This window comes from Microtus pennsylvanicus, chromosome 21, assembly GCF_037038515.1.
Source record: "Microtus pennsylvanicus isolate mMicPen1 chromosome 21, mMicPen1.hap1, whole genome shotgun sequence".
Classification (NCBI taxonomy): Eukaryota; Metazoa; Chordata; class Mammalia; order Rodentia; family Cricetidae; genus Microtus; species Microtus pennsylvanicus.
The window spans coordinates 1,016,330-1,086,981 of NC_134599.1; the positions used below are offsets into that span (position 1 = coordinate 1,016,330).

The window sequence follows — 70,652 nt, forward strand, 5'->3', positions numbered from 1 at the left end:
TTCTTTCAATATGTCTACTGTTTGAATCAGATATACAGAGACCATCTCAGTTGGTCTAGATTTTCACTTGTTTGTTTTGGTAATTATTATCATATTATTTGTTTTGTTTTTTTGACATAGGGGGTCACCACATGGCAGTGGCTGATCTGTCTGGCCCTGCCGTCTCCCTAGTGCTGGGACTAAAGGTGTGTTATTGCTGAAGCTTCCCTGTCTCTCAGCATTCTGAGACCTTTAACATTTTTCTTCCCAAATTTACTTGAAGACGTATCATAAACTTGGTTGAATAAGGCAATGGTTAATTCAAGTTAAGCAACCACGGGATTAAAAACAAAAATGAGTAATCGTCTTAGTTTTACATTAGTTAGCATTAAATTATTGGGAGGTAAAATTGTGAGAACCAATGTACTTCTGCTTTTGGACAAAATTAATGCAATTTTCATTGTTAACTATGCTCAAGTAGGTAAATATACAAACTAATTTTTTATTTATGTGTATGGGCATTCTGCTGGCATGTATGTCTGTGCGCCATGTATTCCTGGTGTCCTGAGAGGCCAGAAGGCAGCAGATCCCCCTGGGACTGGAGTTACTAACAGTTGTGAGCTGCCACGTGGGCACTGGGAATTAAACCCTGGTCCTCTGGAAGACCAGCTAGTGATCTTGTTGAGCCATCTCTCTAGCCCCCACACAGAATTTTTATCTTAGATGATGGTAGAATGATAAGAGCACTTGCTTAAGCCTGCAGTGCACATCCCAGCACTAGGGAGGCAGACACAGATGGATCGCTGAGTTTGAGGCCAGTCTAGTCTATAGAGTGAGTTCCAGGACCACCAGGGCTACACAGAGAAACTCTATCTTGGAAAACAAAACACAAACAAACAAAAAGATTCTGAGCCAGGCCTGGTGGCATCTGTAATCCCAGCTACACTGGCGGTCGAGTCAGGAACATCACACGTCCCAAGTCGGCTTGGGTTAGTTTAGCATTTGTTCTCATTCATGTCGAGAGAGATGGTAGCTCTGATCCTGCCGCATAGAGGCAGGGTGTGTTACTTTAAAAGTGCCTTTTTCTTCTAAAAATTCCTTTTCCTGCCACGCAGTGCTGGCACAGACCTTTAATCCAGCGCTCAGGAGGCAGGCAAGTTTTCATGTTGGACTATCTTTGGATCACCAGCCTTCAAATAATGACCTGGAGACGTCTTATGAGAGCTTTGCCGTAATTTAGGCTTTTCTTTCCCCCTAACTAGTCTTTATAACTTAATTAAACTCATATTTTTTTCTTTTTTTTTTTATGTATACAATATTCTGTGTGTATGACTGCAGGCCAGAAGAGGGCACCAGATCCCATTACAGATGGTTGTGAGCCACCATGTGGTTGCTGGGAATTGAACTCAGGACCTTTGGAAAAGCAGGCAATGCTCTTAACCTCTGAGCCATCTCTCCAGCCCCCTTAAACTCATATTTTTTTTTTTTTTTTTTTGGTTTTTCGAGACAGGGTTTCTCTGTGGCTTTGGAGCCTGTCCTGGAACTAGCTCTGTAGACCAGGCTGGTCTCGAACTCACAGAGATCCACCTGCCTCTGCCTCCCGAGTGCTGGGATTACAGGCGTGCGCCACCACCGCCCGGCTTTAAACTCATATTTTTAAATCTACATTTTGTCATGTGGTTTGGTTACCTCTTCTTAGTAAGGCACATCAGACTTGTTGGAGTCTGTTGGCAAAATCACACCTAGATCCCTCTCAGTTTTTCCTCTATCTGGAAGTTCCGCCTATTTTTTTCTGTCTAGCTATTGGCCATGTAATTCTTTATTAAACCAATCAGAAGGCACCTTAGGCAGAGACATCTTTACAGTGTAAACAAATGTTCTACAACAGATCTCTGTGAGTTCGAGGCCAGCTTGGTCTACAGAGGAGTTCCAGGACAGTAAGAGTTACACAGAGAAACCCTGTCTCTAAAAACCAAAGCCAAACAACAGAGGAATCTCTTTCCCCAACTGCTGCTCTGATCATTGCACAACGGATTTCTTGGGTCCCAGCCTCAGACAGAACCTCAGGAGGTGGTAGCCTCTTGCTAACCTCAGGACACAAAGTAGCTCGTGTCACGACAGCCATCATTTTGACAGACAGGCAAACTGACAGCCTTCTCTGAGTCCCAGTCCACTAAGTGGGCAACATATACTAGATCTTGGTTAAGGAATGGCAGGGTTGGAAGATGTCTGCCTTCAGCCAGGTCCAGGCTTAAAGGAGGTGTCCATGAGTCAGAGCTGCAGGCTTTGCCTCCTCTTCTGAAGGATCATCTGGATAGAAACTGGGAGGCATGATAGCAAATACTTTGGGGCCGAGCTTGGGTTAAATTCTGGCCAAGCAAGTTTGGGCTGATGTCTGACAATCACCTGTTAGAAGGGACGGGGACAGCAATTTCATAGCTTGTCACGGGATGAGACAGAAACATTTGTCTTGTACAATGCCTAGAATATGGTAAGAGTAAATTAAACATAGGTTATCGCCATTATTCTTAATAAACTGAGATGATTTCAGATTTTACGTAAGGCCACTATCAGTAGTATTAGGCTGAATTCCTTTTCTTCTTTCCTTTTACTTCTTTAATTCTTTGAGTCTGTGGCTATCCTTTGTCAGAAATAGAAAAAAACTTAAATGGTGCATTTACTTCAAAAACACATTTCAAGGAACCCAACTAGAAGTGATCAATTCAAAATCAACTCTGAAGAAACTTTAATTTAAAGGTTCCCACTACCAGAAGCAAGACGATGATGCAGCCAAATCACTTCCCAGAAGGCTGATGCAGAGGCCTGGGCCTGACTCAGCATTGCCCTGGCAACAGAAGGGCCTACAGGGCCTCAGTCCCTGATCCCTTAATCTGAAGACCTGACACACATGCCCCGGGAAAGGTCTCCCGGGCACCTGGCTGTTAGAACTGCTCTGGGGAAGGATAGAGGTGGAAAATCAAAGATGTGGCCTTTTGTTTGTTTTTGTTTGTTTGTTGTTTTGCCAGTGATAAGTGAGAAAAAGTTCTCCCTGAAGCCCAGGCTTCTCCAGACCCCAAAGGTGCAGCTCAGAGAATGAAGCCCAAAGCCACCCAGCCCAGCACCGCAAGGCAGCAGTGGTTTGTTTTGTTTCCTCACAGAGCCCCGTAGGTAATTCTGGAGGCCACACAACCAAGTACCTTAATAGTCCCAGGCCCATACCTTACTTCATCTGCTTCCTCCTGCCCTGACAAGAATCTCTTAGATGGCCGAGAAAACTCATCAGTCGCCCACTTAATGGCTCCTTCTAGGAAATGCTCTCTTGCTCTAGAGTTTTCTCTCCCACTAAAATTCATTTCCATCCTTAGGACACTCATCATTTTGAGAAACACACAGTCTATTCCCTTAATAGATTTCCTTTCCCTCAATCTTAATTTCAATGAAAAAAATCTGGTATAAATAGAATAGATAACAAACTGGCTTTTCTCTTTCCAACAACCTCCAGATCCTAGGGAAAGAACTTTAGGATCAAACATGGCTTTTTGGGTTGAAGACTCGAGTTCAAATATGAGCTGTAACCAGACATGGGTGGTTCGGGTCTTTAATCCCAGCACTTTGGAGATAGAGGCAGGGAGATCTCTATCAGTTTCAGGACACTCTGGTCTACATAGTAAGTTCCAGACAGCCAGAGGTATATAGTGACACCCTGTCTTAAAAAAAAATGCCATGAGTTTGAGACCAGCCTGGGCTACCCAGCGAGTCCAGACCAGCCTGGGTAGGTGCAAGAGCCTGCTTCAGAACACTAAAACCCAAAAAGCAAACATACAAAAATCCTGTTATTTTCTTTCGTGTGACTTTGGACTACATAAGCTGTTACCCCTGATACCTCTGTGCACTCATGCATGTGCACACACAAGTCCCACCCCCACATAATTAAAAACAACGCCCCGAATGGTTGTTGTGACTGCTCACCTTCCCCAGTCTTCGGGCCTTCAAGTTGGTCAGCATTGTCCCTCCTCTTGACTTTATATTCAGTCAGTGGCACCTGCTTCTCCTTACCCACCCCCATGGACAATGAGACAACCACTGTTAGGTGATACTAGGTACATGGCCCTCGGGCCACTCCAGCCCCTCCCCTTACAAACCAAACAAGAACAGCAAACAGGAAACGCTCATCTTTTAAAAATTACTCTATTATTATCAAATAGAACCACAGTATCCAAAAGGTAATTAGAAAGTTCTATCCCAGACTAAATGGCCCTGCATCGCCGCCTGTGAGTGGCTGGCAGCCAAATCACTGCCCCCGTGCAGATTGTTTTCATCCATTTTATTGTCAAGGAAATTAACAGCCTGAAGGGGTTCCCCAGGCCCAAGAGCTCCCCCCCTGGGACCCTGGGGGAAGCAGGCAACAAGCGACCTGGTTTCACTACCCGTCCTGGGAAGAAGGGACAGGAGGGGAAGAGGGTTCACAGCAGAAGGGCTTGGGGCGCCCCGCTCCCGCCCACTGGGCTCAGCCTGGGGGCAACTGAGGCACCGGTCCCAGGGGCCGTAGACCCTTGCACCTAGCTGCTCATCTGGCCGGGGCAGGGGCGGGGCGCATGCTCACTCGCCCGTGTGGGTCCGCAGGTGGTACTTGAGGGACTGTTTGTAGCGGAAGCACTTGGCGCAGTGCGTGCAGGGGTAGGGCCGCTCGCCAGTGTGTGCTCGCTGGTGCTCCAGCAGGTGGTGTTTCTGCGTGAAGCGCTTGCCACACTCGGCGCAGTGGTAGGGCCGCTCACCCGTGTGGATGCGCCGGTGTTCCAGCAGGTGGTGCTTGCGGATGAAGCTCTTGCCGCATTCGGGGCATGCATGCGGCCGTTCGCGTGAGTGCACGCGGCAGTGGTTGGTGAGCTTAGATTTTTCGCTGAAGCTCTTCTCGCACTCCGGGCACTTGAAGGGCCTTTCGCCGGTGTGAGTCCGCTGGTGGCGCAGCAGGTGCGATGGGCGGCTGAAGCTCTTGCCGCACAGGCTGCAAATGAAGGAGACCTCGTGCTTGCCAGCATGCACACGCTGGTGGATCACCAGGCTGATGTGCAAGCGGAAGCTCTTCTTGCATTCCGGGCACGTGTAGGGCCTCTCTCCCGTATGTGTGATCTGGTGCTTGGTCAGACTTGACTTGTGGCTGAAGCTGCTGTCACACTCGGGACACTTGTAGGGCTTGGGGCCACCACCACTGCCTGAGCTGGGCGACTTGGGGCGCGGTTTGAGCGAGTGCTTGGGATTGAAGGCTGACCCGCGCTCCGGGGAGACGTAGCCGCTGCGCACCCTGTGGATGCGCTGGTGAAGTGTGAGTTGCTGCTTGTGGCGGAAGCTGATCTCACACTCGGCACACTCATAGGGCCCCTCCTTGATGTGGTTGCGCTGGTGGATGATAAGGTTAATCTTCAGCCGAAAGCTCTTGCCGCACTCCATGCAAGTGAAGGGCCGCTCGCCTCGTCGATTCCGCTGCTGCTGGCTGGAGGACCCACGGTTCTCCCCCAGGTGCCGCTCACCATGCCCATGTGAATGCCCATGAAGGCTGGGCGCCAGCCTCTTCACTGCTGGGTTGCCCAGCTGCAGGGGTGGGGGGCTCTCCTCGCCCTCGGGGGACATCTCCCCAGGAAGGGGGGTCTGGTACATACTGGCCTCGTACCTCCCGGATAGCTGCCCAAGGGATTGCAAGTGCTGCGGCAGCTCATCCTCCTCTTCTTCTTCCTCATCCTCCTCCTGCTCCTCAGTCTTTATCACGATCCCCTCTGCTCCAAGGTTAGAAAAAAAGAATTTAGCCATTATCTAGAACCCCGATCCTGGATAAGCACAAGGCTTAATCCTCATCCATACCAACAAACATTGTGCTACACACACACACACACCTTGATACATAAATATATTTATCCAAATTCCTCCTTTTGGGAAAATCTAGTCCCATGATTCCTACCTTCGGATGACCAGTTGTAAAACCCATAATTAAACAGGGCTCTTGGGGAGGAAGTAGGGGAGCTGGCTACTTGGTGCCCTGGTACTCCTAATACGAAGTAGCTGGAGGATCATGCCCCAGTGGGAAAGAAACCAGCCCTGAGAACCATCACACCGTGCCTGAGCTTGTGCACATGGACTCCAGTCTGTGGGACAGCAGTTCCACTTCTCCTTTCGGTGCACCTGGGGCCTAGCGTGGCAATGGTCTCAAAGGGCACTGCAGAATCAACATCCTTCTCCTTCAGACAGTTCTTCCTCCCCGAGCCCACCTGTTTTTCTCCTCGTCATGCCTTCATTGACCCACCTCCATTAATTCCTCCCTCCTTCTCAGTCTCTCTGCTTTGCTGTGTGATCCTGACCTGTGAGTGACATTCGACACAACTGAGCTCTTCTCTACTGGGACTCGGGCTCTGGTTTTCTGGCAACCCAAGAACTACAGATGCAGGTCTCAGAGACCCGCGTTGAGGCCTCCTTCAGGATCCAGAGTGCAGTGCCCTGCAGTGCGCCCGGTGGATTCCCTGGACCTCCAAGTCTGGCTTGTTCCCATAGGACCTGAATAAAGCCAAGTTCTACAGGGGTCCCTGAGAATCTACGCGACATCTGACTCATTCAAATTTCTCCAGGTGTTTTATAGTCAGGTATTTGGCATTTCCTAACCAGTGTTAATTGTTTCGCTTTTGAGACAGGGTCTCTCTAGGTAGCCCTGGCTGATCTTGAACTCAAGAGTTCACCCATCTCTGCCTCTTAAGGATTAAAGGTGCCTGCTACCTTGCTCAGATATCTTTTGTGAAAATAACATTTCTTCCCTTCCTTTCCTCCCTCCAAACCCTCCCATTTACTCCTCCTTGCTCTTTTCAAATTCATGGCTTCCTTTCTAGCTGTTATTACACACCACCACACCATAATACACACACACAAACAATTTCCCAATATAACCCACTCAGTCTGTATAATATTACTCAGCTGTTTTATTGTCTTTTAATTGTGTATCTGTGTATGGGTAAGGGATCCCACTGGAGCTGGAGTTGCAGGCAATTTTGAGCTGCCAACATGAGTGCTGGGAACTGTCTGTCCTCTTAACCACTGACCTATGTCTCCAGTACAGTTTTTATTTATTTATTTTTTAATATTTATTGTGTATACAATATTCTGTTGTGTATATCTGCAGGCCAGAAGAGGGCACCAGACTTCATTACAGATGGTTGTGAGCCACCATGTGGTTGCCGGGAATTGAACTCAGGACCTTTGTAAGAGCAGGCAATGCTCTTAACCACTGAGCCATCTCTCCAGCCCTCCAGTACAGTTTTTAAATTCTAACAAAATCTTTCTAGAGAATTTTACACCTGTCTTTTGTACCTGAGCACTGCATGACCCTTTGGGGGGTCAAAAGACCCTTTTACAGAGATCGTCTAAGATCACTGGAAGACATAGATATAGATTATTCATAACAGTAGCAAAATTACAGTTATGAAGTAGGGCCGAAAATAATTTTATGGTTGGGGCCACCACAACGTGAGGGACTGTGTTAAGGGTCACAGCGTTAGGAAGAGCGAGAACTACTGCCCTAAAGCTTGTCAACTGCAGTGCTGGACAGGCAGCACAGATGTGCTGAGAGGGCCTCCAGACCTGGCCTCGGGCGCTTATTTAAATCTAATAAATTAGATGCTAATCACTTGACCAAGCTTACAGTGAGATTTTTATTAATTGAAAAGATGTAGATTATAGCCAGGTGAGGTGGTACATGTTTGCACTCTCAGCATTGGGAAGGCTGAGGCAGGACGGATCAAGAATAAGGCCAATCTAAGCTACAACTGAAAGCCCCCAGTCTCAAAACAAACAAATAAACGAAACACAAAGAGCCAACCAGTGAAAACTGGAGCACCAAAAAAAAAACTGTCATGAAGGATATTCCAGGATCAGCACTGAATGCCCACTGGTACAATACTATACTCCCGGGGAGCAGAATGAAGACACTGGGATTATGTAGTTACAAGCACTGTGGCCAGAGCCAAGCAGAGAAGGACAGGAATCTCTCTCTTTTTAAGAGTTTAAAAGGAAAACCCCAGGGCAGGCAAGCTATAAATCTCAGCAGCTGCTCAGAGGAGGAGGATGGAGAAATGAAGGAAAAGCTGTTTGAGTTAGGCTGGCATGCAGGTCAGAGAGGCACTCCAGAGAAAGACTAAAGAGAAAGCACACTCAGTCTCCAGCCAGCATTGGGGAGCTGGGGTGGGGGAGGATGGGTGGGGAAAGAAAAGAGGAGAGTTAACCCTTTCTAGGTTAGGACTCAGAATGGTAGGCAGAGTCAGCAGACCCTTGTATAGGCTCACAAGGACTGCCCATGTTGTTTTTAAAACATGCTTTTCTTGCAGGGTGCGTTGGCACAAACTTTCATTCCCAGCACTAGAAGGCTAGCCTAGGCTCCTTAGTGAGACCTTGTCTCAAAAACAGACAACACTATGCAAATAAAACAAAGCAAAACAAAACTACCAAACTCCAAAGTCACAACAGCATGAGATAAATATAAATGAGAAGGAAGTTCGAGCTCTGCCACTGCCTGTGTGACCTTGGACATGCTCTGACCTCATCTGTCTCTGAGTTCTTGTTTGTGCCAATCTTGGGCAGACCAACTTCTTTCCTAGGCTGGGAGATTCTAACAAATCCTGAATTTATTAGGACCCTTTCACAGGGGACAGGCCCTCTGCAGCCCCACAACGCAGAACTCACCCGTGCAGTTTCTCTGCTGCACCAGCATCTGTTTGAGCTCGCTGAACTCGCTGGAGCCCTCGGTGGACTCCTCCAGCGTGTTCTCTTGTTCCTGCAAGTCCAGGTCTGGCTGCTCTCCACAGGGGTCACCCAGCTCTGAGTCCTGAAAGCCGTGTTCCTCCACTTGTCCCATCAGCGGCTCTGGTGTCTCCAGTTCTTCTGAGCCCTCATCGTTGGTCTGCACCTCGATCTTAATCACGATGCCATCATGTGCTGAGGGAAGGTGAGGACACACAGAGCAGTCATGCCACCTCCCCAGGTTTCTATAGTCCTAGCATTACATTCCAACAGGTCTTTTTAATAGAGACCCTAAAAAATACAATAGAGTTCATGGTGAGCAGAAAGAATTTTCTGGACACTTTGTAGTCTAGAATACTATTACAAATTGGAGTCGAGTTATAATAATAAAAACTTTATTCCCTATAAATTCTAAGTTGTTTAAAAAATTGTTTCACTTTTCACGTCAGGCAACCAAAACCCAGTTTCTCTCTTGCTATGCACCAAAGACCATAAAAGGGTGGGCTGTTTCCTCACTTCTCAATCTGACCGGGTTCTGGCAGACAGACTCCCAGGTCCTCCTCTTGGCCCACATCATTTACCAGCACAGGTATGACTGGGGGGGGCGGGGTGTCCTGGGTTCCGTCTGTTTTTAACCAGACAGAATACCACTAGATACATGGCTGTAATATTTGCGCTTTCTTGCACAGATCTATATTAATTTCAGATGGGCTTTATACATACAGCATCACTCTACACAAATGGGAACACAATACACATTTTTGCTTTTCAGTGCAGATTTTTTTTCTCCTATTAATTTGCTTTCTCCTCTCAATGCACCATTAGGACCATGTAGATGATGCCTGTTATTAGCTACAATTGACTCGATGCTTACATAGTTACATTCATATCAGCATATATACCTTAATTTTATTCTTGGGTCACTGTTAAGAGTTCAAATAAAACAGTCTCTTTCTCTCCTCTGTGATCAACTATCTTGTAGACATCCCTTCAAGCCAATTTTCCACAGTGCTAACCAGTCTTTTAAATGATCCATATATCCCATCCTGTGGCTCATATGTAATTTAGCAAGTTATTCTCTAATGGAAAAATATTTTTCTGTCCTCGTCTTTTGCTACAGTAAACAATACTACAACAAACTGGGAAACAAATTGGGAAAATTTATATTCCCAATTACAAAACAGTGGTTTCATTTCTATGATACCGAAGACTGCAATGGCAGCTCACCTTTCCACTACATCCCTGACAGCAACATTTGCATATGATCCTTTTCTTCAACAAATGCAAAAAGTGGCAACTTTGATTCTATTTCTTTTTTGTTGTTGTTTTTGGTTTTTGAAACAAGGTCTCACCATGTAGCCCTGGCTGGCCTGGAAATCACTGCGTAGACCAGGCCAGCCTGGAACTCAAAGACCTGCCTGCCTCGGCCTCCGAAACGCTATGGTTACAGGCACTAACACTGGAGTGCACCAACATGCTGGCTGATTACATTTCTTGGCTAGGGAGGTTTATATATGATTTCCTTTACCTACTGGTCCTTCAGAATGATTGTGTAGTAAGTACTACCTATTTTTAATTTTTTAAAGAGATAAGTTTATCTCCACCTCTTAAAGATGGAGGCAGGAGGATCAAGAATTTGGGTCATCCTTGGCCGCATGTACTCTCAAGTGCTGAGCTGTCTCTATAGCTCCTCTTTTTCACTTTTTAGAGAGGCTCATGCTAAATTCTCCACACAGTCTTTGAACTTACTCCAGTCCTTTCAGGTCTTAAATTTGTGGTTTTCCTGCCCCAGCCTCCCAAACTTCCAGTGCTGGTGGTCTGGGTATCTTAGGTATCTTCTAAAGGAGCGGGTCCCACCTTCCCAATGCTGCGACTTTCTAACAGTTCCTCATGTTGTGATGACCCCAACCATAAAATTATTTGTTGCTGCTTCATAACTAATTTTCTGCTGTTTGTAAAGGTTTGCCCTTGAGAACCACTGTTCCGTGGGCTCACATGCAATCCTATGTACTAGTATTGGAGGTGGTGAAAAGATGGGCAGATTGGGGGCATACTGCGGTGAGAGTCACGGTTCCTCTCCTCTCACCTACAGGATGCCATCTGCCATGCTAGGGTGGAGCCAGGACTTCTGAGAGTAACGAGGTGCTGGCGACAAGCGCTCGGCAGTCAAAACTGTAAGCTAAATACACGGGCTTTCTCTTCCAGCGTCAGGGTCTCACTTTTCAACTCAGGCTGGTCTGGAGCCCAGGAGGACCTGGAATTAGCTTGCAGCCAAGGATGACCTGAGCTCTTTTCCCAACCTCTACCTCTGGGGAACTGACCATATAGCGACACAATGTCTATAACAGAACTGTTTTCTGTATAAATGAGCACATTTAAGAACAGTTAACTCTGTCCCCACGTATGCCCGCTCTCTCCTCACTGTTTGTCTTCATTCTGGAGGCCCTCGAGTTGTGCCTTTCCCGGGCCTTCAGCCCGTCCCAAATCACTGTGCGCCCCCCAGACACACAACTTCCCTAACCCGCATAAACTCCTGAAAGTAGTTTACTTACTACTCCCTAAAACAACATTTCAAAACAGTCTCTTTGCACATCTTTGAATAAATATATATGTAAACTGGGTCATCACTATAATCCTGGCACCCGGGCGCTGAGGCAGGATTGTCACAAGCTTGAGGCCAATCTGGGATGCACTGAGATTGTCTTAAAAAAAAAAACAAAACTTAACAACAAAAATATAATTTCTAGAGTGAACAATGAGACAGAAATGAGTTTTTCCCCCATTCCTTAAGGTCATCAATGGAATCTAAAAACTCCAGCAGTTTTAAATTCATTATTTGTTTAAAAATACACACAGACAAGCTGGGATCTTTTTTTTTATAATTATACATATAATTTATTACACACACACACACACACACACACACACACACACACACACTGTTGTGTGCATGTTTGCATGCAGGCCAGAAGAGGGCACCAGATGTCATGATAGATGGCTGTGAGCCACTATGTGGTTGCTGGGAATTGAACTCATGACCTCTGGAAGAAGAGTCAACGATCTTAACTTCTGAGCAATCTCTCCAGCCCGACAGCTGGGATCTTAACTCCACTCTTCTCTACCTTGAGCCTGTTTCCAATCCCACTTGGCCCCATGAATGCTATCCTAATCAAATGCTCTTCCATGCTCAGGAGCCTTTTGCTGATCACCTCATAGGCCACAAGAATGTTTCTGAAAATTGAAATATAATCTTGTTTTCACTGTTAATAGTCACAAGGCTGTACATGTTCATTTCTTCCTGGTTGAAGTTATCCTTAGCGTCAATTATGCAGAATGATAAACAGTTATCTAATATGGAAAATAAAAAAGTTTGGAAACAAATCTAAAGATAAGGAGAATTTTTTCTCAATTAGTTCAATTACAAGAGAATAAACATATATTCTTACTGTATAATTAGACAGATTAGAATCAGGTCTACTCTGTTTTCCATGTTTTTACAGACACAGGTACCATGGAAGGTGCTCAGTTGGGAAATGTCATTTGATTCTTTGAACTTACTACAAAAACCATGGGGTTGAGGCATCATTAAAAATTGTTCTTTATGGCCAATGGCCGACAATTATGTTCTTTTGTTTTTTTGGTAAAGCAAAATATTGCAAAAAACCCAACTTGCAAAAGGCCTGCCACAGGTTCAAGAGCCCCTCTGCACATGTCTTCCGCCAGCTTGGATCATGTGGGTGGTGACGCAGAGGGCTCACCTCAGAGAAGCCCCATGTAAGATTAGTAAGACAGGCAGGGGTGCCCTCGTATTTCTTGTGGTCCACGGGTTTGGAACCTGGGATCTAATGCAAGCCAGACATGTCTACCACTGAGCTGTGCTCCCAGCCCCCATTTTACTTTTTGTTGTTGTTTTTTGGGGGGTACAGGGTTTCTCTGTGAAGCCCTGGATGTCCTGGAACTCACTGTGTAGACCAGGCTGGTCTCAAACTCACAGGGATCTGCCTCCCGAGAGCTAGGATTAAAGAAAGGTATGCACCACCACCGCCTGGCATTTTACTTTTTAAATTTGAGACACACACCTTAAATGTGAATAATGAAATCATATTAGTTCTGTATTAGAAAAAAGTCTGGGTGTATACACTTGCTGTCTGGTTGTTCACACAAACATGAAATGCTCCACATCCACATCAACTATAAGCTTCTGCTGTTAAATCTTTTGCTATGTAGCCCAGGCTGGCCAAGTAGAACTTGCAGTTCTTTTGCCACTGTATCATGATGCTGGGATTACAGGTCTGTGCTGCCATGACAAGTTACTTTGTGACAGTTATGTGTCTATGCTGTTGAGTTGGCACATGTACCACACTTGCACAGGAGGTCAGAGGACAGCTTTTAGGTCTGGGTTCTTGCTGTGGAATAATCCTTTTATACACTGTGAACATGTATTGCTATTATTAGTAGTAAAGAGCTGACAAGCCAACAGCTAGGCAAGAAGAGGCCAAGAAATTTATCTAATCTGTGATGCTATGTCCGGGCTAGCCTCACTACTGTGGGGACCCTCCTGCCTCTGTAGCCCAACTGTTGGGAGGACAAACATGTATTACTGTACCTGGCTGGACTGATTTATTTTTTTAATATTTATTTATTTATTATGTATACAATATTCTGTCTGTGTGTATGTATACCTGCAGGCCAGAAGAGAGCACCAGACTCCATTACAGATGGTTGTGAGCCACCATGTGGTCGCTGGGAATTGAACTCAGGACCTTTGGAAGAACAGGCAATGCTCTTAACCTCTGAGCCATCTCTCCAGCCCGGCTGGACTGATTTTTAATCTCTATAATTGCTTTTCATAAAGACTGTTAAGAAACAGAAAAACTACAAACTGATTTTGAATATATAAGGGTTACCTGTTAATGGAAATTATGCAGTGTTATATTTGGAGAAACTTAAACAATTGGTTATGTTTCACATTTCCTTTGTTTTGTTTTGTTCTCTAGTTTTCAAAGTTGTTCAAATACCTTCAGGGTTAGCCCAGCCCTCTCCTGCCTCCTCTGCCTCCCAGGTGCTGGGATTCCAGACATGCACTACCACACCCTGCTTCTCTTCTTACTTCTGACCGCCACTCACTAAGCTGCCCAGCCGGGCCATGAACTATGGATCCAACTCTCTCATCTTCCTCATAGGCTGGCATTATCGGTTTTTACCAGTTTTTATGAAGCCCACAGGCCTAAGTCTAGTGTTCATAATATTTACTGAATAAAATGTCCCAATATTTCTGTAGTTGATGATGTGAAACTCAGACATCATAAAGAAAATGACCGATTAATCTCAATAAAGAAAAACTTAAAATGGTTATACCAACACAAATATAAATACTATATACAAAAGTACTTCCCACCTTAGGGAAATATTTTCATACATATGATAGATAGGAGCTAATATCTTTGATTTTATTTATTTATTTATTTTTTTTTTTTTGAGAGACCTGAAACTCACAGAGATCTGCCTACCTCAGCTTCCCACTGCTGGGAGAGGTGTTTGTCTAGCTTCCACCTGCCAAAGCTTAGTTCATAAAGAGTCACCACCAAGCATTCCTTTGATGTTTAAAATATCTTTAGAATGGCACTTGGGAGGTGGTAGGATCAGGAGTTCAAGGCCAGCCTGGGGCTATGAGACCCTGATACCACTAACAGAAAGCTTTTAGAAATCAATGAAAAGAAATAATCTCATTGAATGGGAGGTGGTGGCAGGGAGGAGGCAGAAATCTTTAATAAATAAATAAATTAAAAAAAAAAGAAATAATCTCAAAGAAGAAAAGGAGGAGTAAAAGAGTTAACAGAGTCAGACACAAAGGAAAGGCTGTATGCACGTCAGTCTTCTGAGAGCTGAAGAGTCATCAGAATATGGTTTATACCAGGTTCTCAACCTGTGGGTTTTGCTGAACTATCCTTCCACAGGGGTTACTGGTGTAGGAGGTCCTTTCATTGGTAAATAAAGAAACTGCCTTGGCCTTTTGATAGGGCAGAGCTTAGGTAGGCATGGAGAAGACAGAACTGAATGCTGAGAAGAAGGACAGACAGACAGAAGCCTAAGACGGACACTGGTTAGAATCTCTGGTGAGCCACAGTCACGTCCTGATACACACTAATGGAGATGGGTTAAACTCATATGTAAGAGTTAGCCAATAAGAAGTTAGAGCTAATGGCCAGGCAGTGTTTAAATGAATATAGTTTCTGTGTGATTATTTCGGGCATAAGCTAGTTGGGCAGCCAGGACAAACAAAGGGACCCCCCCTCTCGTGCAACAGGCCACATATCACATATCCTGTGTATCAGATATTTACACTGTGATTCATAACAGTAATAAAATTACAGCTATGAAATATTTTATTTCATTGGGGTTCACCACATGAGGAACTGTATTAAAGAGTCACAGCATTAGGAAGGTTGAAAACCACTGGTTTATACCCATAACTCCTGCAAGTCATACAAAGCTAAATTCTGATTACTGACCAGAGTGTATGGCATTACTTTCATATTTAGATGAAAGCAGAGAGACTGGGGTAGTAGTTGAAGGGTATCTGCCAATATCTGTTAAATGTTTAAATGGGCACAGCCTTTGACCTAGAAAACCCATTTTTAAAAGTTTCAGGACACTGCAGAGAGATACTAATAAGGAAGGGTCTTTACTGGGTCTACTAAATGCCTATCAACAGCAAAGTCTACAAATTAAATAAACTACTTTGCCTGGCTCAGATGCTTAGCAAAAACAGCTGGCAAGTGATGTGCTTCTCTAATATCTGTTTTACTCTACTTGTTTTATAGTAGAGTACATTTATAATATAAAACATATGTATACGCATGTATTAGAACACTAGAAAGAATAAAAAGGTGACTTAGGATTTTACTCTTGTCATCCCACCCCACCCCGACTTTTCTCTGAGAAGCGCTGGTATAAACAGTATTCTGATGCCCTTCGTCAGCTCTCAGAAGACTGACATGCTACAGTACCGTCGCACGCTGCCAGCTGTTCTACAGACAGGGTCTCAGGTAGCTCAGGCTGGCCTCACACGCACTAGGTAGCCAGGGATTCCAAGGATCCATGCTTTTTACCTCCTGGCTCCTAAAAACACACCTGAATGAACACTTCTTGAGCCTGTTGGACAGGACTGTCCCCTCCAACCCTCTCACTAGCTACCAGATTTCTCATGGTTTCAGTAAGCCTGATGTGGAGTCACAGCCAGCGTTGCTTGTGTCTGCAGCTGGCTTTCTCCCTAGAGGTAATCATCTTTTCTTTTGCTTTGCTCACTCAGCTCCAAATTCTCCTCAATCCCCTCAGCTATGTAACTCCACACTCAAAGCATTCACACATATGTAGTATTTATTTAGTTTCCTCTACTTGTAAAAATTCTAGAACCTTCTGGTGTGGCCAGGATCTTTCACAGAGTCCCACTTTGTCTTAATTTTCTTTCCCATTTCTTCCTTCCTTTTCTCCCCCCTTTTATTTGTTGGAGGTTGAGGGAGTGGCAGTGAGTTTGATAGCCTGGTATACACAGAGAGCACCAGAACAGCAAAGACTGCACAGAGAGACCTTGTTTCAAATAAAACAAACAACAACAACTTGGGTTCAATTCCAAGTCATGGTGGTTCAAACTGTCAATAACTCCAGTTTCAGAGGACCCAATGCCCTTTTCTATCCTCCATGGACACCAGGCATGCATGTGGTATACACATATATACATTCGAGTAAAATACTCATACACATAAAATAAATAGAAAACACCCTAGAGAGATGGCTCAGTGGTTAAAGTGTTTGTTACATAAGTAACCACTTTGGATCAGCAGAAACTATGCAAATGCTGGCTGGGCATAGTGGTCCTGTAATCCCAGCATAAGGAAGGCAGAGACAAGGATACCGGAACTAGCCATATCAGTGAGCTCTGGGTTCAATATGAGACTCTACTTCAATACATAAGGTGAAGAGCAATTGAAGAAGACTCTTGACATCATACACAGACACAGGAACCTACATACATATATGTATGCACACTGCACATACATACATAGAAAAATTAAGATAAGACAAGACCTGGGGACTGGGCAGTGGTGGTGCACGCCTTTAATCCCAGCATCCAGGAGGCAGAGGCAGGTGGAACTCTGAGTTAAAGGCCAGCCTGGTCTACAGAGTGAGTTCCAGGACAGCCAAAAGCTACACAGAGAAACCCTGTCATGAAAACTTAACTGTCGCCGGGCAGTGGTGGCACACGCCTTTAATCCCAGCTCTCGGGAGACAGAGGCAGGCTGATCTCTGTGAGTTCGAGGCCAACCTGGCTTACAAGAGCTAGTTCCAGGACAGGCTCCAAACCAAAAAAAAAGAAAAAAAAAAAAAAAAAGAAGAAGAAGAAAAAAAAAAGAAAATTTAAGTGTCTCTAATTCAGACCCCTGCTTCTGAACTCCACTCTGTTCAGCAGCTTTCTCCCTGGGGTTTCCACCCACATGTTCAAAAGTGAATTTTTGTTGTTTCTCTTCTTCACGTCTCTCATCTTCCCCGTGAGCTGGGTCAGGGCTAGAAACCATCCTCTGCATCCTCCACTCCCCTACTCACATCCACCAGTCACTAAGCTTCTCGTGGCCAACAGTCAAGACAAATCTTACAATAGCCACTGCTCCCCGGGCTGTGCCAAGGGCTCTACGCACTGCCATCTCCCAGCTTCCATATCTTCCCTTCAGTCAGTTCTCCTAGAGCAAGGAACCTAGCTGTTATTAGGTCTCTACTAAAATTTCCTTGTTCCAAGATTTGTTTTCTTAACTGAATGTTTTCACTGTATTTGTGTGCTACGTGCGCATTGATGAGTACAAGCGCACCAAGGCATGCGTGTGAAGGCCAGAGGACTTGTTGGTTCTCTCCTTTATCATGGGCATCCTGGGGTTTGAACTCAGATGCGCAGGCTTGGCAGCAAACACTTTTACCCACTGAGTCATCTTGCCAGTCCGTATGATGCCTTTCTGACCCCCCAAGCTCCGCAAAACCTTCTGTATTTTGTCTTTGCAATCTGGCTGCTTCTTGTGACAGCTGCATTACAGGAGGTGATTGTGGTTTTTCTGTTTTATTTTAAAGACTTACTCTACTTATGTGTACATCTGTGTGCACCGAGGTCATGTGCACACACCATGTTCATAAGCATGCTTGAGGACGGCAGTGAATCCCCTAGAGCTGGAATGGTAGGCAGCTGTGCACCATCTGATGTGGGTGCAGGGAACTGAACGTGGGTTCTCTCCAAGAGCTGTCCGTGCTAATGGTTGAGCCATCTTTCCAGTGCGGTGACTATTTACATATAGTGTAGAAGTGGTTGCTAGAACTGGTCCTCCCTACTGGGGTGTATAAGCCTTAGTGAGAGCAAGGACCTCTTGGGTACCCAGCTATGGACAAAGTACCTGATATAAAAACAAATCTGATGAACTAAATAATAAACAAACAAGTGAATCTTATGGTATAAAAATTCTTCATGTGATGTCAGAGGTGACAGAAAGCATATGATACACATAGTATTTTTTTTAAAGATCAAATCTAGGGACTTGTACATACTAAACAGGCATTCTTTTTTTTAATTATTTATTTTATGTGCACTGCATGTATGTCTGTGTGAGGATATCAAATTTTGGAGTTATAGACAGTTGTGAGCTTCCACGTGGGTGCTGGGAATTGAACTCAGGTCCTCTGCAAGAGCAGTCAGTGCTCTTAACCACTGAGCCATCCCTCCAGCCCTATACATAGTATTTTTAAACTGTATTTTAGATTCTGTTCAATGTTACAGACTCTCTCAAAGGACATTATTAAGTCAAATGTATTAATGTTTTAAAAATGTTTAAAACGGCCGGGCGGAGGTGGCGCACGCCTTTAATCCCAGCACTCGGGAGGCAGAGGCAGGCGGATCTCTGTGAGTTCGAGACCAGCCTGGTCTACAAGAGCTAGTTCGAAAAAAAAAACCAACAACAACAAAAATGTTTAAAATGTATGAGAATACTTATTTCTGCCATGCCTTCTGACTTGTTTTGCTCTTGCAGGGCTGTGAGATATTTGTAAATGCAAATATCTGAATTTTCTTTGGACTTCTTAGGGGTCAAAAGCACTGAATGAATATACTGAAGCGGCTCATAAAACTGTCTGTCTTGACATGTGGAACTAAGAAAATTCTGTTTCTAGATGCCCGTTTGGTAGCATAGGAACCAGAACCTTTGGACCTGGTTCAGGGTTGCCTCTGCCGCCTCTTGCTAGTGAGGAGACACTGGACAGATGATCCCAGATATGTGTAAAGCACCTACAGTTTCTCAGGCTGCAACTGTCTGTAGCTAAGTATGTGGCGCAATGATCCTGTGTCACCTGCTCCTACTGATGTCAGCTCCAAGGGCTGGGAAGGAGAAGAGCAACAAGTAACACGGTACAGCTGTCTCCATGAGGCCACTGCCTCTGCGGAAGTTCAGGCCTGGACAAGTGTGCCAGACTGAACCCAGCTCAGGCAAGTTGGCCTGGTCATCTGCTGTTCACGTCGGACCCTACTCAATGGGAGGCCACCTGTGATACAGATGACAAAAGTAGACGAAGAGCTGGATGCTACCAGTGCAGCCCTGGACCTCAAACCAGGGAGCAACAGTCCTATTTTCAGGGTTTTGACCACAGTAAGCCTCCCTGCCTCTGAGTTCTTCCACACAGAATCTCTCTATTCCACCCAATTCTTATTTTCAGATGTGGTCACTCAAACCTTTAAAGTACAGATTTTCCTCCAACCAACATGTAGCCCTAGACGAACCCCTGACTTCATCTACTTTCAAATTCATCTATTTTTATCTGTGATATTGAGTTGGGGTAAGCCTCACCCCTTCATCTGATGTTTAGCATCGAGTGCATGGGCCAGGCATCCATGGCCTGACCCCTCTGAGGCTGGGAGCCCAAACAAACCTATTTTGCCTTGGGTTGTTTCTTGTAGTCTTCAAATCAATGACATTCACTCATAAAAAAGTCCGTCTGCTGGTCACTGAGTTCCCCAGCAGGATAATCTCCTGATTTCCTTTCTGAAAGCAATAGAATCCCCAATGCTGTTCTAGTCTTCTTTTTCTTTTAGCTCTGGCTGTATTGTAACTCACTCTGTAGACCAGGCTGGTCTCGAACTCATAGATCCACCTGCCTCTGCCTTCTTAGTGGAGGAATTAGAGGTGTGGCTGATGTTCTATTATTCTTGATGGTTACATTCCCCCCTGAAGGAAAATGGGATGCTTCTACTCAAAATCTCTGGGGCAAGTGATACAAGCCCAAAGGAAAGTCCCCAGGCAGAGCCTACAAAACTGATGCACCAACATATCGCTCACAGTGAGTGTGTGCAGGCTACTACCTAGTAAAGTCCATTCCTGCCCTCTACTCTGAAGGCATAGCCTTCTATGGGAAATCTAGGAGGAACAAGCCTAATACAAGAATGTCTTCTCTGTGATTCTTCCCGCAAAAAGGAATGGGTCATGTCAAAAAGAAACCCAACCAAACAAACAACAACAAAAAACTCCAAGACAACGAACTCTATGCACTCCTACTTATCAGCTACCTGGGCTCCTGGTGGTCATGGGAGATCCAGGAAGACCATCTATCTGCAGGCCTCCTTCCTGAACAGCTTGCTATCATATCATGCTTTTCAGATCCTCTCTTACTGTGGCACCCCAAACTGTAGCCACCTGACTACTGGAAGGCCCAGGATGTAGGGCCCTGGGACATCCATTCATTTGTCACTCACCAGCACTGGGGTCTGTGGGTGTCTCACCCTCCTCAGAGTCCTCTTGCTCCTGCATGGCTGGCCTTTCTCCACGCTCCATCTGTGACATGAGGTCTGGTTTGGATATTGCATAGTCTGGGCAGAAGGAAGGAAAGAAAATATTCCATGGTAAGAGGTGGCACTGTATTCTGTAAAGGTATCATTTGAGGGGATGTGACCTAGAACAGCCCTTCTTCCAGGGACTAGCAATGCTGGAAAATAAATGGGCAAGTATCCAGCCTCTTGCTCCAGGCCCACTGTGCACGCGTGTTTCATGCTGTTCACAGGTACTGAAGCTTGCTCAGGAGCTTCATGACAAAATTCAGATTGTATGAAGCAAGAACTAACTCTGATAAAGTATAAAATTCATAAAACAAAATACTGATAGAGTTTCTTATATAGAAAAGGGTTGCCAATCATGATGGCTCATGTCTGTAATGCCAGCACTTGGGAGGCGGAGACAGAACTGCTGTGAGTCCAATGCTGGCTTGGGCCACAGAGGGAGAGCCTGTACCCAAGAAAAAAATTTAAAAACAAAATAAGAAGCCAGATGTGTAGCATGCACACTTAAATCTCAGCACTGGGAGACAGAGGTAAGCAGAGCTCTGTGAATTCAAGGTGAGCCTGGGCTATACTGTGAGTTTCAGGTTGGCCAAGGCTACATAGTGAAACCCAGTTTACAAAAGAAAAAGTTAGGGCAGGCATGTAGCTCAGTGGTAAAACATGTGCTTTACATATATGAGACCCTAGGTTCAATTCTCAATACTTCTCAAAAAGTTTAAGATTATTTTAAAATAAAAAGATGAAGAAATGTGGCAGAAATATTAGAAACATACACACTCATCACATATAGCAAATGATTAATTCATAATTATACAGAAGCAACCTTTATAATCAGTGAAAAAGGAGCAAAAGTATGAATAGGTAATTCACAGGAGACAAATGACTTGCAATCACATAGAAAAAATGTACAACTTCACTAACTACCAAATAAATACACTCGAATAAAAATAGTATCAGTTTTTCATTATCGAAAGGACAAATATTTGCCTATATTAAGTACTTGGAACGGAGAGGAATCAGGAGTTCAAGGTCAGCACATCTGAGGCCAGTCTGGGTTACAAAATCTTGTCTCACAAAACAAAACAAAACACGACAGAGATTTAAAACAACAGAATAAACAAGGGCGTGAAGAAATCCATTCTCAAGTGAAGCTGCAGACAAGACACCATTCAGCCATCTAGGAGGCACCATGGTGGTACACCTCTCACCCCAAGCCCACTCCACATCTGTACTGTCGATCACTGGGTCGATGCACAGATTTACAGGGCTGTTTATCACAACAGCAGCGAGACACAGAAGCAGCATGGCTCAGCAGCCATACAGTCAAAAGCCAGAGTTCAGAAGGCTAGAGAAAAGGCTCAGGGGTTAAGAACACTTGTTGCTCTTGCAGACAATCGGGTTAGGTTTCTAGAACCCACGTGGTGGCTCACAATCACCTTTAACTCGAGTTCTAGGGGAGTTCTATGCCTTCTTCTGATCTCCATGGGTACCAGGCATGCATGTGGTACACATGCTAACATGAAGGCAAAACAATCAAGACATATTTTTTTTAAAAAGCCACAGTTCACCTGGGTACTGTACCTTCTTTCCAAGGGTTGTGGCCTACAGGTGCTGATAAAGAAAGCTGTCCCCTGGTCCAATGTAAGGTACTGTAAGGGAATGGTTGCCTTCGTGCAAACTCCACACTACATGTGTAAGATGAGAAAGGACACAATCTAAAGGGGACACTTCCTTTGTGGGGTGGCGATAGCGAGTGCATAGTGGTTGTTCTTTGTTACTGCAAATTGGTAACTTTTCATAATTATGCCGGCATTTAAAAAAAACATAAATTTTTAAGAAGAGTAATGTTAACCTATGGAAAAATATGTCTAAAATTACCTTTTCTAGCATAAATCAGTTTGCTTAAGTCTACAGGCATTTTTGCCTACACGTCTGTTTGTCCACCATGTATACTGTGCTACAGAGACAAGAGGGCATCAGATCCTTTGGAACTGAAGTTACACATGGTTGTGAGCTACCTGTGGGTGCTGAGAATCAAATTCAGGTCTTCGGGAAGAGCATCAGGTGCTCGTAATATAAGCGCTCTCTCCAGTCCCATATTTATTTAGTTTTATTTTATGTGTATAAATGTTTGCTTACATGTCTGTATGTGTACCATGTGTGCCTCATACCCACAGAGGCCACAGATAGTTGCCATGTGGGTGCTGGGAACCAAACTGAAATCCTTTGCAAGAGCAGCAAGTGCTCTTAACTGCTGAGACACCTCTAGCACCTGAATCAAAGTCTTTGTCCAGCAGTGTACTCAGCATGCAAACATTTCTCTCGTGTTTGTGCTTCTGGGTGGGGTACGCAGGCGAACTCACCTGTTTGCATGGATGGGAGCCAGAATTTCACATCAGGTGTCCTTCTCTTTACTTTCCCTCATTGTTTGTTTTTCGAGACAGGGTTTCTCTGTAGCTTTGAAGCCTGTCCTGGAACTTGCTCTGTAGACCAGGCTGGCTTCGAACTCTCGGAGATCCTCCTGCCTCTGCCTCAGGAGTGCTTGGATTAAAGGTGTGTGCCACCACCACCCATCTCCTTCCTCATTTTCGAGAGGGGGTCTCTCCCTGACCCGGAAGCTGTTTTGACTAGACTGGCTAGTAAAGCTCCAGGCGCCTCCAGCACTGGAGATACAGATATACATCACTGTGTCTCACTTTTATGTTGAGTGGTGGCAATCTTAACTCAGGTTTCCTGTGCTGGTACAGCAAGCTCTTTATCTACTGAGACCCTCAGATTTTTATTTTATCTTTATAAAAAAATTTACACACGAGAGAAAAGGATACATACGAAAGAAAGTCCATCTTTCAATTTTCTTGTCCCTTCACGTTTTTAATGAAAACAAGAACCAACAGACCTTGGTATAAGACAGACTTCTATGAGACTGTGACTTCCTAATGTGGACCAGGACCCTGGGGCCATATGGCCTCAGTAAGTGAGAGTGTTCAGCTGTATGGGTAAGAAAACTAGGTCTCTGGTCTTGTCCTCAGTCCCTCACTACATGTTATTCTTGGGAAGCATTTCACACCCTGATGACACACAGTAGGCCCTCAGTACATCTGTCTCTTCTACAGACTTTCCTTTCAATAATAATTTCCTAGATAAATGAATTTTGTGAGCAGGATATAGGGAAATGTTCTGATGGAGAAGCCCACCATCGTCTAGCCAGCTTTTCCCCTGCAGCCCCAAGTGCTTCTCCAGAGTGTGGTGTCTCTATGTATAGATTGTTCCAGCTGTGCCATACTGATATACAAGAGTATGTGAGAGGCTTGGTTTTGTTGTTCTTGTTGTTTTATTAAACAATTTTTAAAAAATATATGATTTTGATTAATTTTAATAATAAAATTAACTTTAATTCAAAAATATTTTTAAAAACATTTATTTATTATGTATACAACATTCTGTCTGTGTATGCCTGCAGGCCAGAAGAGGGCACCAGACCCCATTACAAATGGTTGTGAGCCACCATGTGGTTTCTGGGAATTGAACTCAGAACCTTTGGATGAATAGCCAATGCTCTTAACCTCTGAGCCATCTCTCCAGCCCCCTAATGTTACTCTTTTTAAAAGAAGAAATTATCTTATTTTTAATTACATGTACATGTATGTTTGTGTACATGTGATTCCAGGTGCCTATAAAGTTCAGAAGAGAGTGTCAGACCTTTGGAGCTGGCCTTACACATAGTTGTAGGCTACCTGATGTGTGTGCTGGGAACTTTTAACCACTGAGCAACTCTAACCCATCTGTGGCACTCTTTAAAATTCTGTTTGCAGGCGAGGAGATGGTTCAGGTGGTAAAGTGCCTGCTCATTATGAATGAGAACAAGGCTCGATTCCCAGCACCCATGTAAAAGCCAGGTGTGGTGGTGACTATCTGTAACCCTAGTGCTGGTGGGGTCAGGGGTTGGGGGAAACAGAGAGGTCCCAGAAGCACACTGGCCAGCCAGCCTAGTCAGGTGAACTAGCTCAGTGACAGGCCTCATCTCAAAAAACTAAGAACAACATTTGACATTGACTGCTGCCCTCCACGTGCAGACATGCACACAACATAATATATACATACACAAAAACTAAGTAAAATTCTCTCTGAAGCAAGGTGTGGTAGTGCATGTCTATAATCTCAACATTCAGGAAGTTGAGGCAGCAGGATTATAAATTCAAGGGCAGTCTGGGATAAATGGTTGTTTCAGGCTAGCCTCTCTCAACAGAAAGATCCTATTAAACTTATCATATACACGCAGTGCATTCCTATAATCCTGGTACTAGGGAGGCAGAATCTGGAGGATCTCAGCGAGTTTGAGGCCAGCCTGATCTACGCAGCAAGTTCTAGGTCAGCCAGGGCAGCTCTATAACAAAACAAAACAGCTCATACATACAAACCTAAACCCAAACATGTTCCCCCACCAATGAACCAAATAAAACCAAAACCAAACCAAATGTTTGCCTTCTTACCCATAGACACCAGAGACTCATAGTTGCCCCTCATTACATTCTTGTAGAGCTCCTTCTGCCACTCAGAGAGGTTTCCCCATTCCTGCTCTGAGAAATGGACGGCGACATCATCAAATGTGACAGGGACCTGAAACCAAACAACTGGGTCAGAAAAGACCAAAGGGATCTAATGCCACAGACTGTTAAACCCCAGCTCCTCTTCTTAAGGACGGGAGAGGAAAGACTTCCTCCCCTGCCCTTGCTTAGGGGCTTTACGGACTGGAGGATTCATCTTGCCCGGGGCTTTTCCCTGACTTTAAAACACGGAGCACCAGTAACAACAGGGAACCTGCAGGAAATTCAGACTCTTAGGCCTTGCCCTGGACCTTCAGGGACCAGTGTGCCTTTAGTGAGGTCCTAGAGTTCTAATGCACACCAGCCCTCAGGAGGTACTGGCTTACAGTCTGTTTGGAACAAAAAGAAAACTGGTCTACACTCATGTTCCTTTAGAGCCGTCTGGAAAATAAGATGAAAGCCTGGTTCTTAGCTCCTCAAGAATACTTCCTGAATGAGCTTTTTTGGCATTAAAGATTTAGAAGTAAACTGACAAAAAAAAATATGTCAGAGAGCACAAAACCTCTAACAGTGAAACTACATTCTTCTGCTGTGCCGTCTGAGGGGAAAGCATTAAACATTGCTCATTGGTACCATTGTCCCTTGGTACCTGCAAGGGATTGTTCCAGAACCTCAGGATACCAAAGTCTGCAGATGCTGAAGTCCTTATATATAATGGCACAGTAATTTCATAAAACCTATAAAAAGCTCCAGCACTTTAAATCATCCCTGGATGGCATGCAATGCTGCCCCAGTGTGAATGCTGGGTACAGTTGCTACAATTTATCACTCAGGGACAGCTAGAGGAACTTGTTCATGTTCAGTGCAGACATATTAACCTGGAGTGGGATGAAGTCAGCGTGCAGAACCAGAGTGTGCGGAGGGCAGACTGGAAGGGCAGGCTCTACACAGTCTTCCAAGCCTTCCTTCTGCATCTTATCTCAGGCTGCTTTGTAAGTGAACTTTCATACCACTCTGTGCTTTTAACAACAGCAGAAGAGGCAATACTGGACAGCAGGGAGCCTTACTTCTTAATTTTCCTTTCCCAACCATCACCTTCCCTTTCTTTCAACTGAACTAAACCCCTAAGCCAGGTTCCCCGGCAGACGTTTTCCTTGGGAAGACCCCAGTGAATGGCTCTACCTTGGGAACTTCTCCATTGCTGCCTGGGGGTAGCCGCAGGATCCAGAAATTTCTGTTTTTCAGCAGATTCTCCATGTTCTCCAGGCGCCGCTGCAGCAGCCCGTACTCCTGCAGTAAAGTCCCCAGTACGACCCACTTGCTCTCCAGATGGTTTGCAAACTCCACAGCCGTTCTCTCACAGTCTGCTATCTTCTTCTCATTTGTCCCTGTCCTGCCCTCCAGGGTCAGCAGCCGCATGGCCTGGGCCTCCAGTTTCCTCTCCACTGCTTGGACGGCAGCCCACACAGCCAGGCGAGTAATCTCTGTGGTGGGCAGCGGCTGCTCCTTCTGGGCTGCAGAGGAGGTAGGAAAAGGAGTGTCCTTTTGCGAAGTGGGACTCTGGAGCAGGGCATCCATGTCAGTCTCCGGAACCGTGGGTGACAGAGTCAGTGAGTCTTTCTCAGGAACCTCAGGAGAGTGGGGTGGAGCTTCCTGATGTTGGATGGAGTGGGAAAGGAGAGGGGTCCCCTGACCAGCAGCTGAAGGAGAGTACTGGGTTTCTTCTTGGGAAGCCAGGGATACCTGGTGGTGTGTGTCTTGCTCAGAGGTGGCAGGATACAGGAGTGAAGGTCCCTTCTGGAGAACATGTGACATCTGGCCAGAAGTCTCTTGCTTAGGAGTACTGTCAGTCTGGGGCAGGGGACCTTGCCGGGGGGCGGTGGGAGACAAGGAAGGAATTTCTTTGGGGGGAAGAATGCAAGAAGGGAACACAGTTTCTCTGGGGAGTCCAGCAGGGGCCTGATGCACAGACTCTTCGTGTGGAACGCCGGAAAATGACAGAGGTGATGAGTGTTCGTCCTCCATGTCCAGCTGCTGGACCTGTGTTCAAGGAGAGAAGGACAGACAGCATTAAAGGTCACAGTCTCCAGCTGGCAAAACAAATCCAAGAAACAGGCATTCATGCTAAAATGCCCTCAGTTTCTGCAACAATAAGACATTCCAAGGAAGCAAATGTCTTCCGACAGTGGCACTGATGTAGACGTCGATGGTAAAGCTATTAGGGACACCACATAAAGGACGGCCATGCCACCTTCTGTTTCCCACAGAGCCACACTTCCCCCGACACGTTCAGATATGATGAACGGTGTGCAGGCGGAAAGGGGACGAGGAGAAATCAGAGCACTCGGCTGCTGGTCCCATCAATACCTATCGCTGCCCTTTCCACTATGGCCTGCTTGTTTGTCTGCAGAGGCTGGGGCTTGGGGCAAGGCGACTGGCTTCTGCTCCAAGTAAAGGACAGTGAGATATGGTGAGTAACACAGGCAATTCAGCCTCCTCAGGAGTCCAGGTTTCCTAGGTAGATGGCCCACTGGGACAGGTGTACATTGCTGGGCTTGGCTCCCTCAGTGTGGCTCTTGAGGTAGGGAATGAGGGAGAAGGCAGGCCTGCCATGAGGGAAGCCGTGCAGATATTACACTAGTTTTAAGTGTGACAAGGGTGTTAGGGACCAGAGGCAGAATAAAGATGTGGTTCCTTTTGGCACTCTGATCCCCATCTTGCCACATCCACGTTAAAATCTTGAACCACGAGGGAGCTGGAGCCATGATCTTCCGTGAGTGCCTCGTCCATTTATCTAGTCATTCAATACCTTTACCGGATCTACACGGAGTTTTTCTGTAGCCATTTTTGTTCTTTTCTTCATACTATTCCTTCAAGGACTCCCTGTTCAGCCTCTGTGTTCTCTACAAGAGTGTTCTGTAAGGAAATTAACCCGCGCTCGATAAATGGCTGTGGAGTGAGTACACTGATAAGCTGAAAAGACTAGGTAAGTAACGAGGCTCCTTTTGCCATATATGGACGACTTGTCTAAACGCCATGCCTCCCGTAGCTGTCTTTCTTACGTCTCCTCATTGATTCACGTGACTTCATCATAGTAGCAATATACTTTTAAGCCAAGGACCGAAGGTTTTGAGACCTTGTTCAGCACAGATCTTTGAGAAAGTACGACCCATAACTGTTATATGGGAGCTTATTAGGAGGGTAAATACTTAGGATTTATTATGTGCCATAAACTGTGTAAGCGTTTCAAAGGATTACCTCACCTGAGCCCCACAAAACTTGATGAACTAGATGCTACTGGAGTTATCCACCTTTAGCCTACGAAAACACAGAAAATAGGAGAGGTCACATGTGCCTTGCCTCAGGTCACACGGACTCTAGGCCTCAATTATAGACAGGTAGCTGATAGGCGTGAGCCAAGTCAGAGGCTTGATGATTTAACACTTATGGGAGGCTTACCACAGGCACATGGGGATGGAAGGCCCTATCCCTTAAAGACATTGCTGATTATGGTGGTGTCGAGATCCCCTAGGAAACCTAATGCAAGCGATGAGTTGTCAACATACACACAGATGCATACTTCTGCAAACACTGAGAGTGGTCAAGGACATCTTAACTCTCAGCCCTTCATTGTTGAGTTGGTAGCAAGACTAGACAGATCCCTTAGATGGAAGCCTCACACAGGTAAAGAAACCAACAGAGCCAACACAAGAGGTACATTAAGTCTGTCTACCTGAGGGCTATTTGCCTACAATTAGTAGGAAGAAGGAAAAAATATCTGGAGGGCAGGTTAGGTGCCTGCCTAACGCAAGGTTTTAACTCAAACAAGAAAAAAAGGCTCATTATAGTAAATAAAGCCAACAGGGCAAGACATCTCTATTAGCCAGTTGAATCTGAGCTCAAAGGAAAATAGTATATTTTGTTTCCTCTATTTAGGGACCTGGAGTACTGGAAAGGGGTGAAGAATCACAAGGCCAGTCCCTTTCCCCTTCTTCTACTTAAGTCCTGATACAATGTCATCAGTTCCAGTAAACCTGTGGCTTGATCTTACCCTTAAATAAAGATACCTAAAACAAACAAGCTCAAATCCTCAAACTCCTAGAAGAGAGAGGAAGGTTAGAACTCCTCTGTGCCACAGTTCATAGATTCTACCTGTCTCTCTTTCTCCCTCCTTGTATGGTTAAGAGAATGGGGGCTCCAGGATCCATGCCAACATACTAGAAAAGCGCATAACGAAACACATCAGACTTCTTACAAAAGATGTGGCATTTTTCTTACATGACCCAGGATGGTTCCGCCAGAATTACATGCCATGAAAGGGTTCTGGAGACCTAAGCCCAGAGGTAGGCAGGTTTTTTTAAAAAAAATCTTCGTTTTATTTCCCATGAGTTTTGTTATTGTTATTTTAAGAACTGCGAGGCTTTTAGAAAGCCATCTATCCCAGCTCTTCCTAAACACATGGGAAACAGGCTCAAAGGCACGGACCCCCTGCAGCAAACCTGCCTAGCAGAGATAGGGTGCCTCAGAGAGCACGTTGGGTGGGAGGGTGTTTAATTATTGAATGACCCTCTGAAGTGGTACGTCAACCTCTTAGGTGCTCACTCGCCAGACCCCATCCATCCATACCCCAAGTTTGACTCGGGGCCCTCCTGATGCAGACGCTGTGGGTCACAGGGCCCCCCCACATCAGAGACGCTGGGCTGGGCGCTGCCCGGCCTTCCCCTCCTCCCCCGACGGGCCGCAGCCAGTGCTCAGCCAGCCCAGGCCGCCCACCCCGGTGAAGCCACCGCCAGCGCCGCCCCCTCCCCGTCCAGGCCCGCAGCACGCAGGGCAGGCCTCAACGGGGCTGCGGGCACCCAGCCAGGGCCGACTCGCTACGTGACCTTGGGGCAGGCAGGGCAGGTCGCCGCCGGGTGTCCGTGCCTCAGTGTCTCCGCTCTGCGAAATGGGAGAGCCGCGTCAGCGCCGCGCCCAGGCCGGGAGCCGCTCCGCGGGGCCGAGCTCTGCGGAAAACGTGCCGCCGGCCACCCCGACGGACGCAGCGCCGGCTCCGCAGCCAGGGAGCGAGCGCGCCGCCCGCGCCCCACCTCGGGCCGCGTGTCCGGGCGCCGTGCGGCCGCGCAGCCTCGCACGGACGGCCGCCGCTCCCGCCCGCCCCGGCCGGCCTCCCCCCCAGGGGGCGCGCGAGCCCGCCAGGGCGCCCCCTCCCCGCTAACGTCGCCGCGCCCGGCCCTTACCGAGACCCCAGGCCGGGCCGCCGAGCCCGGAGCACGCAGGCAGTCCCCCGGGCCCCGAGGCCGCGCGTCCGTGCGCGCGCGAGCTGCCCTCCCCGGAGCCGGGGCCGCCTCGGCCATGGCCCTGCGCCGCCCGGCCCGCGCCGCGCAGTCCCCGCCGCCGCCGCCGCCGCCGCCGCGCGCAGTCCCACGCAGGCCCGGAGTCGTGGGCGGGCTGGCAGCGCGACGCGGCCTGGCCTCGCCCGCCGGGGCTGCGCGGCCGTCGGGCCCCGGCCTGCTCGGGGCTGCGCGCGGCGGGCGGGCGCGGGCGGCGGCGGCGGCGTCGGAGCGCGGCTGTGCGGGCTGCTCCCCGGCGGCAAGCTGGGCCCCGGCGCTCCGCGGCCGCCCCTGGCGCGCTCGCCCGCCCCGAGCGGCCGACGCTGCGACCCCGGCTGCGGCCCGGGCCCCGGCTGCGAGCTGCGCGGCCGTCCCGGCGCCTCTTCAGCAGGGTAGCTGCACCGCAGCTGCCATGTTGCTACAAACTGCATCCTGGGAGGCATGTCCCTCTCAGGCGTTTCAAGAGGAGCGCTCGGAGGCTCGTCGGAGGCGGCCGGAACCCAGACAGCTCCATCTACAGCCGGTAGGAGCGAACAGTGAGGCGCGGGCCGCCGCGGCGCCGGACACGCCCTGAGCCCGTCGCGGCTCCCGGGCCCTCGCGGCTCACCTGGCGTCCTGGCGGCCCGGCGCCCTCGGGCCAGGCCGCGGCGGGCGGCGGCGGCGGCGGAGCGGAATCCGAGGCGCGCGGCCCGCGCGGCGCGTTGGCTCTGGAGGCGGGCCGATGGGCTCCGACAGCCTTCCGCCGGCGGCCGCCTGCGCGTCTCAAACCCAGAACCCGGTCGTTGGCTTTCAAAACCTGCGCTCACAAAGGGATCGGAGAGAGCCGTCACACCAGAGAAAGCCGGAGTTCATGTGACCAGCGCGGTGCAGCCCGGGTTCCAGGGACGCGGGCTGTGGATCTAAGGGGAGCGAGGGGTGGGGGTGGGAGTGCTTTGTGAAAAGCCTCAGTGTTGTTTTCGGCCAGAAAGGACAGAATTCCTGGAATCCTTGAGGGCACCGGCTGGAAGGGGCTAGACGGGCTGCTTGGGAGGAAACTGAGGCCGAGCAGGGAGCGGCTTGCTGACCCTAAGTTGCTGTTTGGCCCCCGTGTACACAGTGCTCTTTCCAACGTGACAGATGACCCTCTTTCCTGGACAGGTTCACGGAAACGCGTGTTTGTTGAATGCCGAGGAGCTGGCAAGATCTGGGAACGGAGTGAAAAAAGAAAGCGAGCAAAAAAGTGAGCAGGTGCCCTGGTTAAGTTAGGGATGCACCCCAACTGGAACCGAGAGGAAAAGGCAGAATAATTTTTTTCACTTCATGGAACCCTGGGGATGTCGGGGTTGGAACGGGTCTTAGAAGGCAACCGGGCAATATGCAGCTCTCACTAAAAAAATGGAGACGAGGCCCGGGCCGTCTAATTTACCTCCCTCCAGTCTGTCTATTGCCTGTCAGGTGTGCATCCGCAGTGTACCCTACTGGGTTCGGTATTCTTGAAAGTTTACACAAATGCTCTTTATTCAGCCCACATCCTGTTGCAGCTTTTTGTTTTCACGGCCAGTTGTTATTTTGAGACACGGCATGTGTAAATAAGTCTGTTTGGTCCATTCGTTTTAACCACTGTATAGTATTTCATTATCCTTTGGGGGGAATGAAAACAATCCAGCTGCCAGGAGGCCGCATACACGTGACAGGCATACGGGGCCCTTTGTGCTGTTCACCAGATAAGGACCAGTGAGTGGCAGGAGTCCCTTCAACTCTCCCAGGCTTCAAACTGCTCACCAGAGATGGTGCCACTTACCTACCACCTAGCAGTGCATGGCTTCCTGTTTTCATGTGCTGGCCAACGGCCACTCATAAGTGATTTGGAAAATTTGTCAAAAAGTTGAATGAGAAATGCAACTTACTATTACTTGTCTATGATGCCCTCATTAAAGAAATTGTCTTTTTATATTTATAGCACTCAATAGTTTTCTCCCCCTGTAAAGTTCTCTTCGTGTCCTTTGCCTGTTCTGTTGGATGTTTTTTCTCCCATTGGTTTATAGTGTTTTATATATAAAAAAAAATACATCCTGGTTATTAATCCTGTCACCTACCAGACATTTAACGTAACCAGTGCACTTATTTATTTGTTTATTGAATGCAGTGCTGAGCCCCAGGCTTCGTGCATGCTAGAGTACTGCTCTACAGCTGACTTACATCCCAGCTCTTATTCTTTTTCTCATTTGTGTGTGTGTGGGGGGGCGGGTGTGGGCACGCACATGCAGTGAGCTCCAGTAGGGATCACAACTTTTGGAGAGTCGGCTCTCTCCCCTCATGTGAGTTCCTAGGATTGAACTCAGGCCGTTAGGCCTGGTGAAGTACAGTACGGCATTTCAACATTGCAGCTTGTCTATACAACATAGGTCAGGACAACTGGCTTATTCTTGAGTTCACCTTTACCATTCTTAGTGTTGGGTCTACCCAGGATCCTCCTGGCTAAGGCCTCAGGCATGCGAGGCAAGCCCTCCACTACTGAGCATCCCCAGTGCTTGCTGCCTGTTCTGAAATACCCAATAAACTATAGCCACAGTTTACTCTGCTCCACTTTAGACTAAGATAATCCTGCTTAAATCCACCATCTTATGAGTTATTTTCTACCTCTTACAGATGTTCGAAGATCCCCCCCCCCCGGCTTTTATAGGCTAAGTAAATTAGCATTTACTTTTTTTCTTTTTTTTCTTTTCTTCCTTCCTTCCCTCCCTCCCTCCCTCTTTCTGTCTGTCTGTCTGTCTGTCTTTCTTGAGACAAGAGTCTTCCTCTGTAACTTAGGCTGGTCTGAATTCAAGTGCACCCCAGCAACCGTTCACCGGCAGTGTTGTTGCCCCGGCTTACAGAAGTGAGCTAGCACCCTGGCAACATTCTAATTCTAAAGTTACCTCTTGCTTTTCACCATTTACTTGTTAGTTAACACTTCATTTTAAGTGGGTGCCTTAAGTTATAGACTGTAGGGTCTTTGTGCTAGTTAGTTTTTTGTCAACCTTGACACAAGTTCCAGTCATTTAGGAAGAGGCAACCTCAGTTGAGAAAAGGCCTCCAGCACAGTGGTTCTCAGCCTTCCTAATGGCTGCAACCATTTAATATAGTCTCTCATGTTGTGATGACTCCACCTGTAAAATTCTTTTCCTTGCTACTTCGTAACTATATTTTTGCTGTTGTTAATGAATTATAATGTGAATATCTGTGTTTTCTGATGGTCTTAGGCCACCTCTGTGAAAGAGTCATTTAACCCTCCCCAAAGGGGTCACGACCCATAGGTTGAGAATCGTTGCTAGCAGATTGGCCTGTAGGCAAGACTGAGGGTCATTTTCTTGATTGATGATTGATGGTTATTTGTGATGCCAATTCTGGGCAGGTGGTCCTGGTTTGTCTAAGAAGGCAGACCGAGCAACCGTGAGGGCAAACCAGTAAGCAGCAGTTCTCTCCAGATTCCTCCCTCGAATTCCTGCCCTGACCTCCGCACTTCATGAGGTGCTCTTACGTGGTGTAAGCCAAATAAATCATTTTGTTCCGAAGTTACTTCTGGTCATGGTTTTTATTGCTGGAGAGCTGGCTCAGCAGTTAAGAGTACTTGCTGCTCTTGCAGAAGATCTTTTTTAAAAAACTATCTGGGGTAGGAAGATGGTTCAGTGAGCCATCTTTGGGCACATTTGCCCTCGAGCCTGGTGACTATAATTTGGTCCTTGGGACCAATATAGTGGAAGAAGAGAACCAGTTCCCACCAGTTGCCCTCTGACCCTCCACACATGCCTCATGGCACCTTCCACCACAAAATAAATAAATGTGAAAAAAATGTCTAGAAAATTGTATCTCTACAGATCTTTTTCTTCGCCATTATTCCCCAAACAATACTGTATAGCAAGTATTTGCAAATCATTTGCATGTATTAGATATAACTGATCTAGTGATGACATATAGTATATGAGGAGGCACATCTAAATTCTGTATAAATATACTGTCACTTTAGATAAGAGCCTGAGCACCTATGGGTTTTGGTACATGCAGGGGTCCTAAAACCAATAATCCCACAGTTTAGGGTGCTGAGTTATCTGAGGCCTTGGATCCACAGGGGCCTTGGACTGTGTTCTCTTGCATATCTTGTAGGAATGTAGTTTTCTCTGTTTCTCAGTATTTTGTTTCTTACACTGGTGTGTGTGTTACTATAATTGTATGTACTCTTTGTATTACTCCCCCTTGGGATTACTGACTTTATATTTAAACATCAATGTTATATGTTCTGTAATCAGATGAAATTTTGCTATGAATTTCCCATAGAAAAGATTGATCTGTTTCCAAACTGCCCTGAACTGGTCTGATCTCAGAAACTAAACAAGGTCAGGCCTGGATAGTAGTTGGATGGGAGGGAGGATTGCTTCCCTAAAACACTATTAAATATTTTACATTTTCTTCAATAAATGACTATTTACAATTTGTTTGATTTGGTGTTTTTTTTTGTTTTTTTTTGAGACAGGTCCCATGATATATTCCTGTCTGTCCTGGAACTAATGTGTAGATCACGCTGGCCTTGAACTCAGAGAGCTAGGTGTCTGCCTGCTTCTGTAGCGATTAAAGGAATTTGCTTACATGCTTGGTCACAAAAACATTTTATAGGGTCACGATTATAGCTGGGTGGTAAAAGATTTGCCTAGTGTATAAAAGGCTTTAGGTCAAATTCTCAGTACCGCCCTCCCCACAAATTATGTATTATTTTATTATTTACTTTTTATTTTAGTGTATTGTGATTTTTAAGAGCAGTCTGAACAAAATAGGTTATTTGAAATATGCTGAGTTTTGCTTTGCAGCAGTGCTGGTACTTTGTTTATTTTTGTTTTTGAGGTGGATCTCAGGTAGGTTGGCCCTGGACTGGCTTTGTAAGTAAGACTGACTCCGAACTCCTGATCCTTCTGCTTCCACCTCCCGAGTGCTGGGATCACAGGTGTGCACCACCACGCCCAGATCTTGACTTTTGTAAATGACTGAAAAAGTCTCTGGAAATCCAGGCCTTTCAGGTTTTTCTTTTGTTTTGTTTTTCTATAGACTGGACTGTCCTTGAACTCACAGAGATCCACCTGCCTCTGCCTCAGTAAAGGTGTGTGCCACCACCGCCTCACTACCTTTCAGGTTTCTTATAGTCTTATTCAGTTATCAATTACTGAGAAAAGTATGTGAAAATACCTCATTCCCAATTTGTCGTTATAGCTCTATAGTTTATTTTTTTGCTTTTTGTAATTTTGAGGCCATGTTAGGCACATTAAACTTGTTTCCCCTTTGATATCGTGCCTTTATATCCTAGTAAGTAGTGCCACTGGCATCAAAACCTGCTTGGTCTGATAGTGGTGTGCTGGCTTTTGTGGGCTCGTGTTTGCTGATGTCTTCCTCCCTTAATTCTGTGTGCTCTCAAGAGACGGAACAGAGCTTCAGGAGCATGATCACTGTCCAGGACTGACCAATCACTGACCTGTTCCCATCACATACAGAACAGACGTGGAGCTTAACATAAGCCGTGTGATCTCTATTAGTTCCCTTCAGGAGTGGGAACACTTAAGACACAAACAGGTTTTAGTGTACAGTTTTGTTGTTACTGTTTTTTTTTTGTTTTTTGTTTGTTTGTTTTGGCTTTTTGAGACAGGGTTTCTCTGTGTAACTGTCCTTGCTGTCCTGGAACTCCCTCTGTAGATCAGGCTGGCCTTGAACTCACAGAGATCAGCCTCTGCCTCCTTATTGCTGGGATTAAAGGCTTGTACCACTACCTTTCCTGCAGAGATTTTAAAGGCAGGGTGGCTTCTAGGCCTTCCCAACACCTCTTGAGCCCTGCAAGTACACGAACTAGATAAGAGTTCAGCAGCTTCTTTACCTTCTTACAAAGCATCATGGATGAAGGGGCAGTCTCAGGCTGCCCACTGGGCTTCATGCCAAAGGGTGAGATGCCTGTACCACAAAAAGGCAGGGATTTCCATCTGCCTCTCTAGGACTGATTCTCAGCATCAAAGGGGTACTCACAGCCAAACATGGAGCCAAGCTGATGGCAGGTTATGTATCTTCTGCCCCTAATTTCTATCTATCTAATTCAACCTAACCTAATCTAATCTATCTTGAGATAGGGTCTCTCTCTAGCCCTGGCTGTCCAGGCTGTCCTGAAGCTCATAGAGATCCACCTCCCTCTGCCTCTCAGGTATGGGATTACCAGCTCCTGTGTAAACTCCTAAAGCCAGAAGAACGCTCTGTGAGAGTCTAGGCCATTAGCTGGGTGTGGTGGCGCACACCTTTAATCCGTTGCTTAGGAGGCAGAGGCAGGTAGATCTCTGAGTTATAGGCTGGTCAGGGCTAAGGAGACCCTGTCTCAAACTTAAGTCTAGGCCAAAGTCTGAGCAAAGGAAGTAAGGGAAGAGAAAGAAAGCTAGGAGGGATGGTGGGAAGAGTGTTCTGCTGGGTTCGTAGCTGCTGAGCCATCCAGTTCTTTGCTAAATGTTTAACACTGAACCCTAAATGCAGTCAGGACTCAGAGAAGCACGGTGCTTTTCTTGATGAGAGCAAGTGACAAAATCTTTTGGCATCTTAGCAAGGTGTCATTATGGTACCAAATAGCCAGTGGGAAAGGAAGGACGGTCACTAGGAAAAGAAAGATAATTTTCTGCCCCAGTGGGTTCATGCTTCTGAAACTTGAAAGCGCAATTTGTTCTTCATCCAAAGAACTTTTCTACTTCGTAGTGAAGGTTTGGATTTTCCCATCATTAAAAAACAAAGGCTGGAAAGACGGCCCAGCAATGAAGAGCATCTGCAGCCTTTCCAGAGGACACAGTCTTGTTCCCAGCACCCATATCAGGAGGCTCACAACCACCTATGCCTCCGCTCCAGAGACTCTGACACCTTCGTAATGCTTCTTTGTGCACCCGCAGATATGTGATACACACACACACACAAAGGCATTTTAATATTTATTTTGTTTATTTTTTTATTTTATTTATTTTTTGTTTATTAAAGATTTCTGCCTCCTCCCCACCACCGCCTCCCATTTCCCTCCCCTGATCAAGTTCCCCTCCCTCATCAGCCCAAAGAGCAATCAGGGTTCCCTGCCCTGTGGGAAGTCCAAGGACCACCCACCTCCATCCAGGTCTAGTAAGGTGAGCATCCAAACTGCCTAGGCTCCCACAAAGCCAGTACGTGCAGTAGGATCAAAAACCCACTGCGATTGTCATACCTCTCATGGTCCACACCCATCACAAGCATGGGGACAATGGCGGAAGGTGCAGCGATGATGATCCTTTTGGCCCCACGATTCAGATGTGCCCTGACCTCCATGGTGGTGGAGACCCCAGTAGACTCCACAACACACTTGGCCCCAGTATCACCCCAGTTGATGTTGCCAGGATCTTGCTCCTGGAAGATGGAGATGACCTTCCCATTGATGACAAGTTTCCCATTCTCAGTCCTAACTGTGCCGTTGAACTTGTCGTGAGTAGAGTCATACTGGAACATGTAGACCTTGTAGTTGAGGTCCATGAGAGTCATTGATGGCAACAGTATCCACTTTGCCAGAATTGATTGCTGCCCTGGTAACCAGGTGCCCAATACTATCAAATCCTTTCACTCTCAGGGAAGAGCTGGTACTGCATGAGGAAAAAAGACAAAATTGGCTGTCTCTGGAGGATCCCAGAGCCTGCTTCCCTCCCTCCCTCCCCCCTCCCCCCTTCCCTCCCTCCCTCCCTCTCTCCTCCCTCTCCCTCCCCCTCCCCCTCCCTTCCTCCCTCCCTCCCTCCGTCCCTCCCTTCCTCCCTCCCTCCCTCCGTCCATTCTTTTTTTTTTTTTTTATAATAGAGTTTCACTATATACCCCAGGCTGCCTGGAACTCAACAGGTTCTTCTGCCTCTGTCCCTGAGTGTTGGAATTAAATCATACACCACCATGCTCAATGAAGCAGGTTTTCTTTGTATTTTTCCCTCTGCTAGGTACCATTCTGCTATTCTTTTAGTGTTGTGAATGAACATTTTAAATTGTATGGTTGACTTAGAAAGTCTAAAACCTGATTCACTGGGTTTGGTGGCACATGCCCGATAACCTCAGCACTCAGCAGAGACAGAGGCAGGTGAATCTTTGTGAGTTTGAGGCCAGCTTGGTCTATACAGTAAGTTCCAGGCTAGCCAGTATTAAAAAGTAAGACCCTGTCTCAAAAAAGCCTACATCAAACTGGTATCCATCTTTTTGCTTCTTTTTTAAACTTTAATTTTATTAAGAAACTTTTTTTTTTTTTAAGATAGAAGCTCATGTAGCTCAGGCTAGTTTTAAATTCCTGATCTCTGCCTTCATGGTTCTGTGGTTACAGGGGTACACTACTTCTGTCATCTCTGACCTTTGAAATCCTAGGGCCTGCTGGGGGGCAGTGGTGGCGCACGCCTTTAATCCCAGCACTCAGAAGGCAGAGACAGGCAGATCTCTGTTGAGTTCAAGGCCAGCCTGGCCTACAGGATAGGCTCCAAAGCTACAATTTCCACTTATCATTTCTCTACTCTTCATTCTAGGCTTTTTCTTCATCTTTGATGTAGCTACAGTTAGCTCTCAGTATTTGTGGGTTTAGACGTAAAATATTTTTTTAAAATATTTATTTATTATGCATACAATATTCTGTCTGTGTGGACGCCTGCAGGCCAGCAGAGGGCACCAGACTCCATTACAGATGGTTGTGAGCCATCATGTGGTTGCTGGGAATTGAACTCAGGACCTTTGAAAGAGCAGGCAATGCTCTTAACCTCTGAGCTATCTTTCCAGCCCTAGACGTAAAATATTTTTATAAAAATAGTCACTAATCCCTAATTAATATAGTATACCAACTATTAGTATAGCATTTGTATTGTGTTAGATGGCACTAGTAATATTGATGTGATTTAAGCCATCTGGGAGGATGTGCATAGGTTATATACAAATACTATGGGGTAAGGGCTTTGGAATGAGTTCTCCCCAATACTGATGAATGATGACCATGATTCTTTTCAACTATTGGCGATTCTGTTGTTTAATCAGTCCATTAAGCGTTTTTTTTTCCCCCAATTTTTGTGATGATATGTCCTGGCTAGTTTTGTGTCATATTGACACAAGCTTAAGTCATCTGAAAGGAGGGAACCTTACTCGAGACGCCTCCATAAGATCCAGCTGTAGGGCATTTTCTTAACTAATGATTGATGGGGGAGGGCCCAGCCCACATCCCTGGGCATGTGCTCCTAGGTTCTATAGGAAACCAGACTGAGCAAGCCATCAGGGACAAGCCAGTAAGCAGCTCCCCTCCACGGACTCTGCATCAGCTCCTGCTTCCAGGTTCCTTCCCTGTTGAGTTCCTATCCTGACTTCCTTCAGTGATGGACTACGATGTGGAAGTATAAGCCAAATGAACCCTTTCCTCCCCAGCTTGCTTCTTGGTTCTGGCGTTTCATCCCAGCTCCAGAAACCGAGACACCTTAACTAAGACGCCATTCTTTTACTTCTAGAAATACCCTATCTATTTGTTTTTGCAGCAGGTTCTCACTATGTAGCCCTGACTGGGCTCCATGTGTAGACAAGGCTGGCCTCAAATTCAGAAGATCTACCTGTCACTGCCTCCTCATTGCTAGGATTAAAGGAGTAGGCTAGGGGGCTGGAGAGATGGCTCAGCAGTTAAGAGCACTGGATGCTCTTCCAGAGGTCCCGAGTTCAATTCCTAGCATCCAAATGGTGGCTCACAACCATCTACAGTGGGATCTGATGCCCCTGTCTGGAATAAATTCATACATGCAGATAGAGCACTCATATATAAATCTTAAAAAAATGTGGGATATTATGGTTGTCTAGAAATACCTTCCCACCTGCCCTCTCCCCCAGGACAGGGTTTCTCTGTGTAGCCCTCCTGATGCAGACTCTGTGGGTCACAGGGCTCCCCACATCAGGGATGTTGGGCTGGTGCATGCCTTTAAATCCCAGCAGAGGCAGGTGTATCTCTGTGAGTTCAAGGCCAGCCTGGCCTACAAGAGCTCATTCCAGGACAGGCTCCAAAACCACAGAGAAACCCTGTCTCAAAAAAGAAAAAAGAATAAAAAGAAAAGAAAAGGAAAAAAATCCAATCCAATTAGCACTGTTTATATCATTTTGAGTGTGTGGTCATCCACTGTAGTATGTTTCACCTACCAGGGACCATATCCTTAAGAAAACTAACTCTCCTTGTCCTGGCAACTGTCTATTTACCAATAGCAACTCAGCAAGGGTTGGCTTTGTGCCCAGCCTCTCCCTCCGCGCTGGGATTGTGTTTGGCTTGAGCTGTCACAGGTATTGTGCTGCTCTCATAGCCGCTGTGAATTCACACTTGCAGCTGCCTTGCTGGGTTCTTTTGTAGTCACCTACCACCTTTGGCTCTCATAATCCTTCCACCCCTCACCCCCTTTCCCACCACGATCCCGGAAGCTTGGTAGGAGAAGAGAGTGATGAAGATGCACCGTTTAGGGCCAAACACTTGGTAGTTCCTTATTCTTTGCACCTTGACCAAATGTGGACCTCTGTGTTCATTGCTGTGTGCTAAACAGCTGATGAGGTTGGTGAGGTTCGAGAGATGCACTAATCTCTAACAGTAAGTCATTAGGAGTCAGTTTAAGGCTGTGTCCCGTTAGCAGAGAGTATTAGTACGTTCTCCCCTAGAGCCTATGGCCTGTCTAGCCACAGGTTCTTCGCTCTGATAATGGTGCCAGGTATAGGTTCCATCTGCGGAATGGGTCTTAAATCCAGTCAGAAGGGGTCAGCTACTCCCATGACATTCTTGCCACTATTGGACCAGTGGGCACATCTTACAAGGCTGGTTTTATTGTAGCTTGTAGGGTTCACAGTTGCATAGAAGATTGATGAGTAAGGTTTAGTGGTTTCTATGGACTATGCATTTTCTACTTTCTACCTTTGTGCTGTTAGTTTTATATATGCTTAACAAGTCATATTATCTTTAGAAATAGGTTTGTTTGTTTGTTTGAGACAGGGTCTTACTATGTAACTCTGACTGTCCTGGACTCACTATGTAGATCAGGCTGGCCTTGAATTCACAAAGATCTACTTGCCTTTGCCTCCCATGTGCTGGAATTAGAGGTGTGAGCCACAGCATCTGACTTTAGGAGTATCTTTATATGAATTTGAGTTCTTGAATACAATCATGATATTAGTGTTTCTTATTAATGGTAGATTGTTTTGTTTCTATTTATCATTTTTTTTTTTTTGAGACAGAGTTTTTCTGTGTAGCTTTGACTATCCTGGAACTTGTTCCATAATCCAGGCTGGCCTTGAACTCATAGAAGTCTGCTTGTCTTTGCTTCCAGAGTTCTGGGATTAAAGGCATGCACCACCACCTCTCAGCGAGATTGCTTCTGGTTTTGTAATGTGTGGTGTGTGTTTATATTGAACAGGGTTTGAGGTCTGTATTCTGGGGTGGTTCCTCCTGTTGTTGACCCTGCTTTACCTGGGAACTTCAGTTCTATCTTTGTTCTCTGCCCAGTTTTTCTGTCCATATATTAATATCAACCCCTCGGATAATGTAAATTTGAACCCCTAACCTGCTAGGTATGGTACTAACAGATACAAGCCCTGTTGTTTGTTTTGTTTTTTGTTGTCTTTTTGTTTTTTGTTGACAGGGTTTCTCTGTGTAGCTCTGGCTGTTCTGGAACTTACTTTATAAACCGGGCTGGCCTCATACTCACAGAGATCCTCCTGCCTCAGCCTCCAGAGTGCTGGAATTAAAGGTGTGCACCACTATTTACCACGCCAGAGCCCAGCCTGAGCTAGACAAGCTTTGGTCATCTGTGGCATGTTGCTCTACAAGGTGGATCCCAGTTTAAGGGCTTGCGTTCAGCTTGCCCATGAACACCTTTGGGAAATGCCTTGGTTTTCATGTTCTGCTTGACAGGGACTGAGAAGCAGGCAGTTGGGGGCCTGGTCATTTAGGGCTAGGGTTGGAGGCCTTCAGTGGGCAGCATTTGCTCTAGATCACCTTGTTGGGCTGGTTGAAACTGCCAGGTCTACATCCTGCTGTGCTCCTGATTTCCAAACCTGCTTCCTTGCCTCTTGCTGTCACAGGGGCTCCCCCTGCCTGCGGCCTGAGATGCGGCCTCACACGTAAACTTCTTGTGCTTCAAACTGTTTTAGCATCTGTGTCCCAGGAGACCCACCTTCACCTTCACATGGTGCTATGGCACCAAGCCGTGTTTTGGAAGCTCGTGTGTGCTGATGACATGGTGGACAAGGTTTTTGTGGAGTCCAGTTTTGGGGAGTCCTTGGACTTATGGCTGTACCCTTCTTCAGATCCAACCAACCCCAGATAGGTACAAGAGGGACTTCTATGATTGTAACTTGGGCATGCAACTGTCTTCGTTTTGGGCATATACTCTTTCCCTTTATTTTTTGTCTTAGCTTTGTATTTGAAAGCATGTTTATTAAATCTTATTCAGAATTTCAAGATACGCATATCAGAAATATGTTTGGGTCATATAGTTCACAATATCTGCATTTATTACTTAAACAGCTCCTTTAGATTTATGCACATGAGTGTTTTGCATGCATATGTGTATATGTACTATGCATGCTTTGTACTTGTGGAGGTCAGAAGAGGATCAGAAGAGGGTGTCCCAGAACTGGAGTTATGGATGGGTGTGAGCTACCATGAGCATTCTGGGAGTTAAACTCAGGTCTTCTGCAAGATCACGTGCTCCCATTGAACCATCTCTCCAGTGGCTCCCCACTCATGCACCCCTTGTATAAAATGGCCTAACTCTGCAGCCCAGATTGGCTTGGAAAGTTCATTATGTAGCCTAGCTGACCTTGAACTCAAAGTGATCTTTCTGCCTCAGCTTCCCAAATGCTGGTATTAATAGATGTGAGCCACCGTACCTGATACCCCCGCACTTAAAAAATAACATAGAATTAGTGGACAGTATATATTAATGTCTAAATGGTCTTTTAATATTTTTGAACAATCATGTGTACACATTGTAGGATACTTTGTCAATTACACTCAAATTAGAAACTCTCCCTTATAACTGTCAAAGAAAAAAGGCCTTGTTTTCTAAGCCTGTTGTTGTGTTTTTAAATGGGCAACTTTCATAGACATCTACAAGGTAGAAAAGGGTGGGACAAGGCGACAGATGGAGTCTACACAGGAGTCTGGGACACAGGCAGAGACCAGGGGAGGCAGCACAGTTCTTTAAGCCAGGAGCAAGGGGAGGTAGGAATGTACCAGATGGACTGCGGATAAGGGAAGGTGGATATTGTTTGCGGTTGCTGTGGCATAGAGTTCAGGGGAGCAGTGCCTCAGTTTGTCTAGGGTGAGATGCAAATGGAACATGGGAAAGCACAACGAGCCCCCCACCCCCCCAACCCCTGGGTTAGAAGTGCTATGCTCAGTTTTAGATTTTAACCAGCGGTTAATGGAGACTCCTTTGCCAACCAGGGAGCATGGAACAGGGCCTCTGTGGCAGTGAGACTTTCAGTGATGTAGGAGAGTTAAGTGTTTGGAAAGATCATAGTTGGGTTGGAGAGAATGTCTTAGCAATTAAAAGCACTTGCTGCTCTTGCACAGGGCCTAGTTTGATTTCCAGAACCAGTGTAGTGGATCACAGGTGCCTGCAACTCCAGGGAATGTAATACCCTCTTCTGACTTCTGAGGGCTGCTGTACACACATGTACACATGAATGCTGTACACACATGTACACATGAATGCTGTACACACATGTACACATGAATGCTGTACACACATGTACACATGATCGCACCATAAGCACACATTTTTTCCTATTCTCTAGTATTTCTTTTTTTAATTTATTTATTTATTAAAGATTTCTGCCTCCTCCCCACCACCGCCTCCCATTTCCCTCCCCCTCCCCCGATCAAGTCCCCCTCCCTCATCAGCCCAAAGAGCAATCAGGGTTCCCTGCCCTGTGGGAAGTCCAAGGACCACCCACCTCCATCCAGGTCTAGTAAGGTGAGCATCCAAACAGCCTAGGTTCCCACAAAGCCAGTACGTGCAGTAGGATCAAAAACCCATTGCCATTGTTCTTGAGTTCTCAGTAGTCCTCATTGTCCGCTATGTTCAGCGAGTCTGGTTTTATCCCATGCTTTTTCAGACCCAGGCCAGCTGGCCTTGGTGAGTTCCCAATAGAACCTCCCCATTGTCTCAGTGTGGGTGCACCCCTCGCGGTCCTGAGTTCCTTGCTCGAAGCACACACATTTTTAAAAAATGATAGTTACTTTCCAGCTGTGTTTTATTTATTTATTTATTTTTTACAGGGCCTCACTATGAAAAGCCCTGGCTTACTTGGGACTATGTAGACCAGGTTGGCTTTGAATTGCAATGACCCTCCTGCCTTTGCCTTCTGGTTGCTGGGATGAAGGAATGCACCACTACATGATGTTACTGATATGGTTAAAATACAGCTTCACCCATCTTGTTTTTTGTCATCTGGCAAGTGGCACTCAGCCCAGGATGGAGAAATCCTTTATTAGGGAACCATGGCCAGGCTCTCTGGCTTATTAGTTTTGCATGCAGGAGTGGAGGGGTTGGGGTAGAGAAGGGTACAGTGAACTGCGTAGGCCTCCTTGGCTTTCAGTACTGGGGACATCCAATGGGAGAGATGACCAGAAGTGAAGGAAGGGGTCAAGTTAGCACAGTTAGCACTGTCAGGATTCTCCATCATGAGCCTGGTAGAACCATCCCTCTGTCACAAGATTTATTTATTTATTATATATACAACATTCTGCCTCCATGTATGCCTGCACACCAGAAGAGGGCACCAGATTTCATTATAGATGGTTGTGAGCCACCATGTGGTTGCTGGGAATTGAACTCAGGACCTCTGGAAGACCAGCCAGTGCTCTTAACCTCTGAGCCATCTCTTCAGCCCCTCTCTGTCACATTCTTGTGTCCTTCATGGAAAAAATAATATGAAATAAGTGAAGAATAAAATTGTATATATCTTTATTCTTAATTATGCATATCTGTGTGGGAGCATGTGCTCATGAGTGCCGGTGTCTTTGAGGGCCGGGGTGTCAGAGCCACTGGAAGTAGAATTATAGGAAGGCTCACAGCTGGGAATTGAACTTGGGTCTCTGCAAGAGCAACAACTGCTCTTAACTGCTAAGCCATCTCTCCAGCCCCGAAAATATCTTTTTCTTTTCCTTAAAAAATTATGACAAAGATGAAAAATTCCAAAAGCGTGAGGTAAAATGTCAACACTGATTAGCCCGTGGGTGGGAGTATGGCAGAAATGCCACTGGAAGCAGCAAGACCAGGCTGCATCTAGAGGTACTGCCACCTCTCCAGGCAAGGGAGGGTGGGAGGGCTCAATAGCTTACATCCATTTTCTTGATATGCCATAGTTTTCTCCAAGAGTATCCTATCTTCCTGAATACCATCGCAGAGTAAACTAAAGTATATAAACTGTATTTACAGTCTGTAGCAATGTGATTGGTAGGTCTTGATTCTCTCTCCAAAATCCAGTTTATCTCCAGGGAGCCAAACTGCCCTGAAATCACCTTCTCATGTTCGCAGAGTGGCCAAGTGTTAGCTGTGGGCTAGGGGCATGGCCTCCTAGAGAAGCTGTTTAGAAGCAGCAGGGAAAATGGCCAAATGTCTAAGAATGGATCCATCAAACAGCCTTGGTGCTGGTTAGGTTTTATTTTAACAGAATGTTTTCTGTTCATTTGTTTTTCAAAATATCAGTTATATCAATATTAGAAGTGTAAACAGGTACAAAATATACAGTACATAGAAACAATCTTCTTAACTAGTCTATTTCTAATAAAAGTACGCAGAAGGGAGTTGAATGGGCACCATGGTCTCTGCCCTCTTCAGGGAGTCATTACCCACTTGGGGAAGAGGACCAGTGGCTGCTTTAACAAAATGGGAATGGCTATGTGTGGTGGGGATAGCACTGTATTGACAGAAACTTGGACCTAGCTCTAATTCCATTGTGAAGATAATCCAGGCAAGCCTGAGGAAGCCACTTACCCAGTTACCTGGCATTCCAACTACCTGTGTGTCTAGTCATGCGGAAGCACACATACTGGGGGCCGTTCAGCTTGAGCTGCCAAGGCCGTTCTCTGTGTCTTGATGATCTGATCCATTTGTGTGGGACAAATTTTTTAAGAGGGCAAGACCTCAAAAACCTCTCCTTCCCTAAACTGGTGTTCCATGAGAGCTGAGACTCAGCTGGAGCTCTTCCCAGTTCCTAGAACACACAGTACTTGCAGTTAGAGGCTGTGTCCCCTTTGAGCCCTTTATTTTTTCCTTAAAAAGAACCCACCCATCTGCTGCTTCCCAGTGTGAGGTGGAACCATCTTGAAAACGAACATCCTGCACAATGGGCAGCCAAGAGAAGCATCTATGGATAACAGACATAGCCCAAGATGGGTGGCCTCATGTTCAAGGGCCCAACACTGTCCAGATCTAACACTACTACAGCGCAATACGACTCTTCCTAGCCAGGCCCAGGAGTCACTACTACAGTGAATGAAGTACCTTCGACAGGTACCACCGATGGCTCAAAAAGGGAAAGTCAGGGCTGGGCATTAGGGTCTTTTCAGAAAGTAAGGAGTCCTTACTGCTGAGTGGAAGCTGTCTAGGCCCCAGTGCCTTCATCACCCACGGCCTAAGGTTCAGACCAGCTGCCTGGACAGAATGGGAACTCACCTGCCATAGGACTGTATGGTCCAAGGCTGGGAATGCCTTTGCCTGGTCTTCCCACTGACCACCTTTCCAACACCAGTAAGACAAGGTGGACACATAACCCTGAAAGCCACAAGTACACCTCAGAACTTCAACCGCTGTTGCTACTATTTTCCATCTTTTTTTTTTCTCAAGAATTAAAGAGAAAAACAAAAATGGGTTTGTAATTAAATTACTTAAGATTCTACTAAGGTGTTCAGTCTCACAGTCAGAATCCTACTCTCTTTAGGTGGAGGCTGCATTGATAGTTTCTTTCCAATGATCAGTTCAGCAACAGGGAAATTTGATTCTCTGCCAAGTCTCCCTTTTTGCTTCTGAGCTTTCTGGCCACCCTGCTGTCTGCACACGGGACTTTGTACATTTGTGGCCTGCAGGGACCACAGAAGGGTTGGGGGCCCTCACAGGTCCCCTCCACCATCAGTGGGTCCCAGGACACTTAGGCCACAAGTCCAGTCAGTCACAAGGTCTGTGGAAGCCATGGGTCCTTTGGCTGCGGGGCTCTTAAAGGGGTCGGGAGGAGCTGGCAGAGGTGGGAGTGGCTGCCCATGGGTAGGCGCCTTGGCCACTGCCGGGTGGTTGCGCTGGTGCTTGCGGAGGTGGTCCTTGCGGATGAAGCTCTTGCCACACACTGTGCAGGTGAAAGGCCGCACACCAGTGTGCGTTCGGTAGTGGTCGATAAGCTTGGAACGCTCTGTGAAACGCTTCTCACACTCGGTGCAAGGGAAGGGCCGCTCGCCAGTGTGTAACATGCGGTGGCGGATGAGGTGTGCGGGGCGAGTGAAGCAGCGGCCACACTCCCCGCATCGCAGGGCGCTGCTGTCCCGTGCGCTACCCCCGCCTCCGCTGCTGCCTCCGCCGCCACCACCACTACTGCCACCTCCACCTCCAGTAGCGGTAGAAGCTGCCCCCGTACCCGCCCCGTCAGGCAGTCCACAGCTGCGCTGGTGAGCACTCAGGCTCACCTGCAGCTGGAAGCTCTTTCCGCATGTGGCACAGGTGAAGGGCCGGCCTCCGGGCGGCGCTGCTGGGTGTTTCTTCTGTCCCGGCTTATGACCAAAGCCTTTTGTCCGGCCGGGATATTTGCAGGGATCGTTGAAGGGTCTTGAGGCCTGGCTGGGGTCCAAGATGGCATCTCCATTGTCAGGAGAGGAAAAAGGGAGCCCCTCAGGCACCGTCCTTGGGTTCAGGCCCACTGGAGGTTTGCACCGGAAATTCCAGCCCCACCGTACACCACCGAAGAGCCAATCCCCAGGAGGGGCCTCCTCCTGTGCTATGGCAGGACTGAGCTCACCAATGTCCCTCTCTGGCCTAGTGGGCTCCCGCAGCCCAAGCACCGTGTCCTGGCTAGGGAAAGAACTGCCCTGACTTTCCCAGGCTCCTTCCTGGACAGGGCTAGGAAAGAATCTTGCAGCTTGGCCTGGTGCAAACAAAGTCCCATGAGCCTCCAGGTCGGTGGGATGCACAGGTGTGGCTACCACCTCCTCTTCCTGGACTTCTGTTTTGATGACAATTTTTACGTCTGCTGAGAAGAGAAAAGAGCAGAGATCATTCTGGACATTATTAAAGGACAAAGGGTCAGCCCCATTAGAACACCACAGCTCAAACGAGCAATCTGTCCTGTTCGAGAGGCTAGCCAAAAGCTTCATCTGGCCCGGTGACTTCCCCACTGTAAAAGCAACCCTAAATTTCGTCCCCAGATTCTGTTTTCCCTTTCTTTGGCTGTTAAATCATGAGTTTATTCTAAGAAAGGGATTCTGAATGTGATGGCCATGTACTAAAAATAATGCAGAAGAACAAGCTTGGCCTCTGAGGCATCTGGGACTCTGTACAGCTGTCAGACACATTTCTTAACCACAGCTCCACTGTGAATGCCCAACTCCACAGGGCAACAAGGTTAGCTTGGACAACACCTCTAAAGGTACCTCAGCATGCCATCTGGTACACAGTAACTGCAGTTACCTGATGACCAAAATGTTACTGAACAAATAGAACTGTTTGACTTTATATAAATATATTGAATTTCAACCCCAAGGCTTGTTATTGGATTTTTAGTGTATTTATGGGTGGCAAAAGATGACAGAAATTTTTATTAATATTAATAATTGGCCTTCAAACAAGAGAATGAATACAAGAATGTGAGAGTTGTTCTTTCCAACTTTGGCTTCCGCTGTCTTTGGCAGCACTGATATCTAGGAAGTGGTTTTAGCTCAGTCTGTTTGCATCTGTGCCATGGGAGCCACAGGTTGCCTGGGGGGAGGGGAAGGCCTGTCCTCCAAGAAATCAGACTATTTGAATAGATTGGCTAACTCTACACAAAAGGAACTATCTATATCTATAAAAAGTATCGGCATCCTCAAGAAAGGCTGTTCAAATCAGAGAGTTCTGAAGGAGAAGAGAGCAGAAGGCACAGTGAGCTGTAAGATCAGACTCAGTGCAGTAAGAAAAGGCTCCCAGGCCAGGCATTCGTTCTCCTTCCCTGCCACTCCTGTACCTTCTGTGGATGCTGCTGTGTTGAGCTTCAGTGTCCCATCTGAGCATGCTGAAGAGGGGTGGTGGGGAGGGAGATCTGCTTGCCAGGAAGTGGGCGGGATGGTGGTTGAAAAGTTGGAATGGACACCTGTAAGGAAGAGAAATTGTAGCCTGTGGGTTAGGGGAAGGACATGGACATGGGAGAATAGTGAACATGAAAACTGAGGGAGGGTGAGGCAGGGCAGCAAAACCCTGAAAGCCCTGCTCTGAGCGCCCATGTGCATCGGCCTCTCTGAAGTCAGTGTGTTTTGCTCCCTTCTCTGAAGCACTGCAAGTCAGATGTTATCAACTCACCTTTCTCCAACAAAAGGCGAGCCTATGCCTCAAGGAAGGTTTGAAAAACTTCTTGTCAGGCCAGATTTTTTTTTCTTCTTTTTAAGATTTATTTTTATATTATACAGGTGGGTGTTTTGCCTGCATGTATGTCTGTGCACCATATGCATGCCTTGTACCCTCAGAGGCCAGAAGGGACCATCAGATCCCCTTATGACAGTCTGCCATGTGGGTGCTGGGAATTGAACTTGTGTCCCTGGAAGAGCACTCAGTGCTCTTAATCACTGAGCCCTCTTTGCAACCCCTAGGCTAGATCTTCTGAGAGCTCACAGTTCCTCATATGCTTTTAGGCACCTTCCCATCCTCTACCTTCAGTCCCTAAAACTCATGCCAGAATCTGCTCCCTTGTCTCAATTACTTACCAGAGGTAGCATCTGTGGAGATGTCTCCTGCCCCAGAGTCCAACTGGCTGAGGCCCCAGGGCTCTTCCCCAATATCTGGCTGTCCAGCTGCCCAGGCTTCCACACCTAGAGCCTGCTGCTCCTGCAGCTGGAGCTCCCCTTCCTGCTTGATCTGCATCAGGAGGTCAGGGGCAGGAACTGGAGCGCCGGAGCCTAGGAAAAGGAGAGCATGTGAGCCCCTCAGGCCTGAGCTGCATGTATATATGATCAAGGAGTGCAAGAAAGCCATGGCATAGGGTGCGTGGGTTGGTGAGAAGGAAAAACACGCAGACAGGTTCAGGGCTAGAGCTGATCCAAGGGTAAGTCCTAGCTGCCCTGGAGTTTTGCTCTCATTTGTATGTAATAAGGAATGCTTGACCTCTTAACTCTATCTTACCCTGCATGAGCTTAAAAGAAAGAGTCCAGAGGTAAAAGAAAGCAATTCAATTAGGGGATGGAGTGAGGAACATGCATGTACGCCTGTGGGCCAGAAGAGGCACCAGATCTCAGTACAGATGGTTGTGAGCTATTGTGTGGTTGCTAGGAATTGAACTCAGGTCCTCTGAAGAGCAGCCACAGTGCTCTCAACCACTGAGCCATCTCTCCAGCCTGAACTTAAACTTCTGATCCATCTGTTTCTACCTCCCAAGTACTGGGATTACCTGAATGTACCACCATCCTTTTTTTTTTTTTATGTAGTGCTGGGGATTGGACTGATGGCTCCTTGAGCTAGCAGGCACTCCACCAGCTCCTACATACACATACTTTAGCATATTTATAGCAGAAAATATGAAATGAAAATTAATGGGCTAGTCAGGTAATGCAAAGTATCACAAATGAAGCAATACCGACAACAAAAGCCTTCATTTACTTATTTATTTAATTTATTTGAGACAGGGTGTTGTAATTCAAAAAATGCCGCAAAGAGAAGTCATGCCATGTAACAAAGCTCACATAGGAAGAGGAAAGAGAAGGGACAGAAAAGTGGGCAGAGACAAGAGTGGCAGAAGAGAAAGGAAGAGAGAGAGAGATGGGGGTGGGTAAGGTCGACCTTTTAAAAGGGAAGGTAGCAAATGCACACAGGAGGTGCCCCTAGTGGCTGCAGCTGAGGACGTATCCTGTCAGGACCCTAAAGGCAGGCCAGTACAAATGCCTGAACACGAACACAGGGTCTCTCTATGTAGCCTCAGCTGTCCTGGAATTCACTGTGTAGACCAGGCTGGCCTAAAAACAAAAGCCTTTAAAGAGCAGAAGGAAGCTGCCCTGTGCTCAGGCCTCTAGTCCCAGCTTCTTGGCAGGCAGTGGGAGAGTATCATAAGCACATTATTTATGGTTCTGAGACCCTGCCTCAAGAAGTGGGGAATAAGCAAAATCAATCAAACAAACAAAAACAGCTGGGTACACAGTGCTGGGTAGAGAGTGCTGGCCTGGCACATGGGAAGCTCTAGGTTTAATTCCCAGTTTGAGAGAGGAGGAAAGATATGAGAGTGGAATTAGGAAAGTAGAATATGGGAAAACAATGCGGAGAACATAAGATTAGTTTGCTGAAAAGAATATTAAGCCAGTTCATCTCTAGTGAAAGTACGAGGAGAAAGGAGAGACCCTGACGGTCTGAGCATGATGCAGCTGAAGTTAGCATGGTAAGGAGCACACTGTGAATGGTATTCTTTTTTTTTAGTATTTATTTATTTATTATGAATCACTGGAGTGCCCATTATCACGTACATCACTAGGGTACCCACCATTACATCTATATCACACTAGGGTGCCTATTTTCTACTCAAGTCATTACAGATTTGAAAACAAAAACCAATACATCTTTATTAATTAATGATGTGATTAATTTCTCAGAAAATGTGGGATTAGACAATTATTAGAAAAGTTATTTAGGCTGGGCGGTGATGGCGCACGCCTTTAATCCCAGCACTCGGGAGGCAGAGGCAGGCGGATCTCTGTGAGTTCGAGGCCAGCCTGGTCTACAAGAGCTAGTTCCGGGACAGGCACCAAAACTACAGAGAAATCCTGTCTCGAAAAAAAAAAAAGAAAAGTTATTTAGTATTAATAAGAATTTCAGCAAGATTTCTAGAAATGTCAACAAATGAGAAGCAACTGCTCTTTTGTTCTTTCCTTCTTTTTTGTTTTTTTGAAACAGGGTTTCTCTGTGTAGACCTGTATACCTAACTGTTCTGGAACTCACTCTGTAGACCAGGCTGGCCTTGAACTCAAGAGAAATCTGCCTGCCTGTCTCCCAGAGCTCGGCTTAAAGTTGTGCACCACCACACCTGGCCTCACAACTACCTTTTCTGAGGAGCCAAACAATTGCTATTTTTTTCCTGTCATGGATCTTAACACAAGAAACAAAGGAGGAAAGCGGCTCAGCTAAGCTATTTTTATGATGATAATTCAGATTTTTCACGTTCATCTGTGGACAAAGAACATTTTTACAATGACCCTAGTATCAGAAGTTAACCTGGGCTGGCTGGAGTCTGTTCCTGGCAGAGAAGTTGAAGACACCTGTCTCAGGAGGAAGCCAGTGGTCCAGGGACTACGCTGTTCTAGCTCCTGATCCTCATCTCTCCAGTGTGGTGTGTTACTTCACACTATCAGAGACAGCTGTGTGAAGGGCAGAGGCCTGAAAACAGCATCTCCGCAGAGCTCCTGCTAGATGGGAGGGGGTGTTTCCTGCCTCTAGTCCCCATAAATCAGCAATAAACAGACACTGCTAGTTAAAACAAGATACCATTAAGCATAGCAATTAAAACAGCAACAAAAAAACCAAAGTACACATGGAACATAGAAATATAAAGAAAAAGTATAAGACCTTTTGAGCATAAAATTATGAAAACTTAGTGAGATATCCTAAGGACTGCAGGTCATCAAGTATAACGTGACTCCATGAGAGTGAAAAGTGTCAATACTTTGCAATTTCAAAACCCCACTTGTATTTTTCATGGCACTTGATTAGGCAGTGAAAGTTTTCTCACAATGGTACAGGAAAAAAAAAAAACAAAGTGCTAGTAAGAAAAGTACCAAGGTCTTCTCTGCTGCTCAGCAAAAAGCCTAAACCTAATCCTGCTGGGCTAAGGACTTGAATATGTAAAGCAAAGCTTGACACTTTCAATAGGAAATACAAGACTTTACGATCTGGAAACTGGGAAATATTTCTTAATTGCTAGAGACACAAAAGACTCATGCATGCAGGGAAAGACTATCAAATCTAAGTAAAGTGGCCTGAGAAGCATCTGGGCTTTAAAATACAGCATGGAGCACACTGTTTAGCAGAAGAGTTCCAGCTCCAGCACACAAAACAATAAACCACTTCAACTTGAGAAAGTATCAGCATACACACAAAGATTCATATTTATACATGTAAAGAACTACAAATGAATAAGGAAAACAACTAAGCAGACAAGCAGAAGACTGGCCCATGAACACAGCACACAGTGCTCCATCTCACATGTGCTCAAAGCCATTTCACTCCCACACAATGGTCAGAAATAAAAACACCTTTAGAATGAGGCAGGAGCCCCAGGGCCTGCTGATAACTCCACTTCAGGGCCACTTTGACATTACAGTTGTCACTTCCAGGTCTATAGTAGAGAAACCTTTGCAAATGCCTAAGAATTTTCACAACAGCATGTCCTTATAGCAAAACAACCAAACCAAACCCAAACCCACAACTAACCCCAAATAACCCAAAACATAGACAAAATGCAACTACTCCCCAACAATAAAAGAAGTAAATGCAATGTGTTAATTAAAAACTTTGAAAGGGAAATCATGGAAATGAACAAGTTATTGGTTTTCTATCAACATAGAGGGCTCAAGCACAAATATCCAATGAGAAAAGTAAGCACAAGAAGAAAATCTGCACCATGGTAGCATTCATAAAAACTCTAAAACTAGGTCAAAACAAACAATGGTTTTTGGTAATACACACAGAAAATAACAATATAAAAAAAGGTAGGGAATGATCTGCTCAGTGCCTGATTTCTGTTTGTTAATAAAAAGGGCTAGGACTTGGAAGGGACTCAGACTCTGGAAGGTTCTAGTGGTGCTCAATTCTCATGCTAGGTGTTTGGCACTTCATCATCCTGTTCTTGGATATTTTCATATTATGTGTGATGCAGAAAAATCACACTATTAAAGAATAAAAGGAGGCCGAGTGGTGGTGGCGCGCGCCTTTAATCCCAGCACTCGGGAGGCAGAGACAGGCGGATCTCTGTGAGTTTGAGGTCAGCCTGGTCTATAAGAGCTAGTTCCAGGACAGCCAGGACTACACAGAGAAACCCTGTCTCAAAAAACCCCAAAACAAAACAAAAAACAACAAACAAACCCCAAACCAAAAGGAACCCTCTAGGCCGGGCGGTGGTGGCGCACGCCTTTAATCCCAGCACTCGGGAGGCAGAGGCAGGCGGGTCTCTGTGAGTTCGAGACCAGCCTGGTCTACAGAGCTAGTTCCAGGACAGGCTCCAAAGCCACAGAGAAACCCTGTCTCGAAAAAAAAAAAAAAAAAAGAAAAAAAACAAAAGGAACCCTCTATGTTTGATAATAATACTTGTCCAAAATAAACACTTCTGGCTAGGAGATGAGCTAAAGTGCTTGGTGACCACCTGCATGCAAGTCTCTATACTGGATTTCCACACAACTGTCCCAAAACCATCCACAAGTTTTGGCTAGATACAAGTAGATACGGGTATGCATGTGTGCATTGCATGGTGCCGAAGACAGCACTAGGACCTTGCATATTAGGCAAGAGCTCTATCACCGAGTTACATCCTCAGCCTGTGTTTTTCGAGACAGGACCTCATGATGGGAGTCTCAAATTTCTGATACTCTTACCTCCTGAATGTCATGATTATAGGTGTACACAGCTATGCCATAAAACTGTATTTTATTTAAAATTATGTAATAAATTGCTGATTAAATAGGATAGTCTAAAATAATTTAAGCTGCCTGACACGGATGCTGGGGAACAGAACCTGGGTCCTCTGGAAGAGGGGAAAGAGTGGTCTTAACAACAGGGTTTCACTGTGTAGTCCTGTGCTGGGGACTATGGACACCCAGACCTTGAATTTTCTACGACCCTTTGCCTGCCAGTTTTCCTGTGCTTGCAGCTGCTCTGAGCACAAGACCTTGATGGCAGGGGAGTGGTCTCTGGTGGTTTGCAGCTGAACAATCCTGAGACCTAGGGCATGGCCATTTGTCAGGGAAGGCACTATATAAGCTGCCCTGGTACACAATAAAGTTGGCATTCTTGTTTCAAGGATGACCCGTGCCTCTTGTCTCTGTGTGTCTGTGTGTGTTTCAATCCCCAGGCCCTCGCCTGGCTCACCAACCTTCCCGTAAAGCAGACTGTAAGGGATAGGTGTCATACCGTAGTACATGTAGTACAGGCGAACAGGACTGTAATACACTTAGTAGTATGGACGTTACAGTCCTGGCTATCCTAGAACTCACTCTGTAGACCAGGCAGGCTTTGAACAAGAGATCCATCTGCCCTTGCCTCACAAGTGCTGGGATTAAAGATGTACACCACCACCCAGTTAGATACTTTGTTTTTTTTGAGACATGGTCTCACTATGTGGTCTTGGCTGGCTTGGAACTTGCTACGTAGACCAGAGATTTACTTGACTCTTGTTATGTACATCTACCTGCTTCTGCCTCCAAATTAAAGGTGTGCACCACCATGCCTGGCCCTTGAGAATATTTTTTTTTCTTATTTCATGTGTACTGGAGTTTTGCTTAATATGAGAGTGTTGGGTCCCTTGAAACTGGAGTTACAAGCAGTTGTGAGCTGCCATGTGGGTGCTGGGAATTGAACCCGAGTCCTATGGAAGAGCTGCCAGTGCTCTTAAACACTGAGCCATCTCTCCAGCCCCCTTTAGAAGACACTTTAAAGAAAATTCCAAGCCAGATATGATGACACACACCTGTAATCCTGAGTCTCAGTAGGCAGGCTTCAGGTGTGAGGTAACCAAGGAAATGGAATCCATTATCTTGGTAGCTGGGTCTATGTTCAAAATGCCACTTTGTGGCTGAACATTCTTAGACTGCAATTAGGTTATTCTCACTATAGTAAAACTAGAAGGAGAGGGCATTTTCCCAATTGCCACACATGTGAACTAACAAAGGATATGTACCCTCCCAGGACCCAGGTTTCAAAATACCATTGATATTGTGAGTTTTGATCTCTTTAGTGGGTTTCTAAAAAAGAGCATGGGAAGAAATGCCCTAGAAATGTGCTCCAGTGTACCATGATTTGGGAAGGAAAAGGTTACCTTATCACACAAATAGGCTATGCACCTCATAAATATTCATAACACTTCTTACAAAAATAACAAGTGCAAGATCTTTTCAGCTACCCACCCTTGGGTCAGCTTATTCTCAGCTATATGGAACACACTATGACTTTGCTTAATTGTGCTAAGTAAATCATAGCTTAAACTGAGCCCTTCTGATAAATTCTTTCCTTTAAGACAAGCACCCAAGAACTCTCCTCCCAGCTAACAGTTCCAGTGCTCAGCAGGCAAGGCAAGCCTGGGCAGCTCAGGGGGTGCCATGTCAGGTGAAAAATCAAGTATAAACTTAAAAGGAGGCTTGGATATAGCTCAGTGAGAGAATGCCATGAGCAAGGCCCTGAGTTTCATCTTTAGTGCTGAAAACAAAACAAACCACTTGATAAAAAGAAACATTAGCAGCAAAGGTGTCTATTCCACAACATCTTATTGTTAGAGCAGAAACAATGTTGTACAAGTCCCTGGGCTCTCTATCCCTAGCACCGCCATGACTTTTTGTAAAGGTTTAAAGAACCAAAGATGTCTGAACAGATGACTCACCTTACCTAACAAGAGCAGCATTTTTTTAACCTAATGAAGTCAACGCATATCACAAGTATCCCTGTCACAACTATATAAAACACAAAATTAAGTTTAAAGAAAACTCTATATTTTGGGAAAACAACTACCAGAACAAGACTGTGAAACCTTATCCAACCACCTAAGAAACTGTCGATAAATGAGTCTTCTGTGGACAGAAGAGCCCAGAGCTGTAACGATGGCAATTCTCCAGAAGTTAAACTATAAAGCAAACGAATACAATTCCCACATGCTCCCAAGAAGACTTTTCTTGAGAACATAAAGATTCCAAAATGCATATCAAAGAACAAAGATCCAACAACAGCAGAACAGTTCAAAGAGCAAGCAGGGCAAGTTTGACCCACGAGTTAAGGTTTGGAGGAGCTGAACAATGTGGTGTTGGTAGAGACAGAGCAACAGAGAGAATAAGGAGCCCCCCAACAGCCTTATGGATATGCAGAAACTAGTTCAAGTTGGAGGTGATATTACAAACCAGCCAGGACAGGAGTATTTACTAATTAACATATGCTTTGAGTCAGGGTCTCATGTATTTTAAGCCTGTCTCCAATTAGTTTTTAAACATTTATTATTATTGCGTATGTGTGTGTGAGTGCCAGTGCCCATATGTGTAGAGGTCAGAGGGAAACTTTCAGGAGTTGGTTCTCTCTTACCATGTGGGTCCTAGGGATCAAACTCAGGTCCCTAGGCTTGGTGGCAAGTATTTTGGGCAGGGCCTGTTAGTCATCCCTCCAGCTTTCTCAGCAGTCAAGGATGATACTGAGTTTCCGATTTTTGGCTGGGAGTGGTGGCGCATGCCTTTAATCCTATCGCTTGGGAGGCAGAGGCAGGCAGATCTATGTGAGTTTGAGGCCAGCCTGGTCTACAGAGTGAATTCCAGGACAGCCAAAGATACACAGAGAAATCCTATTTCAAAAAAACAAACAAACAAAAAAAAGTGTTTCTGATTTTCCTGCCTACACTCCCAGTTGGTTAGAGACATGTGCCACTGTGCCCATGGAAAAATTTTAAATTCTCCTTTGCAGCCTATATAAATATTAATTCTAGATGGATTAAGGACTTACATTTAAAAAACAAAACCTTAAAAAATGTATTTGGAAAATACATGGGCTGGTGAGATGGCTCAGTGTGTAGCTGTTGAGTTTGATCCCCAGGATCCACACGGGACAAGAGAACGTATCCTATAAGCTGTCCTCTGACTTCCATGTGTACATGCACACCCACACCCCTAAATTTAAAGTGTAACTAAAAAATATTCAAAGTGGTTGCAGAGATGGCTCAGCTGCTTAGGACCCAGGTTCAGTTCCCAGCACTCACATGGTGGCTCACAACAGTCCCTAACTCTAGTTCTAGAGGGAATATGATGCCCTCTTCTGGTCTCTGTAGGTGCTGCACATACATGGTGCACACACATAAATGCAGACAAGACATTCATATACATAAATCTTTTTTTTTTTGCCTTTTCGAGACAGGGTTTCTCTGTGGTTTTGGAGCCTGTCCTGGAACTAGCTCTTGTAGACCAGGCTGGTCTCGAACTCAAAGAGATCCTCCTGCATAAATCTTCTAAAGAAGAAAAAATTAAGACAATATCTTTGCTCTGCTTTCTGTTTGCCCTGAGGTGAATAGACTCTTTTTTCCTCTGTGTGCTATGATATTCTGTTGGAGAAACAGAAATTAAACTGAGATACAATTTCACGCCTGCCTCGTCAAATGCTAATTATGAAAAGATGTCAGAAACACATTTCATAATGCTGATGGAAGAGGCTTCTGTTGATTCTGGGGAGAGCAGTGGTACTGCAAGGGGTCACCAAGACCTGACACAGGGAAGCACCTTAGTCTGCTCCAAAGAAACATTTACATGTTGATACAAAGATGTGCTCAAGGATGCCACTACCATGCTGCTTTTTGGCAGTGAAAAAAGGACATTACTGGAAAATACACTGCAACAGTTTCTTCTTTTGTTGTTGCTGTTTCATTTTTATAGGGTCTTACTATGTAGCCCTGGGTGATCTGGACCTCATTGCAATCCATCTGTCTCAGCCTCCAAAACACTGGCATACATTACTATGCCCAGATTTTTCTTTTATCTTGTTTGAGAGGCTTCACTAATGTACTCCTAGCTGATCTCAAGAGTCGTCTTCTTTCAAATGCTGAGATTACAGGGACGTGTCGCACCCAGCTAAACAGTTGTTTTTCAAATATCAAGCACCTGAAAAGCCTGGTCCAGGTGCAATAGGCCCTGCCTCTAACACAAGTCAGTACTGAGGCCATGGCTGGAAGGCCTGAACTAAAACAGCAGGACTGTCTTCCGCAGCAGCAACACCCTAATATGTTAGTACAGACAAATGTGAAATACAGAGTAAAAATAAAATGACATTTATCTTGGCTTTCCAAAACACAAGGGCAAGTAGTAACTGCAAGAAGAATGGGACTTGTTGTGGAATATTATTTTAAGATGTGTTACATTTGTTTATGCTGTGGAACATCTGCTTTAATGATGCAAAGATATGTTGCATTCCTATATGTTGCATTTGTTTAACTCTGTGAAGCTGTGTTACTGTGTCTGTCTAAAATACCCAATTGGTCTACTATTAAAGAGCTGAACGGCCAATAGCAAGGCAGGAGAGAGGATAGGTGAGGCTGGCAGGCAGAGAGTAAATAGAATAAAGAGAGGGTAGGGAAGCAAGAGAACAAGGAGCGGAGGACTCGAGGGCCAGCCACACAGCCAGTCAGAGTGAAAGGAAGGTATACAGAAGTAAGAAAAGGAAAAAGCCCAGAGGCAAAAAAGCTGGCTAGAAAAAGCGAGGCTAAGGCATTTATAAGAAAAAAAAAGTTTCTGTGTGACTTATTTGGGAGCTAGGTGGCAGACCCCCAAAAGACTAAAAGAGTAAAAATAGAAAAGACAAAAAAAAAAAAAAAGAAAAGAAAAAATCCAGCAACAGAGACTGACTGAGGCAAAGGCAGCTAATGACACCAGAGACACATTCCAAATACCAAACCATAGACACATCTTAAAGGATGGACTGAGCATACACTCAAAACCACTTCCTGAATTCCTAGTCTGTTATGAAATATTTCGAGTATGGATTTATTCCATGAACAAAAAGCACATACTTTTTATCGTCTGAGATTTCTAAATGGGAGGGAGGACATGCATATAAAGAATAGATAAATGCACAACACCTGGAACAAAGAGACTAGAATATTAGATGGGGAAATCTGAGGAAAGTCCCACTCAAAGGCCTCCCTGCAGTGGCTCTGAAGAAGTACATCATTCAGGGATTTGGGACCAGAAGCCTGAATGCTGAACAAAGAGCTTCGAGGACAGTGGGATGAGAGCAGAAAGACAGGAAAATGGGAGGATGGCTGGCTGTGGAGACTGGATGAAAAGTTAGAATGTGCATTTTACCCGGCTCTCTGCTGGGTCCAAGCAGACTGTAGGGGCTAAGGGCAGGACCAATGATGGCAATCTCTCAGCAAGAGACTAAGGCTTGGAAGCAGTCTAGATAACTGAGTGGGAGGGCTAAGAAGAAAGTGGATGTGTTGTAAACAGAGGGCCAGAGAACTTGGGGTTTTGGCTTACAGCTGGATGGGTGGAGAAGCCAAGGAGAATGAGGGAAGAATGGGTTTCAAAGAGAGGTTACTAGCTTGCCTTGGACACACTTGCCATGGCTATCTATGGGCCATCCAAGTGGAGACACAGCGTAGGCAGTGGGGTGTGGGAAATTCAGGCAGAAGTCAAGCTAGGAGCACACACCTAGACTTAGGTGCTGAGACCTAAGCTGTCATGAGGAAGGGACTGTGAGGATGAGGGGGACACCATTTCAGAAAGGTCCCAAGGCCACAGGAAACAGCAAAGGGAGGACATCAGGGGTGGGGCAGGAACCACAGGAGATGAAGTTGTCCTGTGTCTCCAAAGACATGACTTCAGGAAGTAATGCTATGGTTGGGTGTGTCCCTGGAATCCCTGTGCTGGAAACTTAGTCCCTTGATTCTTGCTAATGGCATTAGAGGCGGAGCCTTTGGAGGCAATCAGGATTAGATAAGGTCATGAGGGTGGGATCCCCCAAAATAGCCTGAGTGGCTTTGTAACAAGGGGAAGGAAGATTTGCTGTCCCACAATGGGATATCCTTTCTTGCTTTCATCAAGAAGGGTCACACCAGATATGGCCCCTTTGACCTTAACTCTCCAGCCTCCAGGCTAGGATTGTGGGGGAATCTATAATGACCCAGTCTATGGTATTCAGTAATAACAGAGAATGGATTAAGACAGTGAGTTATGGGGCAAACATTCCAGACACAATGAGGAAGGCCGGCATTTTGGCACCAGCAGTTCACTGGAGTCTGAGATGGTCAGGATTAGTGGAGGAGGCACCCAGGTTAAAAGGGATGACTTGGAAACGTATATGCTCCCTCTGAAGCTTGACTGGAGGCCAGAGAAGTGGGGCAGTCTTGGAAGAGGAGTGGGATCAAGGGCGGGAATGTCTGCTGCCTTTGAGAAGGTGGCATAGGGCAGATTCTTGGGCCAGGCAGAAGGGATATCAAAAAATATCCAAAGACCACAGAGTGGTAAGCAGAGCAGCAGGCACAGAACAGGCAGGGCACCAGGAGTCAGAGGGCCATGAGAATTTTTTTCTTAAAAAAATAAAAACAAAAAAACCCTAATATATATATAATACCTATGATATATATAATATATCCATATATGGATAGATTTTAGATTTATACATGCACATGTGTGCTTGATGCAGAAGGTATCAGATTCCTTAGAATGGAGTTACAGATGGTTGTGAAACACCATGTGGGTGCTGGGAAAAGAACCTGGGTCCTCTACAAGAGCAACATGTGCTCTTAACCACTGATCCATCTCTTTAGCCCTTCCCTGCAAGAGTAAGTTTTTAAAATTAAAAGTGATCTTTTAATATATACTGAAATTGTTGGTTGTGAGCTCTCTCTATATAAATAGGGCTAGGTTTGGTCTCTGAGTCATAATTTGCCAGCCTGAGCTAGTGAGGCAACTGAGATAATGCTGGTGACTACTGGCAGATGTTGGTCAGGAATACCAGATGAGGCTGGCTGTAGGGTTATGGGTTTGCTACTGGCAGCTGCCTGCATGCAGGTGCAGAGCAGGCAGATGATTTCTCTGAGATCAGGGCTTTGCCAAGTAGATAGAATAAATAGAGGGAAAGTGAGAGAGTGTATGAGGGGGTAGTGATAGCCACAGGAAAGGAGGATGAGGAGAGAGTGAGAAGGCTTTGAAGGTCCTACAGATTGAAGACCTGCTGGACTTGAGGCTCTAAGGACTGGAAGAACTAGAAAAAGGAAGTGGCTGTGGAATACATACTAGGGATGGGGACAGTGGAAGGGATGAGGCAAACATCAAGAGTGGCAGGACCACCACATGGCTCTGGTAATCTTCACGAGTAGTGAGGCTGAAGGATGACAGGTAGGTGTGTAGAGGAGGGCAAGAACACCTGCCTCCTGAAAGCCCAGCGTCAAAGGGACATGGGGAAGAGGACAGAAGAGAGAGCCAGGGCTCAGCCTGAGCAAGACAGATGGGAATACACTGGACTCATGGAGGGTCCTGAAAAGTACCATGGAGATAGTAGGGTGTGAAGAGAAGAGATGAGGCCTGACAAGGGCATGGACTGACTTAATCAAGAGTGAGAGGAGGGCAGGGACCCAGATGCCAGGACTGAGGAGGGAAGAAAGGCAGCATGCGACTCCTGCTGACAAATTCCAATGGGCAGTGGACAGTGAGGGCCACCAACTGGCTGTTTCTTGGACCCTACTGGTTCTCACCAGGGAAAGTACCACATGTTACAAACACTAGGAAATAAAAGCAGATACCAGGAACCTCTCACCCTTGGCTTGGAAGTCAAGGTGACATGTGTCCCCCACCAGGCAGTGAACTCAGTAGACACCTTTCCACCATCCAGCTGACCCACCGTCCTTGGTACCAACAAAACTCAACACAATTAACTACGTAGGAATTAACCACAGGAAGATCTGAGTGACACAGTGTCAAAAACGACAAACCCAAGGTGGCAGGACAGGCAAAGGACAGACAAGGGAGGCAGAGGCTTAGCAAAGTCAATGTCTCTTGCAAATGACTCAGCAAGGTCTTCCATGTAGGAACCCGGCATCCCTATTCTTCCTAAACTTGAAGAGGTGCTGATTGCTCCAGGGAAATGTGAGACACTGTGTTTAGTATCCAAGTCACCTGAAATAAACACCTGGTTCTAGTCACACTGGACCACATAGCTGGCCAATGGGTTTTTAAACTTCCAGTGTTTAAAACTGGATGACTCCTTGAGCAGTTCAAGCTCTTTACTCCCTCTTCTCTTATCCCCTAATTCTTGACCCTGCTTCTGGCTTTGCTATCTATGCTTCTGGCTTTGCTATCTATGCCCAAGATACAAATTACCAGTTTCTACACCATGGCTGAGTAAGTCAGTTGTGACTCAACCATCAAAGAGTTACATTTGAAACACTGTGTCTTTCTGGAAAGAAGAGTAGCACCAACCCTAGACCTTTATTTTTCTATGTTCACTTGGTCACCTGGTGTGTCCCTGATCTTTTCCCAACCCTTCACCTGGACTAGGGTCCACAGGAACTTCCGGGACCTTGGGGCCAGCGCGACGCCAAGTGCATGGCTCCTTGCCTTGTTCAATCTGGGAGAGGACCTCGGGTTTGGAGATGGCATAGTCTGAGAAAAGACAGGGTTAATCACATTCTCATCAGAAAGGGTGATAGGCAGCTGTAAAATCACTAATAGTCTAGAAACTAAATGTCTTGACTGGTACTAAACAGCAGTTCTCAATGGTAGGCATTCTGCTGCATTGTCTAGGGACGAGCTTGTGTCGACTCTGGGGGTGGGAGAGTGCTACTGCATACTGAACAATGCATATGAAAGACCCCACCCCAAGCGTCATCTGTCCACAGAGCTAGCTGTGTGGGATACACACTAAGCAGCAGCATGCCTGCAGAGCAGAACATACTGCGAGTGCACTCACTCAGTCCACGAAACACTCCTGATTAACATACTGCGAGTGCACTCACTCAGTCCACGAAACACTCCTGATTAACATACTGCGAGTGCACTCACTCAGTCCACGAAACACTCCTGATTAGAAAGTAAGGCCAAGAGGAGGGGGCTGGAGTAACAGGGCTTTGGGGCACTCTGTGATGTGTCACATAAAAGCCACCAAATTGATGGTGAAAGAACAATTCCTTCGCTAAAGTGGAGTGGACTAAAAACATTGGAGAGCTGTGGCACACCTGCACCCTAGTCTCGGTAAAAGCAGAGATGTCCATACTTTGGGCCTGCTTTCCTAGGTCTGCTACTCCAAACAGAAGGGAGTACCTGATTCTTCACCCCAGAACATGGGAGGAGTCTCCTTGCTCACAGTATCTAGGGATCTATATAGACACCACTGAAAACAACTATATCACAAAGAGGTCTGGGGACTGTAAAATCCCACCTTACAGAGGCATGTGTCAGGCCTTACCCAGGGAGACCAGCGTCTCATAGTTGCCCCTCATCACGTGCTTGTAGAGCTCCTTCTGCCAGTCCTCCAGCTTGCCCCACTCCTGCTCAGAAAAACACATGGCCACATCATCAGAGGTCACAGGAACCCAAAACCACACTTCACACTCACTCACCCACATCCTTGCAGGCATGGACCCTTGGGCTCCCCATCCCGGGGCCCCCAAAAGCTACCTTGGGGACCTCGCCCTTGCTGCCAGGGGGAAGTCTCAAAATCCAGAAGTTCCGGTTGCGCAACAGATTCTCCACGTTCTCCAGCCGCCGCTGCAGCAGCCCGTACTCCTGCAGCAGGGTTCCCAGCACGGCCCACTTGCCCTCCAGCTGGTTGCTGAACTCCACAGCTGTCTTCTCACAGTCAGCCAGCTTCTTCTCTGCCATCCCAGTTCGGCCTTCTAGAGAAAGCAGTCGAGCGGCCTGTGATTCAATCTTCCTCTCCATGGCCTGAATTGTAGCTGCCATTGTCCACGGAGAAATCTTCAAGAAAGAGGAGAAACCAACATTATTCTTCTCATTGTGATCCTTCTATCCCACACATGGGGGAGCCAAGCTGGGAGTGGGGGGCCCAAGTATGTTGTGGAAGTAGGAACATCCCATATCATGCACCAGATCTTGCCTTAGTAACAGCCTCTTTGGGTTTAAAGATCTGGCCTGAGGCTGGCAGGTGCCTTGCTCAGGACCCCACAGCACACTGCAGATTTCTACCTTGGCCCTTCCACCCTATTTAGTCAGCTCCTGTATGTCCCTACACTGAGCATCTTTCCTGGTGGACATGATTTCTTTTCACAGCACAGCGCTAAACACATGGTAAACACACAGTGCGATTTTGCAAAATAAACAGTGACTTAGCATTGCTGGGGCGTTTTAGTGGAGAAACGATAAACTGCAGATTTACTAGGGCCCAGCCTGCACTTCTGTCACAATCACACAGGAACTGCCTGATGATGACCCAGCAAAAACTCCAGCTGCTTCAACTGAGAGGCACAAACAAGGGGTTGCTCAAGTGCTTTTTAAAAGAGCATCTCATGTCCCCTCTTACAGACAGATAAGCTCAATGGCCAATTCCCTTCCCTCCAGGACAACCTGATTTGGTCCCTTCCTAACTGCCCCTCCCCCATGAGCTAAAATTACCATTACTGCCAATTTTAACCAATCAAAGAGATGACTATTTTGTTTCTGTGATGAAGTCTTACATAGTCCAGGTTGACCTAGAACCTGCTTGGATGGTGCTGAACCCTCGCTCCTCCTTGCCTTTATCACCCAAGTCCTGAAGTGACTCTTAATACCTGGCATTAAGAGTTGGACTCAACTCCCTGCAAGGTATGAATCAGTCTCAGACACGAGCTGTCCTGAGATCAGGGACATACTTAATCTGGTGGGGAAGGCAGACTTTTACACGTGCAACAACAATCACAAGACTGATACATCCCTGCCACTGGGAATGGCAGAGGCTTTAGTGACTGCCCACTGGAGATGAAGAACACATTTGGGGGGGAGGGGGACACGGGAAGAGCTCCTTCATGTATATCCAAGGTGCAACCCCCAGGACTGATTGGAGATCCCTGCATGGGTGCCTCTTCTGGTCAGTGCCTGAAGACAGATGTTCCTTACATTCTAGAAGGATACTCTTTAACAAGAGAGGGTGGATGACTACTTGTAAAATAAAAGTGACATCTAGGAAATAGTGTGGACTCATCGGAGTCACTGGGAACCAGAATGTGGGAAGACACATCAGAAAATGGGGCCAAGAGGGCTTGACCAGAGGCAGAAAAGCTGGTCTGCATGGTGCTCCAGAGTTTCTCAGGCTGTACAGGAGGCACAAGCTCTGACTGAGGACTTTCAGTGGGTCTCAGAAGATGGATTCTGACAGGCAGAACTGTTGTAAGGGAGAGTCTGCTGTGGGAGGATACCTCTGGCCTCTTCTTCTTTAGGGCCAGCCCCAACTGAGATTATCCCAGAGTCTATTTCAGATGTATCCTTGTACTTTGCCACCATTCCCTCTGCTGCAACCTCTGTGTTACACAAAAGGGCATCTGCACAAACATCTACCTCAGTGATGTTTTTCTTGTTCAACATCTGAACAATGGGTCGGGTTTTTTGTTGTTGTTGTTTGAACTATTTTTGTGGGGTCCATGGACCTTTGAACTGTGTGGCTTGTGCTCTGCCTAAGCCTAGCACCTTGCTCACTCAAAGGGAAGGTGGAACAGCCAACTGCAAACAGGCAGGGAAGCCAAAACTCTGAGGAGCCACTGGTCTAAGAGGACGCCAAATCCTTCCACTGTTCCCCACCCACATGACGAAGTCCAGGCCTTCCAGCCCCTTCCAACTCTGCAGCTCATAACCAAAACCATCTCTCCAGGCTTGTGGACCAGTCCTGAACTGTCCTGTCTCTGTGCCTTGCCTCTCTCGGCCCTAGTCCTATGAAGCCCTAGTTAACTCAGTTTACAGAAGCATAGACTACCTGGCCAGGTAGGAGGAATAGGGTCTGCTAAGCACCTGCTTATTCGAACTTCGTTTCCACCAGGTTGCCACAAGCTCTTTCTGTTTGACCATATGGCTACTCGTGTACCTGTCTGCTTTTCTTATCACAGTCACTGAACTGTAAGCACTGTCTTCCCACACTTCCTCTCCGAGATTCTCGGCAAGTTAACTTCACTGGACCTCCAGCTTCTCTTTTGTACAAAATAATAACTATAATAGTTATATTATAGTAAACCCACAGGTTTGCAGTGAGGACAGAAATCATGCCTAAACCGGGCTGAGTACAGCGCCAGCCTGGCTGGACAAATGGGAGCAGCCCTCGCGCGCCGCCCGGGGAAGGCCGGGCACATAGTGGGTGCTCAGTGTATGCGGAATCGACGTCGGACACCTCCCAGGTGCCACAGGCCGCTGGGGGAGCTGGGGGAGCTGGGGGAGGGAAGCACCGGCCCGGCGCCGAGGAAGGAGCCCGGCCCGGGGACGCGCAGACCGGGAACTTGGCGCGGGTCGGCCTCCGGAGCGCGGACGGCCGTTCCCGGCTCCACCCGGTCCGGTAGGCCCCGGCGGACCTCGCGGCCGCTCGCCGCAGCCCCAGGACCCGCAGGCCCGGTAGCCCTCCTGGGGCCTGCGGCACAGTGTGCTGGGCCCCGGCCTTCCGGGGCCCGAGGCCGCGCGGGCCAAGCGCGCGGGCCGCCCTTACCGGAGCCGCGGCCGCCTCGGCCATGGCCCTGCGCTGTCCTGCCCGGCGCGGAGGAAGTCGACGCCGCGGCGCGCGGCCCCACGCAGGCCCGGCCGCCGGGTCCTCTCCGCCGGCAGCGCCGCTGCCTTCCCCGCCGCGCTCCTCGCAGGCCGGCCTCCCGCCGCTCTGCCCGCAGCCGCACCGCCACCCTCAGCGCCCGGCCACTCCACACTGCATCCTGGGAGCCGGCGCCGCGGCCAGGCCGACGAAGGCCCGTGAGGCTTCCTGGAGGCAGCGCGGCGGCACAGCTCCACCTGGAGCTCGAGCGGCGAACGGCAGCGCCGGCACCCGCCCGCCGCCGCGCCCGGCCCCGCCCTCCTAGCGAGGCCCCGCCTCGGCCCGGCCTCCGGCCCCGCGCGTCGCCCCGCCCCTTGCGGTCCTGCAGCACAAGTGTTGGGGCGGGAGGGACAGACAGCAGTGGCATCCTGGTTTGGCTGCATAAAACGTGGGCTCATGGCCTCGGGGGGGGGTGCAGTGCGCACCCCTGGCTCGGTCGCATCTGCAACTGGCCAGTTGTAGCACTCCTATCTTTGCCTTGAAATGGAATGACTACTTCCAACAACAGAAAAATGGCTTGATAAGTCCCAGGAGGCATCCGTGTAGGATTTTCTCTAATATGTGTATTATAATAAACATTTAAATGACAAACATGGAATAAAATGCCGTCGTTTAAAAATGTTTGGAATGGAGCTGGAGGGACAGCTCAGCCGCTAAAAGCACTTGTTCTTGTAGAGGGCATGGGTTTGGTTTCTAGCATCCACATGACAGCTCACAACTGTCTGTAAGGAAGTCCAGCTTCCAGAGATCCGACCCCCTCCTGATGTATGTTATCATGCGCATTATTCATGTTCATCTAATGTTCATATAAAATTGTATGTCTAACGAAGTTTAGGCAGATTTGGAAGCATATACATTAACGCAGTGTCAGTAGTTTTATGTTAATAGAGAGACCACAGACTGTTTGGGGGGGCATTTCCTAACCTTCAATTCATATGTTTGTTTTGTAATAACAGGGGAAGGAAGAAAAAAAAATGTAAAATTCCTCCAGAAGCCTGGTGTGGAGCCCTCGTGTGGCAACAAAGAAGTATTGCCTTTGACAATTGCCTTCTGTGCCAACCCCCAAGCAGGAACTTGTAAGATCTGGGCTAGCTAGTGGCTGAGATCTTTTTGTTGTTGCTATGGTTATTTATGATATACTTTTATTTTTGATTATGTATACATGTGCCTGTATGTAAATATGTGTACTCACGTGTGGGTGTGGGAGGGAGGTCACACGTCCTTTGATGAATAGTGATGTGGAAGTGTAAGCCACATAAACCCCTTCCTTCCCAAGTTGCTTTGGTCATGGTGTTTCATCACAGCGACAGAAATTCTAAGACACTGACTGAGACCTTAACACTCCCTCCCATTCTCTCCTCAGCCCACGTGGTCTGTAGGGGTGTGAGAAGAGACCAGTCAGTAGAATGTACCCTTCTTAATGCGTAAAAATAGGATTTCTCCTGGGGACTGCCTTGGGTGAGTTCTTTTTTTTTTTTCCATTTTGGAAACCAGAATGATGTGGGAGTGTCATATATCAATCTGTTGATTTCATTGGTTAAGCAATAAAGAAACTGCTTGGCCTCATAGGTTAAAACATAGGTGGGAGGAGTAAACAGAACAGAATGCTGGGAGGAAGAGGAAGTGAGCTCAGACTCGACAGCTCTGCTCTCTGGAGCAGAGACGCCATCCTCCCCTCTCCTGGGCAGACGCACGATGAAGCTCCGACCCAGGATGGACGTAGGCTAGAATCTCCCTGGTAAGCCACCTCGTGAGCTACACAGATTATAAGAAATGGGCTAGTCCGGGTGCGAGAATTAGCCTAGAAGAGGCTAGATAGAAATGGGCCAAGCAGTGTTTAAAAGAATACAATTTGTGTGTTGTTATTTCGGGGCATAAGCTAGCCAGGCGGCCGGGGTGCCGGGGACGCAGCCCCGCTGCTCCCTATTACAACACCAGAACATTTATTTTATGACAGATTGAAATCCTCAAGATGAACTGGATGCTGCAACAGCTGCCCTCTTGGGTTTAGGGGTTGTCCCTTCACGGAATCCATGTCTGAATCTTCGGTAGACAATTTTTAGGTGCCTCATCGGCCCAGTCCCGGTAGTGTTTCGTCTCTTAGCCTTGGCACTCCAGTTATACTTTCTCTTGCGCTTGGCAGGGTAGCCGCATTTGCCACAGGTAGACTTCTGAAGGTGGTAGGCCTTAGAGCCACAGCACAACGTGTGTGCGTCTTGTTGCGACGCTTTCCAAAGGATGATGTTCCTTTCGTCATCTGGCTTCTGCCTCCGAGGCCAAAGAGACGGGAAGAGCCCTTGGGTGAGTCCTTACTCTTAATATTTGGAGAGGCTGGTTCCCCAACTCTAAATTTTCCTCTCTTCCTGATAATTCAGCTGTGTTCTGAGGTCTCCAAAGTCCTGGGATTTATTGCCTCTCAAAAGAATTGCCTGAAAAAAAAAAGAAAAAGAATTGCCTGGATCCCCTGACGTCACTTGCCTTTTGGAGTCAATCCTTCAAAGGG

General features: G+C 46.6%; 2 protein-coding genes and 1 pseudogene across 9 annotated transcripts; all 3 read right to left on the reverse strand.

Moving 5' to 3' along the window:
- Positions 1-4,288: 4,288 nt before the first annotated feature.
- Positions 4,289-31,345, reverse strand: Znf777 (zinc finger protein 777). Of its 4 annotated transcripts, XM_075954937.1 has the most exons (7): positions 30,390-30,521; positions 30,036-30,090; positions 26,335-27,192; positions 25,099-25,225; positions 20,528-20,641; positions 8,695-8,946; positions 4,289-5,750 (listed from the first exon to the last, which is right to left on the reverse strand). In XM_075954937.1, exons 3-7 carry the CDS (start codon positions 27,175-27,177, stop codon positions 4,579-4,581), a joined length of 2,508 nt encoding a protein of 835 aa, XP_075811052.1. In that variant the 5' UTR covers positions 27,178-27,192; positions 30,036-30,090; positions 30,390-30,521; the 3' UTR covers positions 4,289-4,578. The 4 variants fall into 4 exon arrangements, with proteins under 4 accessions (XP_075811052.1, XP_075811053.1, XP_075811051.1 ...); XM_075954938.1 differs by lacking the exons at positions 30,036-30,090; positions 30,390-30,521 and adding an exon at positions 31,090-31,345; XM_075954936.1 differs by lacking the exon at positions 30,036-30,090 and having other exon boundaries at positions 30,390-30,601.
- Positions 31,346-46,145: 14,800 nt separating this feature from the next.
- Znf746 (zinc finger protein 746) lies at positions 46,146-68,240 on the reverse strand. Of its 5 annotated transcripts, none has more exons than XM_075955210.1 (7): positions 68,054-68,240; positions 65,053-65,352; positions 64,841-64,922; positions 63,925-64,038; positions 50,437-50,628; positions 49,704-49,829; positions 46,146-48,734 (listed from the first exon to the last, which is right to left on the reverse strand). In XM_075955210.1, exons 1-7 carry the CDS (start codon positions 68,075-68,077, stop codon positions 47,611-47,613), a joined length of 1,962 nt encoding a protein of 653 aa, XP_075811325.1. In that variant the 5' UTR covers positions 68,078-68,240; the 3' UTR covers positions 46,146-47,610. The 5 variants fall into 5 exon arrangements, with proteins under 5 accessions (XP_075811325.1, XP_075811323.1, XP_075811322.1 ...); XM_075955206.1 differs by having other exon boundaries at positions 47,470-48,731; positions 68,054-68,219; XM_075955208.1 differs by lacking the exon at positions 63,925-64,038 and having other exon boundaries at positions 46,146-48,731; positions 68,054-68,219.
- A 1,848-nt stretch (positions 68,241-70,088) lies between these two features.
- Positions 70,089-70,406, reverse strand: LOC142839311 (large ribosomal subunit protein eL37-like; annotated as a pseudogene).
- Positions 70,407-70,652: the final 246 nt, after the last annotated feature.

Bases quoted from the DNA above. Each gene is read 5' to 3' on its own strand.
- Znf777 (XM_075954936.1), bottom strand. From the start codon at position 30,506: ATGGCCGAGGCGGCCCCGGCTCCGGGGAGGGCAGCTCGCGCGCGCACG. The intron at 27,193-30,389 runs GTAAGGGCCGGG...CCTTGAACACAG, and splicing joins CGGCCCGGCCTGGGGTCTCG to GTCCAGCAGCTGGACATGGA. The intron at 20,642-25,098 runs GTAAGAAGGCAA...CCTTCTGCCCAG, and splicing joins TGAGTCTCTGGTGTCTATGG to ACTATGCAATATCCAAACCA.
- Znf746 (XM_075955210.1), bottom strand. From the start codon at position 68,077: ATGGCCGAGGCGGCCGCGGCTCCG. The intron at 64,923-65,052 runs GTAGCTTTTGGG...TTTTCTGAGCAG, and splicing joins GCAAGGGCGAGGTCCCCAAG to GAGTGGGGCAAGCTGGAGGA. The intron at 48,735-49,703 runs GTACAGGAGTGG...TTCTCTTCTCAG, and splicing joins CACAGCAGCATCCACAGAAG to CAGACGTAAAAATTGTCATC.